Source organism: Nicotiana tabacum, chromosome 17 (assembly GCF_000715075.1).
Source record: "Nicotiana tabacum cultivar K326 chromosome 17, ASM71507v2, whole genome shotgun sequence".
NCBI lineage: Eukaryota > Viridiplantae > Streptophyta > Magnoliopsida > Solanales > Solanaceae > Nicotiana > Nicotiana tabacum.
Window position 1 is genome coordinate 99,282,171 of NC_134096.1, and position 72,089 is coordinate 99,354,259.

The following is a 72,089-nucleotide window of genomic DNA, read 5'->3' on the forward strand; positions in this document are numbered from 1 at the left end:
GTTGCCTGATATTCAACACATTTCTCCTGTTGAGCCAGTCTATGGACCAGCTAGAAATCGTGCTGCATCTTTATACATAATTTCTACTAAAGTAGGTGATAAGCCAGTCGAAAGGGTTAAAATTAACCCCAAGACAAATATTGTTCAGGATAATGATAATATTTCTGATAAGGATATTCCTTCTGCGTCCGAAATGGATTTTGACCCCAATGATACTTAATGATTCCACACCAAATTGATTTTAGTCCAGGGTCACAAGCTAGAGGTTATATTCAAAAAGAATTTTTCTCTGATAAATGGAACCAGTTTAAAACTTGGTTTTTTGATACTTATAGTAAAGAGGATTTAAATAATATTTTCCAAGAGTTTTATGAAACTTGTGGTTTACATAATCAAATTATGTATTTTGTTCCTTGGTTTATAATCACATATTTATCACTTTTTATAAAAATTTTAGAAAGATCTTATAAAGACGGGAATGGCAATATTACTAAAGCCATTTACCCTCCTCAATCATCTTTTGTTTTACCTAATAATACAGGTATTACTTTTACTGCATTTCAAAAATTTATTGATGAAGATGTTGCCGCAATCAGCATCACAGAAATTAATAAACTAATTTCTCAAAATAATTATTTGAGTTTATATGTTAAAGTTTTGGGTGAAAACGTTAGTTTTCTTAATAAAAAACTTGATGATTTAACAGTCTTGTTTAAGGATATGAATACTAAAAAGACTTTGACTGATATTGCCTCTTCTTCAGGAAGCAAATCAGAACCTCAAATTGTTCTTACTCATATTCAAAGACCCCCTGATATTCAGAATTTTAAATTTAAATCTTTTGGTGACATAGAAGAACTTCTTGATAAAAAGTTATCCGGTTTGAATATCAAACCCATTGATTTATCAAATGATTTTGCTGATAAATTAGATTTTACTTTTGACTATAAAAAGGATATTTTATCAGAGTTTAATAAACTCAGAAGTTACCCCAAAAAGAATAGTAAGTTTGCAGATAGCAGATATGCTGATAAACCTAGAATGCAGACTTATTATTACAATCGTCCTACTCCTCAAGATGTTTTAATAGAGGAACGTGATTGGAATCAGACTAATACGTCTTATAGTGGTTCCGAAATCTATGAATGGAATCTTGATGGTTTGACTGATAGGCAATTAACTATTTTTGTACATAGAATGCTTATGTATGCAACTATCTGTAAAAGCGTGAAAAATACAGATAGGAATATTTGCAGAATGATTGTTGCAGGTTTTATTGGCCAACTGCGTGGCTGGTGGGACAATTATTTGACTATAGAAGAAAGAGCAATGGTTATTAATGCTCAAGCCACTGACGAAGGAGTTGATAACTTAGGCATGGCCCTAGTGGTAAATAGGGAAAATGCCGTTTATACCCTTATTCTTACTATATTCGAACTCTTTAATGGTAGATTTACCAACCAGAACGAGACTGTTCGTACTCTCCTTAATAGCCTTAGATGTAAGATTTTAAGTGAGTTTAGATGGTATAAAGACACTTTTATGAGTAGAGTGATGGAACTACCAGAAAATAAGCTTGAACATTGGAAAGCTAAGTTTATAGATGGCCTTCCTTCTTTATTTGCTGAAAGAGTTAGAAAAATTTTAAGAGGTAGTTATGGTAAAATTTCATACAGAGACTATACCTATGGTAAGTTGATAGGAATTTGCACACAAGAAGGGTTAAACCTGTGCAATGAATTAAGATTGTCCAGACAGCTTAAAATGGATAAGCTTAAGGAAAGAAATCAATTAGGAGACTTTTGCACCCAGTTCGGTTTACCCGAGACTTCTACTCATAGGAAGAAGAAATATAAGTATCATAGATACCCCAACCAAGACAGTCCTTATAGGAGGAAGAGATCTAGATATAGATCCAAAGAAGAACGAGAAGCTAAGAAAGCCCATCGTAAGGCTACTAGATTTACCAAAAATAGGTCTAAGAGAGACCTAGCTGACATTAAGTGTTATAAGTGTGGTAAATTTGGCCATATAGCTCCGAATTATAAGCTTCAAAAGCTGAAAACCTTAGGACTAGACGATGAGTTACGTGATAAGGTTTATGGTTTGTTATATACTTCTGGATCAGAATCGGATTATTATTCTGAGTCAGAATCCGAAGCTGAAATAGATTTACTTGATTTATCTGATAGTGATAAAAATATTGATAATACTTGTACAACTTGCAAAGGTGATACATGTGCTTGTGATGATGAATTTTATAAATTACAATCACAATTTAAAATTTTAAATATGAAAACTATTACATCTGATAATGTAATAGAACTTTTAAAAGAAGTTACTGATGAAAAACTTCGTGAAAAAATTATTAATTTGGCTGCTAGTTCAGGTTCTAATTCAAGTTCTAAATTTGCAAAACCTTTTGAAAAAGAATTTGAATATTCTCCGCCTTATTCTTTACTGGAGGTTAATAACCGTCTTTTAAATAAAAATGCAACTCCTGCAAGAAATTCTTCTTTCGATGATTTAAAAATTAAAGTTGAAAACTTGAAACGAGATCTCTTAAACAAAATCAAATGATTTTTGATCATAGGATTACTCAGATTGAGAAAATCAATTCTCCAGCTGAGAAATCTAATGATAAAAATAAAGGTATTTTTGAAAATGATATTGAAGAAAAACCTATTAGTTTTAATCCTAAACATGATATGTTTTTAGGAATGATGCAAATTATTACTGCTCACAAATGGTATATTAAATGTACTATTCTCATTGATAATAATTTTTCTATTACAAACATTGCCATGATTGATAGTGGAGCAGATGTTAGCTGCATTCAAGAAGGTTTAATACCTACGAAATATTTTCAAAAAACTACTCATATGGTTAGATCTGCATCCGGACATGCTTTAGATATAAAGTATAAATTGCCTAATACGGGTATTTGTCAGAATAAAGTTTGTATTCCTCACTTCTTTTTCTTGGTTAAAAATCAGTTATACCCTCCAATTATACTTGGAACACCGTTTATTAACGCTATTTATCCTTTTACCAGCATTGACTCGAAAGGTTTTACTGCTACTTATAAGGATAAAGAGATTAGTTATACTTTTGTTACGGATCCAGTAACTAGAGATATTAATGCTTTAATTTATATGAAGCAAAAACATGTTGATTCTTTACAATTAGAATTTTTTAGTATGAATATATTTGATACTTTAAATTCTACTAAAGTACAGGAAAAAATCAAATTGATTTCCGAGCAGATTGCTATTGATATTTGTGCTAAGCATCCTAGTGCTTTTTGGAATCGAAAAAAGCATATTGTCACTCTTCCATATGAAGACAATTTCTCTGAGAATGATATTCCGACTAAATCTAGACCTTGTCAGATGAACGCAGAATTAGTAGAATTTTGCAAAAAAGAGATTGATAGTTTGCTATCAAAGGGCCTGATAAAACCCTTAAAATCTCCTTGGTCATGTACAACCTTTTATGTTAATAACGTAGCTGAAAAGGAACGTGGTGTTCCTAGATTAGTCATAAATTATAAGCCCTTGAATAAATATTTAAAGTGGGTTAGATATCCTATTCCTAATAAAAGAGATTTATTGTCTAGATTATATGTCGCCAATATATTTTAAAAATTTGATTTAAAATCTGGATATTGGCAGATTCAAATATTTAAAGAGCATACTTATAGGACTGCTTTTAATGTTCAATTTGGGCAATATGAATGGAATGTTATGCCTTTTGGTTTGAAAAATGCCCCTTCAGAATTCCAAAAAATTATGAATGATATTTTCAACCCCTATCTAGACTTCGTCAGTGTCTATATCGATGACATTTTGATATTTTCCAAAACACTTGGAATGCATATTAAGCATTTAGATATTTTCAAAAGAATTGTTATATAAAATGGTTTGATAATCTCAAAACAAAAAATGAGTTTATTCCAAACTAACATTCGATTCTTAGGACATTATATTTGTCAGGGAAAGATTACTCCTATTCAAAGATCGATTGATTTTGCCTCAAAATTTTCCGATGTTATTACTGATAGAACACAGTTACAAAGATTTTTGGGAAGTTTAAATTATATTTTGCCGTTTTATAAAGATCTATCACGTGATTTAGCCCCCTTATATGATAGGCTAAAAAAGAATTATAAAAATCCTTGGACTGATAGTCACACTACTTTGGTCAAAAATATTAAGCAACGTATTAAATCTTTACCTTGCTTAACCCTTGCTAATCCTGCATGGCAAAAGATTATAGAGACTGATGCGTCTAATATTGGTTACGGAGGGATTTTGAAACATATAAATCCCAATGATAAACATGAATATCTGATTAGATTCTACTATGGTAATGGTCTGAAGCCCAGAGAAAATACGCTACCGTGGCACATGAAATGTTAACCATAGTAAAATGTGTTTTAAAATTTCAAGACGACTTATACAATCAAAAGTTTTTGATAAAAACTGACGCACAATCTGTTAAATATATGTTTAACAAAGATTTTAAACATGATGCCTCGAAAATGATATTTGCAAGGCGGCAGGCTCAATTAGCCCCTTTTGATTTTGAAATACAATATAAAAAGGGAATTGATAATTCTCTGCCAGATTTCTTATCCCGTGAATATTTACAGGATGGAACCCCTCTGGGGTAGGGGAAGAGGTAGAGGTTGGGGAAGATCGTCCCCACAGTCCAGAGGAAGGTCATCACCTTCGGGATCGTCATACGGATCCTCATCAAACTCCCCAGTTATACAAATGGGAAGAAGGAGTTTAGTCAATGAGAGGATATCTCTCAGAGAAGAAGCATCAATCGGACCATCCGTCCATCAGGAAGATATTCCAGAAGATAGTCCGTTATACGCACATTTGCAAGCATATTTGACTGCTCAAAAACAGAAAGATACTTCTGTTAAGCAAAGTGATACTTTTGCTTCCATTTCTAAAGATGACAATGATGATATCAAGTCATACGAGAAAGTGTGAAAAAGAGAAATGATATTTCTCTTAGAAAACTCTGACATTCAGAGAAAAGAAGAACCATAGAAGATATTCCAAATATATTTGATAAATGGGTTATACTATCCGGGTGAGTCATACAAAACCCGTTCCTACTATGAAACAATATTGACCAGTACTGGCAGTGCAGATTTTCAGCACTTTTCTGGGTATAGCACAGACGAAAACGTTTATAACTTCTCGAAGATTATAATTAAACAGATTATATCTGTTGAAGACTGGGGTATATCCACAATGAAAGAAAGGCAGATAAGCCTTAACAAAAATAAAATGAATTTTACCTATTGGGATTATATCCAAGCTTTTGATAAAGTGTTATATTACAATAATGATAGACACAAACATACTTGGTTTATAAAAGTATGTGCAAAGATATTTACAGCAACTGTTCCTAATTGGTTTCTAAACTGGTGGTCATACCACGGTCCAACAATAAAAATTTTATCAGATCCATTTCTCATGTTATACAAAGAATGGATAAAGTTTTTTCCTTTTATAAACAATTTATATCACGCAGATCATATCTGCTATCCAGAAAAAATTAACCAAATTTATTTCTTTCTGGAATTTTCTATTCCTTGGATACACAAGTGGAATCCAGAAGTCGGATTCACTGAAGAACAAGTCCATGCTTATACAGGACTTTTTACAACAATTTTTGGGATAAGCTAATGAAGAAGGATCCCAAAACAAAAACCTTATATGGTCAAGAACTCTTGGATTCAATCGAGATGACAATCCAAGAGTATTCCAGCAAACCTCAGAAAGAGGTAATTGATGACAGTTCAGTAAGGCATATTGCCAAAAGGATCTCCTTTCAAGAAGGAGATAAAGCAGCGATAACTAATAAATACTTGGAAGAGGTCAAAAGAAATTTACTTCATTCCATCAATCAATATGAAAAATCAGATACGTCAATGCAGAGTGAAACAAGCAACGATGATATAGCTGAAGATTCTCAGCCCATTGAAGCAGAAAGAATATTATCTGAAGAAGACTTAAATGAAACAGAAGAATTCATCCGCAAAATGAAAGAAGCGGAAAAGAGACCAGCACGGTGAAATAGCTGGACCCCACAAAACAGTGAAGCCGCCGAACCCACAGCAACAGTAAAGCCGCCGGACCCCACTCAAACAGTAAATACACTGTTTCAACAGTAGATACACTGTTTCAACAGTAGAAACACTATAACAGGGACCCACGGGATCCACTTTTTACTGTTCATAGATTCCTTTTCTTTTTCTATTTATAGAATTCATTCGTTCATTCTTCGGAGGCAGACGTTGAAACTCCCTCTCTCTAGAATTCTCTCTCTCTCTCTCTCTCTCTCTCTAAGAGTAAGTAAAGAGTTAGTTTAAAGTTTGTAGATTGTAATAGAAGATCAAGTAAATAAAAGTTTTTCGGTTCTTCATCTTCAGGGCCTTGCTTCTTGGCCACAAGGTACATATTTCTGTCTTTTCTTAGTTAGCTTTTCTTCTAGTCTCTCCTCTCTGGCCGTGACAATGTCCGGCTAAGAGACATCATATCTATGTTGAATATCTAACTTCTCTCCTATATACACCATGAAAGCGACGGCATCTATTAAAATATAAATGAGTTTTATATATAGAGTTTTGACTTGGTGTCAAGATGGTTGGTACAGTCTGATATAACACTGCTCTTATTGGCTTTGCCTTAGTGGCTCCGTCTAGCCAGCCGTGAACCTCAGCCCGATAAAGGAAGCTAAAAGGGCATCTTCTTTCACGGTTAGAACTGCTAGACACATGGGCTCAATAAAAGTATGTATTATATTATGACAGACCCCTTGCTTGAGTAAAGGTTTTTAACCTTCCATACAGTCATTAAACTATATATAAAATTTAAGTATATTTCAATTCTTATATCCTTACTGATTGTGCGGATTACCGCCAGTCTTTAAATATAAGGATACTGAATTAGCTAGATTAAGAATTCACAAATATGTTAAAATAGAAATCTTTAACTGGTGGAAACCTTCCAGGCATATAAAAGCCAGATGTGAGGTGTGAAACAAGTCCAGTTCCCGGTCAAACGGTGATTTCTGTTTTAATTTAATTGAGAAGGCATGGCGGATTACCGCCCCAGCCCGATAAAGGAAGTTAAAAGGGCATCTTCTTTCACGGTTAGAACTGCTAGACACATGGGCTCAATAAAAGTATGTATTATATTATGACAGACCCCTTGCTTGAGTAAAGGTTTTTAACCTTCCATACAGTCATTAAACTATATATAAAATTCAAGTATATTTCAATTCTTATATCCTTACTGATTGTGCGGATTACCGCCAGTCTTTAAATATAAGGATACTGAATTAGCTAGATTAAGAATTCTCAAATATGTTAAAATAGAAATCTTTAACTGGTGGAAACCTTCCAGGCATATAAAAGCCAGATGTGAGGTGTGAAACAAGTCCAGTTCCCGGTCAAACGGTGATTTCTGTTTTAATTTAATTGAGAAGGCATGGCGGATTACCGCCCGCCACTTGATCCTGTTAAATGGTATCAGAGCCTAGGCACTTTCATGGTATATATAAGATAGATATGAAATATTCGACATAGATATGTTTCTGAAATATGGATTTAGGAGAAACTAGTATGAAAAATACTAGATTGGAAGAGGTAGATATACCTCAAAACCTTGATTTGTTAAACAAATGGACTATTCCTAAAGTCCCTATTAGAACAATCTATGATTATGGATGGTTTGATAAACTCTCTTCTAAACAACTTGTTAAAATAACTGATCAATCTTTAGCTTTAAATTCGTCTGAACAGACTATACGTTTGTTAAACAAGCATGATGTAGATATTTATAAACACCAGTATAATTATTTGCATATTGGTATGGTTCAAATTGCTTTTAAGCCTTAAGGGTTACCAGAGACATTTTTGGCTGCTCTCAGAGATGCCGGAAATTTAAATTTTAGACAGTCTTTGATGGGTTCTATTGAATCTACTGTCGCCTATGGCCCAGTATATTTTAATACTCAACCCAATTTGCAATTATCTTTATCTGATGTTAATATACTTGATGCATTAACATTAAATGTGAAAACGCATGGTTATAATTATGCGCCTGGTTCTGAACTGCTATGTTTATCGTATAGAATTTATTTTAAATTACTATCTACGTTAAACTCCAGATGTAAATTATATGATACATCTGATCAGACTATTCTAGTGGAAATGAATTTTGCAAAGTCTAAGGTCACCACGAGGAGACCTATTAAGTGGGAAGAAATTAATTTTCCAACCACATGGACTTTAGATTCGGTTATATCCCCCAGTCAGATAACTGATGTTGTCAGTAATACTGAGTATTCTCATATTACTCAAAATCCGGATGGTAGGATTTGCATTCAGTTTGACGATAATAGTTCCACTTATAGTAGACAGTCATTTTTTAATAATAGACTGTTGCCTACTATTAGTTCTAGTTATAATAGACATTCCTTTATTAGTCGTAGACTGTTGCCTGATATTCAATACATTTCTCCTGTTGAGCCACTCTATGGACCAGCTAGAAATCGTGCTGCATCTTTACACACAATTTTTACTAAAGTAGGTGATAAGCCAGTCGAAAGGGTTAAAATTAACCCCAAGACAAATATTGTTCAAGATAATGATAATATTTCTGATAAGGATATTCCTTCTGCGTCCGAAATGGATTTTGACCCCAATGATACTTAATGATTCCATACCAAATTGATTTTAGTCCAGGATCACAAGCTAGAGGTTATATTCAAAAAGGATTTTTCTCTGATAAATGGAACCAGTTTAAAACTTGGTTTTTTGATACTTATAGTAAAGAGGATTTAAATAATATTTCCCAAGAGTTTTATGAAACTTGTGCTTTACATAATCAAATTATGTATTTTGTTCCTTGGTTTATAACCACATATTTACCACTTTTTATAAAAGTTTTAGAAAGATCTTATAAAGACGGGAATGGCAATATTACTAAAGCCATTTACCCTCCTCAATCATCTTTTGTTTTACCTAATAATACAGGTATTACTTTTACTGCATTTCAAAAATTTATTGATGAAGATGTTGCCGCAGTCAGCATCACAGAAATTAATAAACTAATTTCTCAAAATAATTATTTGAGTTTATATGTTAAAGTTTTTGGTGAAAACGTTAGTTTTCTTAATAAAAAATTTGATGATTTAACAGTCTTGATTAAGGATATGAATACTAAAAAGACTTTGACTGATATTGCCTCTTCTTTAGGAAGCAAATCAGAACCTCAAATTGTTCTTACTCATATTCAAAGACCCCCTGATATTCAGGATTTTAAATTTAAATCTTTTGGTGACTTAGAAGAACTTCTTAATAAAAAGTTATCCGGTTTGAATATCAAACCCATTGATTTATCAAATAATTTTGCCGATAAATTAGATTCTACTTTTGACTATAAAAAGGATATTTTGTCAGAGTTTAATAAACTCAGAAGTTACCCCAAAAAGAATTGTAAGTTTGCAGATAGCAGATATGCTGATAAACCTAGAATGCAGACTTATTATTACAATCGTCATACTCCTCAAGATGTTTTAATAGAGGAACGTGATTGGAATCAGACTAATACGTCTTATAGTAGTTCCGAAATCTATGAATGGAATCTTGATGGTTTGACTGATAGGCAATTAACTATTCTTGTACATAGAATGCTTATGTATGCAACTATCTGTAAAAGCGTGAAAAATACAGATAGGAATATTTGCAGAATGATTGTTGCACGTTTTACTGGCCAACTGCGTGGCTGGTGGGACAATTATTTGACTATAGAAGAAAGAGCAATGGTTGTTAATGCTCAAGCCACTGACGAAGGAGTTGATAACTTAGGCATGGCCCTAGTGGCAAATAGGGAAGATGCCGTTTATACCCTTATTCTTACTATATTAGAACACTTTAATGGTAGATTTACCAACCAGAACGAGACTGTTCGTACTCTCCTTAATAGCCTTAGATGTAAGACTTTAAGTGAGTTACGATGGTATAAAGATACTTTTATGAGTAGAGTGATGGAACTACCAGAAAATAAGCTTGAACATTGGAAAGCTAAGTTTATAGATGGCCTTCCTTCTTTATTTGCTGAAAGAGTTAGAAATATTTTAAGAGGTAGTTATGGTGAAATTCCATACAGAGACTATACCTATGGTAAGTTGATATGAATTTGCACACAAGAAGGGTTAAACCTGTGCAATGAATTAAGATTGTCCAGACAGCTTAAAATGGATAAGCTTAAGGAAAGAAACCAATTAGGAGACTTTTGCACCCAGTTCGGTTTACCCGAGACTTCTACTCATAGGAAGAAGAAACATAAGTATCATAGATACCCCAACCAAGACAGTCCTTATAGGAGGAAGAGATCTAGATATAGATCCAAAGAAGAACGAGAAGCTAAGAAAGCCCATCGTAAGGCTACTAGATTTACCAAAAATAGGTCTAAGAGAGACCTAGCTGACATTAAGTGTTATAAGTGTGGTAAATTTGGCCATATAGCTCCGAATTGTAAGCTTCAAAAGCTGAAAATCTTAGGACTAGACGAGGAATTATGTGATAAGGTTTATGGTTTCTTATACACTTCTGGATCAGAATCGGATTATTATTCTGAGTCAGAATCCGAAGCTGAAATAGATTTACTTGATTTATCTGATAGTGATAAAAATATTAATAATACTTGTACAACTTGCAAAGGTGATACATGTGCTTGTGATGATGAATTTTATAAATTACAATCACAATTTGAAAATTTAAGTATGAAAACTATTACATCTGATAATGTAATAGAACTTTTAAAAGAAGTTACTGATGAAAAACTTCGTGAAAAAATTATTAATTTGGCTGCTAGTTCAAGTTCTAATTCAAGTTCTAAATTTGCAAAACCTTTTGAAAAAGAATTTGAATATTCTCCGTCTTATTCTTTACTGGAGGTTAATAACCGTCTTTTAAATAAAAATGCAACTCCTGCAAGAAATTCTTCTTTCGATGATTTAAAAATTGAAGTTGAAAACTTGAAACGAGATCTCTTAAACAAAATCAAATGATTTGTGATCATAGGATTACTCAGATTGAGAAAATCAATTCTCCAGCTGAGAAATCTAATGATAAAAATAAAGGTATTTTTGAAAATGATATTGAAGAAAAACCTATTAGTTTTAATCCTAAACATGATATGTTTTTAGGAATGATGCAAATTATTACTGCTCACAAATGGTATATTAAATGTACTATTCTCATTGATAATAATTTTTCTATTACAAACATTGCCATGATTGATAGTGGAGCAGATGTTAGCTGCATTCAAGAAGGTTTAATACCTACGAAATATTTTCAAAAAACTACTCATATGGTTAGATCTGCATCCGGACATGCTTTAGATATAAAGTATAAATTGCCTAATACGGGTATTTGTCAGAATAAAGTTTGTATTCCTCACTTCTTTTTCTTGGTTAAAAATCAGTTATACCCTCCAATTATACTTGGAACACCGTTTATTAACGCTATTTATCCTTTTACCAGCATTGACTCGAAAGGTTTTACTGCTACTTATAAGGATAAAGAGATTAGTTATACTTTTGTTACGGATCCAGTAACTAGAGATATTAATGCTTTAATTGATATGAAGCAAAAACATGTTGATTCTTTACAATTAGAATTGTTTAGTATGAATATATTTGATACTTTAAATTCTACTAAAGTACAGGAAAAAATCAAATTGATTTCCGAGCAGATTGCTATTGATATTTGTGCTGAGCATCCTAGTGCTTTTTGGAATCGAAAAAAGCATATTGTCACTCTTACATATGAAGACAATTTCTCTGAGAATGATATTCCGACTAAATCTAGACCTTGTCAGATGAACACAGAATTAGTAGAATTTTGCAAAAAGAGATTGATAGTTTGCTATCAAAGGGTCTGATAAAACCCTCAAAATCTCCTTGGTCATGTACAGCCTTTTATGTTAATAACGCAGCTGAAAAGGAACGTGGTGTTCCTAGATTAGTCATAAATTATAAGCCCTTGAATAAATATTTAAAGTGGGTTAGGTATCCTATTCCTAATAAAAGAGATTTATTGTCTAGAATATATGACGCCAATATATTTTCAAAATTTGATTTAAAATCTGGATATTGGCAGATTCAAATATTTAAAGAGCATACTTATAGGACTGCTTTTAATGTTCCATTTGGGCAATATGAATGGAATGTTATGCCTTTTGGTTTGAAAAATGCCCCTTCAGAATTCTAAAAAATTATGAATGATATTTTCAACCCCTATCTAGACTTCGTCATTGTCTATATCGATGACATTTTGATATTTTTCAAAATACTTAAAATGCATATTAAGCATTTAGATATTTTCAAAAGAATTGTTATACAAAATGGTTTGGTAATCTCAAAACAAAAAATGAGTTTATTCCAAACTAACATTCGATTCTTAGGACATTATATTTGTCAGGGAAAGATTACTCCTATTCAAAGATCGATTGATTTTGCCTCAAAATTTTCCGATGTTATTACTGATAGAACTCAGTTACAAAGATTTTTGGGAAGTTTAAATTATATTTCGCCGTTTTATAAAGATCTATCACGTGATTTAGCCCCCTTATATGATAGGCTAAAAAAGAATTATAAAAATTCTTGGACTGATAGTCACACTACTTTGGTCAAAAATATTAAGCAACGTGTTAAATCTTTACCTTGCTTAACCCTTGCTAATCCTGCATGGCAAAAGATTATAGAGATTGATGCGTCTAATATTGGTTACGGAGGGATTTTGAAACAGATAAATCCCAATGATAAACATGAATATCTGATTAGATTCTACTCTGGTAAATGGTCTGAAGCCCAGAGAAAATACGCTACCGTGGCACATGAAATGTTAACCATAGTAAAATGTGTTTTAAAATTTCAAGACGACTTATACAATCAAAAGTTTTTGATAAAAACTGACGCATAATCTGTTAAATATATGTTTAACAAAGATTTTAAACATGATGCCTCGAAAATGATATTTGCAAGGTGGCAGGCTCAATTAGCCCCTTTTGATTTTGAAATACAATATAAAAAGGGAATTGATAATTCTCTGCCAGATTTCTTATCCCGTGAATATTTACAGGATGGAACCCCCCTGGGGTAGGGGAAGAGGTAGAGGTTGGGGAAGATCGTCCCCACAGTCCAGAGGAAGGTCATCACCTTCGGGATCGTCGTACGGATCCTCATCAAACTCCCCAGTTATACAAATAGGAAGAAGGAGTTTAGTCAATGAGAGGATATCTCTCAGAGAAGAAGCATCAATCGGACCATCCGTCCATCTGGAAGATATTCCAGAAGATAGTCCGTTATACGCACATTTGCAAGCATATTTGACTGCTCAAAAACAGAAAGATACTTCTGTTAAGCAAAGTGATACTTTTGCTTCCATTTCTAAAGATGACAATGATGATATCAAGTCATACGAGAAAGTGTCAAAAAGAGAAATGATATTTCTCTTAGAAAACTCTGACATTCAGAGAAAAGAAGAACCATGGAAGATATTCCAAAGATATTTGATAAATGGGTTATACTATCCAGGTGAGTCATACAAAATCCGTTCCTTCTATGAAACAATATTGACCAGTACTGGCAGTGCAGATTTTCTGCACTTTTCTGGGTATAGCACAGACGAAAACGTTTATAACTTCTCGAAGATTATAATTAAACAGATTATATCTATTGAAGACTGGGGTATATCCACAATGAAAGAAAGGCAGATAAGCCTTAACAAAAATAAAATGAATTTTACCTATTGGGATTATATCCAAGCTTTTGATAAAGTGTTATACTACAATAATGATAGACACAAACATACTTGGTTTATAAAAGTATGTGCAAAGATATTTAAAGCAACTGTTCCTAATTGGTTTCTAAACTGGTGGTCATACCACGGTCCAACAATAAAAATTTTACCAGATCCATTTCTCATGTTATACAAAGAATGGATAAAAATTTCTCCTTTTATAAACAATTTATATCACGCAGATCATATCTGCTATCCAAAAAAAATTAACCAAATTTATTTCTTTCTGGAATTTTCTATTCCTTGGATACACAAGTGGAATCCAGAAGTCGGATTCACTGAAGAACAAGTCCCATGCTTATACAGGACTTTTTACAACAATTTTTGGGATAAGCTAATGAAGAAGGATCCCAAAACAAAAACCTTATATGGTCAAGAACTCTTGGATTCAATCGAGATGACAATCCAAGAATATTCCAGCAAACCTCAGAAAGAGGTAATTGATGACAGTTCAGTAAGGCATATTGCCAGAAGGATCTCCTTTCAAGAAGGAGATAAAGCAGAGATGATTAATAAATACTTGGAAGAGGTCAAAAGAAATTTACTTCATTCCATCAATCAATATGAAAAATCAGATACGTCAATGCAGAGTGAAACAAGCAACGATGATATAGCTGAAGATTCTCAGCCCATTGAAGCAGAAAGAATATTATCTGAAGAAGACTTAAATGAAACAGAAGAATTCATCCGCAAAATGAAAGAAGCGGAAAAGAGACCAGCACGGTGAAACAGCTGGACCCCACAAAACAGTGAAGCCGCCGGACCCACAGCAACAGTAAAGCCGCCGGACCAACAGCAGATACACTGTTTCAACAGTAGAAACACTGTAACAGGGACCCACGGGACCCACTTTTTACTGTTCATAGATTCCTTTTCTTTTTCTATTTATAGAATTCATTCGTTCATTCTTCAGAGGCAGACGTTGAGACTCCCTCTCTCTAGAATTCTCTCTCTCTCTCTCTCTCTCTCTCTCTCTCTCTCTCTAAGTGTAAGTAAAGAGTTAGTTTGAAGTTTGTAGATTGTAATAGAAGAACAAGTAAATAAAAGTTTTCAGTTCTTCATCTTCAGGGCCTTGCTTCTTGGCCACAAGGTACATACTTCTGTCTTTCTTAGTTTAGCTTTTCTTCTAGTCTCTCCTCTCTGGCCGTGACGATGTCCGGCTAAGAGACATCATATCTATGTTGAATATCTAACTTCTCTCCTATATACACCATGAAAGCGACGACATCTATTAAAATATAAATGAGTTTTATATATAGAGTTTTGACTTGGTGTCAAGATGGTTGGTACAGTCTGATATAGCACTGCTCTTATTGGCTTTGCCTTAGTGGCTTCATCTAGCCAACCGTAAACCTCAGCCCGATAAAGGAAGTTAAAAGGGCATCCTCTTTCACGGTTAGAACTGCGAGACACATGGGCTCAATAAAAGTATGTATTATATTATGACAGACCCCTTGCTTGAGTAAAGGTTTTTAACCTTCCATACAGTCATTAAACTATATATAAAATTCAAGTATATTTCAATTCTTATATCCTTACTGATTGTGCGGATTACCGCCAGTCTTTAAATATAAGGATACTGAATTAGCTAGATTTAGAATTCTCAAATATATTAAAATAGAAATCTTTAACTGGTGCAAACCTTCCAGGCATATAAAAGCCAGATGTGAGGTGTGAAACAAGTCCAGTTCTCGGTCAAACGGTGATTTCTGTTTTAATTTAATTGAGAAGGCATGGCGGATTACCGCCCGCCACTTGATCCTGTTAAATGGCGGGTTTTTATTTTGGGATCCTTCTTTATTAACTTATCCCAAAAATTATTGTAAAAAGTCCTGTATAAGCATGGGACTTGTTCTTCAGTGAATCCGACTTCTGGATTCCACTTGTGTATCCAAGGAATAGAAAATTCCACAAAGAAATAAATTTGGTTAATTTTTTCTGGATAGCAGATATGATCTGCGTGATATAAATTATTTATAAAAGGAGAAATTTTTATCCATTCTTTGTATAACATGAGAAATGGATCTGGTATAACAATACCTGACAACGATTCACTTGGACAGGCTTGCGAGCTGCGACTGATGCCAATTGAAGGGAAGGCACGTCCCTATTTATAGATTCTTCAAAGATGCCAGTTGATGGGTTAATTGCGATGTGGGAGTAGAGATTTTCAGAGTCCAACATAGACTTGTTCTCCTAATTCAATTCTAATGAAGAAAGCTACAAGCAGAAGGCTTCTAACCAATTTTGATACTTACGGATTTTGACAAAACTGTATAAGGCCAAAAATAGTAAGGGGCAAAGTCTCAAAAGTCCATATAATTAGGAAGGCAAGAAGTAAATTATATTTTTGATTCTTTCAGTAATGTCTCACATGAATTTCAATTAGAATCTCAAAGTTATAGTTTAGATTCTTTTCAGTTAATCTTTTTACGTGAAGATAAATTGGTTGTTTGCAAAAATGGGTAAAATAAATAGACATTTGTTACCTAAATACTTCAAGCCTAGTTTTCAAAAGTTTAAAGATCTTGACGAGTCTTGAAGTAGGGGGCATTTGTAGGCATATAAATTTTATTGGAATTAAATCCGTAAAATAATTGGGACTATATTTTAAAATTCAAGATATATCAGTTCAAATAAATTTATTGAACTAATATAATTAGATTAATTATAAGCCCAATATATATGGATTAAATAAATAAGCCTTAATCAATTGGGCTAGTTCATTTAATTGAGCTAAAGTGATGAGCCCAGTTCATTAAGCCCAAGATGTCATCTTCCTAGAGGCCCAATTTGGTGTCACGTGTCAAATGACATGGCACGCCAAGTCAAACAGAAGAGCCAATAGGATCATGCCATGTGTCAAAATGACAAGGCATGCCAAGTCACATTAAAAGGCCAATGAAACCGCGCCACGTGTGCAAGTGACATGTTCTGGCCAACCAAATGCGGCCTTGTCATACTTCAATTTGATTGGTCGGAAAGAGTTTGTTCTTATCATAACTCTTCCCTAGGGGTCTTCATAACCAGAAAAGATACCAGAAGTTATGACAAGAAGCAAGAAAGAGTTCGTGGATCAAACGCTGCAAATTCCTCCACAAGTTTCAAGCTTCAAGCAATCAAGTTCAAGTTCAAGCTCAAGAACGAAGAACAAATCAAGTTGAAGTTCAAGCAATCAAGTTCAAGCTCAAGAACGATGAACAAGTCAAGATTCAAGGAGTACGAGTTCAAATCAAAGTTCGTGCTAGTTGAATTCAAGATCATCGTGCGTGACAACAAATATAGGTTCAAGATCAAGCTCAAAGGCCCTTGAATTTATTTACTATTGAAAAGAAGAATCAGAGGATTCATAGAGATTGTATACTCATATTATTTGAAATCAAATACTACGATTGTTGCAATATTTTTCTATCTTGATTTTATTTTCTGACGCAATTTATTATCTACAAACACATTTGCAAGGTTCAAATACACTTTTAGAGTTCCATTATGATGTTTTAAGTGTTTTGCAACCTAAATTACTCGCATTTTAGGCATTTCAACATGTTTTTGCTTGTATGAGGCGATGATTCCTCAGATAATCTTTTTCCCAATTGTGAAGTTTGCGTTTAGTACTGTAAAGATATTTTGCTGAGGGAGTGGCGATAATTTTTAGGGAGTAGTCTAATTCAACTATCTTCTCAGGTGATATGATTAATTCAATTTTTAGGGTGTAATCTGAACTTTTTCATTTCAGCTGGGCCTCAAGAAGAGACTAGAGAGAGTGATGCTGCTGATCCGAATGAACAGACTCATGCTGCTGATCCGAGTGAACAGACTCATGCTGCTGATTTGAATGAACAAACTCATGGTGACCTCGGAAACGAGGAGGACAATGCTTAGAAGTCGGACTAATGACATATAGAAAGCAGTACGGATAAAAAGGGCGCAAGTTAGTTTTACTCTACATTTACTTTGGTATTTTCTTTCCTGGTCTCTATTCAAACGCTGAGGAGGACGATGCTTAGAAATTGGATTATATGACATAGATAGCAGTAAGGGGAAAAAGGGCACATGTTAGTTTTGCTGCATTTACGCAAGTTAGTTTTACTGCATTTACTTTGGTATTTCCTTTCCTGGTATCTGTTCACACGCTGAATTCAAATAATACACACTTTGATATGAGATTCATTCCATGTAATAGAATGTCCAACAAGAAAATGGAATTCTAAAGGGCATCAGTATAAGAAACTACTTTCTGTTGAGTTGTGACTGTCAATGATTTGGGCTCTTTTAGCTCTCATATGCGTCGTGCCAATTCCACAAGTTTCTCTTCTTTCATTGCACCTCTTTTTACTCTCTGCGTGTCAACCGTTATTCTGTTGATACCAATTTCTCACATCATAAATGAAAAAAATGAAAGAAACATGACCCTGTCTTTCTTAAATTTTCTTTTTTTGCCAAAATCTTTAGTTGAAAATATGAACATTGCAAATATCCACCGTAAATCTGAAAAAGTTTGTATACTATACACAGAAATATTAACACTTTTGGGGTAGACATCCATTGCAGGGATTGTTACCTTCTATGTTAATTTTATTATCGAGGCAAATTTCCATAAAAGACTGCCAAGATTATTAAATCCTGTGTTTCATTAAAAGAAGGGTCTAAGGAGGTTCATGTAACACCCCCAGTTAGAGAATGAGAATCATATGAACCTCGCATAGACATGATAAAAAATGGGTCTTGCGTCTAATTCAATTCAAAAGCGAATATTAATCCTATAACCGATGTGAGAAACTCAACATGTCACTTTAAAATCTAACTGACAGTGTAGAAAAAAAAGAAGGTAAAATAGTGTTTTTGTTAAAATATAAAGAGCAAACGGAAAGAGGAAATCAACTAAAAATTAGCAGAATAGCATGTAATTAGAAAATTGCAATTTGCGGCACTTTGTTTCTTCAATTTACTAGTTAATTTATGTGCGCTTGTAGAAAATAATGAATTTATGATATGATCCTATTGTAAATTTAGTCAATATCAAGATAGAATAGATAAAAGTTTCATATACACGCATACAAATATAAGTATTTCCTTTTCAAAACTCTTCATATCATGAATGTCAAAATTAATTTCTTGTAAATCCTAAAAATAGAAAAAAAACTTAATCATGCGCTTCATTAATTCCCGGAACAGAACATTTAAAAAAATTGAAAATATCACTTAAAAATGGACTTTAAAGCCAAAACTAAAAGTCCGAAAAATTTCAGTATCTCAAAGACTCAAACCATGTAAAAATGGTATATATTGCATGCGAAGAACAAAATAATCAAAAGATGCAAACTTTATTGGTATAATCAAAATCTAATATCAAGTAGGAATCAAGAATATTCAAGATAGAGATATGCGAGATACGAACCAAACATGATCAAAGAGAGTTCCTCCGTTTTCTTAAACCACCTAACTATCTCTTGGGCAAGTTGACTTAAAGAAGTGTGGAGAAAAAACTTTCAAATGTTTTGTTAGACCAACAATAGTTGCAGATTGCAATATAAATGATCTTCAATCAAAAAACATAAGAAAATACTTGGAAGTAACTCTTCCATCCTTTGCATGTCATGTTGGGCATTCTTATTCAACACTTGTAAGGTGGTAAAATTCATCACAATATTACTAGAAGAACCACTTAATTAGAACAGTCAATATTAAAAAATGACAGTCTTATTTTTTCTTGGAAATTCTATAATGAGATGGAAAATCCAATTAATATGCATCTGCAGCTTCAACATATCGTGCTTTCCTTTTCTTTGTCAACCCTGTATAAGTTGAAAAAACACGACAACAGAGCAATGCTATGTTGCTTGATTACCCTTCTTCCTTTTGAGATGTGGTCTTCGGCTGGGTCGGAGAAAAAGAAGGACATGGTTAGTCAGATGCATCTCATTACATATATTTCCACACAATCATGTGAAAAATGAAAGAGCCAATTAATCACCTGGATGTGGAAAGCGCATAACAATGAGTCATGTTTATAAAAAGGGGAAAAAGTTGATTGTATCAGAGAGTCTGGAAGGTGACATCTTCCCGTGAAATTAAAAAACTACCAAAAACACATACAAAAGCATCTGTAAGAAGAAGATATTACAACCCTAATTAATACTCCAGCATTATTCTCTTGGTTTGCTGTTGAAGACGTTAGATGAAATAGCATAAATATCTACACTTTCACAATCATAAATTTAACTTAAAATATCAAGCTAGCGAGAGAAGTATTTCATGATGATTCTGTAAATATCTTATCTTGGGACTAATAAACTTACAATATAGACAACAACGAGAAGATTCAACCTACCAATTCGATTAGTAAGAAGCTTACAGTCCTGTAAGCGAACAATCTTGTATTATTTTCACCATAGAGGTCTGGCCTAACATATTCATGCACATACTTCTGTTAGACTCAAGCCTTTAAGTTATGGTCTTCTTTTTTCTCTCTCCATTTTTCTACCAGATAAAAGACAACTCATGCAACATCAAATACAAAGTATTAACCTTAAATGCCACAATAGTCTCCATCTTAATCACCAGAATGATCAGTTCTAGTTTATCTCCCGTCACACGTTCCATCCCTCCCCTAACCCGATAAAATTTAGAGTTTGGTTTCATATTTTAGCAGATTATTTAGAGAATAAATGATAGAGACTTTTGGGCTTTCTATTAAAAGCGAAGATCTAAGGAGGCTTTTGGCTTACTTAGACCAGCTTTTTAGATATATAGATTGCTAAATTAATTGTATATATATTTTCAAATTCTAGGATAGATAATAGGTTCTATTAATTTACTTACCTTGTATAGTGTTCTACAATGTAGTTTTGGACAATCTCCTCTTCTTGAATCATCAAACTATCCATAAAACTCCTGTGTTCTACTCTCATTTTTTTTTACATTTCTTGTTCTTCATCTCAAACTCATTTCTCAGGTTGCAATAGTGGACTTGAATCTTTCCTCTTATTTTTTGCTTGTACTTCAAAACTGTTTCTAGCACTTCATTATCGCGGAATTACAAATGAGACTCTCAAAGTAGTGCTCTTTATTTTGCGATCCAAGTATACAATTTATCACCCATACATTCCGAACATCCGAAAGTCGTAAACCTATATGTGATGACCCAAAATGTCATATTTAAATTTAATAATTAATTTTTATTTTAAGACCTCAAAAAGTACTATTTATCATTTTTCGACTTGCGTGCGCAGTCCATAAAAAATTTTTGCAAAGTTTTTATGTGAAAAATGAATTAAAATGTGAATTAGAGTTTTAAAACTCAACTGAGTTGACTTTGGTCAACATTTTGAGCAAACGGACTCGGATCAGTATTTTGATAGTTTCGTATGTCCGTATCGTGATTTAGGACTTGGACGTATGCCCAGAATTAAATTCCGAGGTTCCTAGCCCGAGATATGGAATTCTGATGAAAAAAATTAAAAGTTTAAGTTCAAATAGTGACCGGATATCGAATTATGTGCAAACGACCCCGGAATAGAATTTTGATGATTTCAACAGCTCCGTATGGTGATTTTGGACTTAGGAGCATGATCAGAATTTTATTTGAAAGTCCGTAGTGAAATTAGGCTTAAATAGCTAAAACAAGAATTTAAGTTTGGAATTTTGACCGGGGAGTTGACTTTTATTGATATCGGGGTCAGAATCCAGTTTTGAAAATTTTTATAGCTTTGTTATGTCATTTATGACTTGTGTACAAAATTTGAGATCAATCGGACTTGATTTGATAGGTTTCGACATCGAATGTAGAAGTTGGAAATTTTAAGTTTCATTAAGCTTGAATTGGAGCATGATTCGTGATTTTAGCGTCGTTTTATGTGATTTGAGGTCTCAAATAAGTTCGTATGATATTTTAGGACTTGTTGATATATTTGGTTGAGGTCCCGAGGGCTCGGGTGAATTTCAGATGGTTAACGGATCAAAAATTAGACTTAAAACGCTGCTGTAATTTTTCTCTTCTACTGAATATTCTGGGCTATGATCGAGCCCAAGATCGAGCCCAGGGTCGACGGCCAGGGACGAGGCTCAGGATCGAGCCCACATATCGAGCCCAGCTCGAGGGTCATGATCGAAGGCTCAGACTAGATGCCATGATCGAGGCGATGATCGAAGGCTCATGCTCGATGCCATGATCGAGGCCATGATCGAAGGCTCGGCCTCGATGCCATGATCGAGGCCATGATCGAGGCGCAACCTCGATGCCATGATCGAGGCCATGATAATCCCAGTTCCGAAGGCTGCCTGGGCAGATCTATAAATGAGGGAATTTCGTCCCATTTGCTATTTTTGACGAACTTGAGCTTGATTAGAGGCGACTTTTGTTTGATTTTCAAGAAAAGACATTGGGGTAAGTGATTCTAACTCGGATTTGGTCTATATACACAAATATATTATTATTTTTACCATTTAATTAGTGTTTTGAGATTGAAATTTGGGAAATTTTTAGAAATCTCATAGAAACGAATTTTTAAGATTTCGGTATCGATTCGAAGTCGGATTTGAGTGAAACTAGTATGGTTGGACTCGTAATTGAATGAGTTATCGGATTTCATAACTTTCGCTGGATTCCGATACGTGGGCCCCACTGACAAATTTTTAATTAATTTCGAAATTTTTATTGAAAATGTAGTATTTTCTTGTAGAATTGATTCCTATAAATTTTAGTGATTGTATCGAATTATTTTTGGTTAGATTCGATCCAATCAAAGTTGGATAATCGAGGAAAAGGCCTACTAGTGGATTAAATTGGAGCAAGACGAGGTAAGTCTCTTGTCTAATCTTGTGAGGGAAAAATTACTCCATAGGTAATTAAAGTAATAATTGTTGCTAATTGTGGGGGCTACGTACGCACGAGGTGTCGAGAGTCAGTGCGTAGCTACTATTAATGCTAAAGACCGGGTAGTTTAGGACTCAAAGCATGAATTACTTGTGTAAATTGTGTTCTTTGTTTAATTAATTATATTTGATATATATATCATATGCTTGATTTATGTTAGATAAAGATATTAAAGGATGGAAATATCATATGCTTGATTTTCTGTTTAAATTAATTAATTGTTAAGAGAAATTGTTCATCCTCTCGAATTGATTTTATAATAAACATACTCTCTTTCCGGAGGTACATAAGAAAATGTCCTCCTTTCTTGCGGAGCGGGCCGAACGCCTCGGCAGGATAGATGCATCTATGGATTGTGCCGCATGTCCCTCGGCAATGTACACGACACTCTGGATTGGGCCGTACGACCTCGGCAGAAATCGTGCTTAATAATAATAATAACTACACGATACTTGGACAGTTTATTGCAGCTTGTAAAGCTATTTGATAAATTGAAAATTTATTGAAATTGAATTGCAGCTTGTAAAGTTATTTGATAAATTGGAAATGTTATTGAAATTGAAGGATTTAATTAATAGATTGGAAATTGTTGCATTTGAAGGATTTTTATTATTTCTGCTAGTTTTATAAAATTATTGTTAACTCTGTGAATCATGCTATTTGAATAATTTTAATTTATTCTATTTATTATTGTTGACCCTTGGTGAGTGTCAAAGTCGGTCATCTCGTCTCTACCACTTCGAGATTAGGCTTGATACTTACTGGGCACACGTTGTTTACATACTCATGCTACACTTGCTGCACTTTTTGTGCAGGATCTGAGACAGATACTAGTGGAGGACCTATCATCGCACATCCTCGTTATCCAGGGGCATAGTGGTGAGTTGCCTTTCTGAGCCATCCTGCAGCTACCAGTGCCTCTTCTTGTATTTTTTAATTCTGTCTATTTTTATTTCAGACAGTATTTGGAGTTTTGTCTAATCTACTAGATGTTTATACACTTGTGACACCAGGTCTTGGCACACACATTGATAGAATTTGGTGTCTTATTATTTTTCTTGGATTTAAAATTTATCGCTATATGTTTAATTTATTAGTTGACTTGCCTAGCTATAATGTTGGGCGCCATCACGACCTATAGGTAAAATTGGATCGTGACCACATGGTATCAGAGCCCTAGGTTCACATTGGTCTCACAAGTTATGAACAGACCTAATAGAGTTTTGCGGATCGGTACGGAGACATCTGTACTTAACTTCGAGAGGCTATAGGGTGTTAGGAAACTACCTTTCTTCATATTCTATCGTGAAATTAATGTAGTACTAAATATCCTTCTTTTATTCTCTCACAGATGGTGAGAACGCGCTCTAATGAGGTTCCAGATCAGGGAAGAGCTACTCCCCCAGTTGCTAGAGGCCGAGGGAGGGCTCCAGCCCGTGGTAGAGGGCGAGGACGTCCCAGGACTGTTCTAGTTATGCCGCCAGTGGGTCCAGCAGAGAACCCCATTGTTGAGGAACAGGATGAGGTGCCTGTGGCAGAGCCAGCTCTTGTGGATTTCACATCTGCACTGGGATTTCAAGATGTCACGGGTCGTATGCTGCGGTTCATGGACAATATGACTCAGGCCGGTTTATTTTTGGCAGTCCCAACCACATCTCAGGCGGGCGGGGGATCACAGACCCCTACCGCACAGGCTCATGGACAGGCAGCTGCTGTATATCAGACCTAGGATGCACTACTCGTGGGTGGAGCCCAACTAATGGCAGTAGCTACACCTGAGCCCAGGCAAGCTGTAGCCGTTGATCCGCAGAAGCTATTGGACAGATGGACTAGACTACATCCTCTTATTTTTGGGGGTGAGCGACATGAGGATCCCAGGATTTCATTGATCGGTGCAAAGATAGACTGTACAACATGAGGATATTGGAGTCTCATGGGGTAGACTTTGCTACTTTTTAGCTAAAGGCAGAGCCTGTAGATGGTGGCAGTCTTATGTTCTTGGCAGACCAGCAGATTCTTCTCCCATAACTTGGGACAGGTTTACCCGTATCTTCCTGGACAGGTATATTCCACCCTCCCAGAGGGAAGAGTTGAGGTTTCAGTTTGAGCAGCTCCAGCAGGGTCAGATGTCAGTAACCGATTATGAGGCGAGGTTTTCTGAGTTATGTCGCCATGCACTTATGATACTCCATACTGAGGCGGAGAAAGTGCGGAGGTTTGTTGCGGGTTTACATACTGGCAATCAGGCCACTATGGCTCGAGAGGTTAAGATGGGTACTTCTTACGAGCTAGTCGTGGAGATAGCCCGCAGGATTTAGGGTGTACGTCAGCGGAGCCGAGAGCAGGTTATGAGAGATAAGCGGTTCAGGTATTCTGGAGAGTTCAGATGTGCTCGTCTGGGGGCAGAGGTCAGTTCATGAGAGGGCAGTCCAGCAGGCCCCCATATCCAGCACCACCGCCTCCTCGGGGTGCTCTAGTGCGACCTTATTTCAGTGTTATACCAGAGAGTTCTTATCGCTCACCAACTATTCAGGGTCCTCCCAGTGGGTATTCAGTTCCCCAGAGCCAGACTCTTAGTCAGCAACCCATCACACCGAAGAGTTGTTATGAGTGCGGGGATCCCAGTCACATACAGAGATTTTGCCCCAAGCTTCGGGTTAAGCTAGTGTAATAGGGTCAGCAACCTTTGAATACTGAACCAGTTGCCCCACCAGTTATCCGACCACCGAGAGGTGGAGAACAGGTGGGTAGAGGCCGTCCTAGAGGTGGAGGCCAGCCAGGTGGAGGCTAGCCAGTTGGCGCTCCAGCTCGGTTCTATACATTTCAGGGCAGACCAGATGCAAAGGCCTCAAATATTGTGATTACAGGTATTATTTCTGTTTGCGGCAAAGATGCCTCAGTATTATTTGATCCAGGATCTACGTATTCATATGTGTCATCTCTATTTGCTCCATTCCTGGGTATTTCTCGTGAGTCCTTGCGTACTCCTATTTATGTGTCCACTCATGTGGGCGATTCTGTTGTAGTGAACCGAATCTACCGGTCCTGTATTATTACATTCTGTGGTTATGAAACTAGAGCAGATCTCTTATTTCTTGAGATGACCGATTTTGAAATTATTCTGGGCATGGACTGGTTATCTCCATATCATGTTATTCTAGATTGTCATGCCAAGACTGTTACGCTATTCCAGCATTGCCTAAGCTAGAGTGGAAGGGTTCGTATGTTAGTTCATTTAATCGAGTTATTTCTTTTATAAAGGCTCAACACATGGTTGAGAAGAGTTGTTTGGCTTATCTAGCCTATGTTTGGGATACTACTGCAGAGAATCCGGCTATTAATTCAGTGCCTGTAGTTCGGGAGTTCTCCGATGTATTTCCTTCAGATCTTCCAGGTATGCCACCTGATCGTGATATTGATTTATGTATTGATTTGGCTCCAGATACTCAGCCTATATCTATCCCACTGTATCGCATGGCTCCGAAAGAATTGAAAGAACAACTTGAAGCCAAAGGGTTCGTCAGACCGAGTGTATCGCCTTGGGGTGCACCTGTATTATTTGTGAAAAAGAAGGATGGAACAATGCGGATGTGTATTGATTATCGCCAATTGAACAAAGTCACTATTAAGAACAAGTACCCATTGCCGCGTATTGATGATCTATTTGACCAGTTGCAGGGTGCTAAGGTGTTCTCTAAGATTGACTTGAGGTCGGGGTACCATCAATTGAAGATTCGGGATTCGGATGTTCCGAAGACTGCTTTTCGGACTAGATATGGTCATTATAAGCTTATGGTGATGTCCTTCGGTTTAACTAACGCCCCAGAAGCGTTTATGGATTTGATGAACATGGTATTCATGCCATATATTGATTCGTTTGTCATTGTCTTCATTGATGATATTTTGATCTACTAGCGAAGTAAGGAGGAGCATGAGCAGCATATGAGAGTAGTGCTTCAGATGCTACGGGAACAAAAACTATATGCTAAGTTCTCTAAATGTGAGTTGTGGCTTGAGTATGTAGCATTTTTGGGGCATATTGTATTGCGTGAGGGCATTAAAGTTGATCCCAAAAAGATTGAGGTAGTTCAAAATTGGCATCGTCCCATTTCGGCGACTGAGATCATGAGTTTTCTTGGTTTAGTAGGTTATTATCGTCGGTTCGTGGAAGGTTTTTCGTCTATTGCAGCACCTTTAACCAAATTAACCCAGAAGGGTGCTCCGTTCCGATGGTCCGATGATTGTGAGGTGAGCTTTCAGAAGCTCAAGACAGCATTGACTACAACGCCAGTGTTAGTGTTGCCTTCCGGTTCAATGATGTATACAGTGTATTGCGACGCTTCATGCGTTGGCTTGGGTTGTGTATTGATACAGGAAGGGCGAGTTATTGCATATGTTTCACGACAGCTGAAGCCCTACGAGAAGAATTATCCGGTACATAATTTGGAATTAGCTGCGATTCTTCACGCTCTTAAGATTTGGAAGCATTATCTTTATGGGGTGTCTTGTAAAGTTTACACTGATCATCGCAGTTTGCAGCATTTGTTCAAGCAGAGGGACCTAAATTTGAGGCAGCTCAGATGGCCGGAATTACTGAAAGATTATGATATTACTATCCTGTATCATCCGGGCAAAGCAAATATAGTTGCAGATGCCTTGATTAGAAAGGCGGAGAGTATGGGTAGTGCGGCTTTCATTTCAGCAGAGGAGAGGCCATTGGCTTCAGATATTCAATCCTTGGCCAACAGACTTGTGCGGCTGGATATTTCAGAGCCAGCCGAGTTCTTGCATGTGTTGTAGCTCAGTCTTCACTATTTGAACAGATCAAGGCTCGCCAGTATGATGATCCACACTTAATGGTTCTTCGAGAAACGGTACTACGGGGTGGTGCCAAGGAAATTACTATTTGAGCGGATGCCGTTCTGCGACTCCAGGATCGTCTATGTGTCCCTAATGTGGATGGACTGAGGAAAAAGATCCTAGAGGAGGCACACAGTTCTCGGTATTCTATTCATCCAGGTGCTACGAAGATGTATCGTGACCTGAGGCAGCATTATTGGTGGCGACGAATGAAAAAGGACATTGTTGAGCATGTAGCTAGGTGTCTAAATTGTCAGCAAGTTAAATATGAGCACCAGAGGCCAGGTGGCCTACTTCAGCAGATGACTATACCGGAGTGGAAATGGGAACACATCACTATGGACTTTGTAGTTGGGTTTCCGTGGACCTTGCGGAAGTTTGATACAGTTTGGGTCATTGTTGACAGGTTGACGAAGTCGGCACATTTCATTCCGGTTGTGACTACGTATACTTCAGAGAGGTTGGCCCAAATTTATATTCAGGAGATAGTTCGGTTACACGGTGTTCCAATTTCTATCATATCAGATAGAGGTCCTCAGTTTACTTCACATTTCTGGAGAGCAGTACAGAGTGAGTTGGGGACCCGTGTAGAGCTCAGCACAGCCTTTCATCCGCAGACTGACGGGCAGTCTGAGCGGACAATTTAAATTTTGGAGGATATGCTCAGGGCATGTGTGATTGACTTTGGAGGTCAGTGGGATCATTTCTTGCCTTTGGCCGAGTTCGTTATAATAATAGTTACCAATCCAGCATCGAGATGGCTCCATTTGAGGCTTTATATGGTCGGCGATACCGTTCGCCCATCGGATGGTTTGAGCCCGGTGAGGCTAAATTATATGGTACTGATTTGGTGAAAGATGCCTTGGAAAAGGTAAAGTTGATTCAGGAGCGACTTCGTACAGTACAGTCCAGACAGAAGAGTTATGGAGATTAGAAAGTGCGAGATTTATCATTTATAATGGGTTAAAAAGTTCTCTTGAAGGTTTCACCGATGAAGGGAATCATGAGATTCGGGAAGAAGGGCAAGTTGAGCCCAAGGTTTATAGGCCCATTTGAGGTATTGAGACGAGTTGGGAAGGTTGCTTATGAGCTTGCATTGCCTCATAACCTATCGGGAATTCAACCAGTTTTCTATGTATCTATGCTCCGGAAGTATCATGCCGACCTATCACATGTGTTAGACTTTAGCACAGTTCAGCTAGTTAATAGCTTGGGTTATGAAGAGGAGCCAGTTGCCATTGTTGATAAACAGGTTCGCCAGTTGAGGTCCAAGAGGATTTCTGTAGTAAAAGACCAGTGGAGGGGCGGGCCAACCAGTCGAGGAAGAGACTTGGGAGGCCGAGGAAAACATGCGGAGCAGATATCTACACTTATTCAGCACTTCAAGTATAATTCTAAATCCGTTCGAAGACGAATATTTGTTTTAGAGGTGGAGAATGTGATGACCCAAAATGTCATCTTTAAATTTAATAATTAATTCTGTGTTCTAAGACCTCGAAAAGCACTACTTATTATTTATCGACTTGCGTGTGCAGTCCGTAAAATTTTTTCGGAAATTTTTTATGTGAAAAATTAGAGCTTTAAAACTCAACTGGGTTGACTTTGGTCAACATTTCGAGCAAACAGACTCGGATCAGTATTTTGACAATGCCGGTAGGTCCGTATCGTGATTTGAAACATAGACGTATGCCCGAAATCAAATTCCGAAGTCCCTAGCCCGAGATATGGAATTCTGATAAAAAAAATTAAAAGTTTAAGTTCAAATAGTGATCGGATGTCAAATTATATGCAAACGACCCCGGAATAAAATTTTGATGATTCCAACAGCTCCGTATGGTGATTTTGGACTTAGGAGCATGATCGGAATTTAATTTGGAAGTCCGTAGTGAAATTAGGCTTGAAATGGGTAAAACAAGAATTTAAGTTTGAAAGTTTGACCGGGGAGTTGACTTTTTGATACTGGAGTCGGAATGCAGTTCTGAAAATTTGTATAGCTCTGTTATGTCATTTATGACTTATGTGCAAATTTGAGGTCAATCGAACTTGATTTGATAGGTTTTGGCATTGAATGTAGATGTTGAAAATTCTAAGTTTCATTAAGCTTGAATTGGAGCATGATTCGTGATTTTAGCGTCGTTTTATGTGATTTGAGATTTCAAATAAGTTCGTATGATATTTTAGGACTTGTCGGTATATTTGGTTGAGGTCCCGATGGCCTCGGTTGAATTTCGGATGGTTAACGGATCAAAAATTAAACTTAAAAAGCAGCTATAATTTTTCTCTTCTGCTGAATATTCTAGGTTGTGATCGAGACCAAGATCGAGCCCAGATATCGAGCCCAGGGTCGACGGTCAGGGTCGAATCCAGAGATGAGGCTCAGGATCAAGCCCATATATCGAGCCCAGCTCGAGGGCCATGATCGAAGGCTCAGGCTCGATGCCATGATCGAAGGCTCAAGCTCGATGCCATGATCGAGGCTATGATCGAAGGCCCAGCCTCGATGCCATAATCGAGGCCATGACCGAGGCCCAGCCTCGATGCCATGATCGAGGCCTGGGCTCGAGGGCCATGATTGAAGCCACGATCGAAGCCCAGTTCCGAAGGCTGCCTCGGCAGATCTATAAAGGAGGGAATTTCGTCCCATTTGATATTTTTGACGAACTTGAGCTTGAGCAGAGGCGACTTTTGTCAGATTTTCAAGGAAAAATATTGGAGTAAGTATTTTTAACTCGGATTTGGTCTATATATAAAAATATATCATTGCTTTCACTATTTAATTAGTGTTTTGAAGTTGAAATATGGGAAATTTTTAGAAATCTCATAGAAACAAATTTTTGAGATTTCGGTATCGATTCGGAGTCGGATTTGAGTGAAACTGGTATGGTTAGACTCGTAATTGAATGTGTTATCGAATTTCGTAATTTTTGCCGGTTTTCGAGACGTGGGCCCCACGGACAAAATTTTAATTAATTTCGGAATTTTTATTGAAAATGTAGTATTTTCTTATAGAATTGATTCCTATAAATTTTAGTGATTGTATCGAATTATTTTTGGTTAGATTCGAGCCAATCAAAGTTGGATAATCGAGGAAAGGGCCTACTAATGGATTAAATTGGAGCAAGACGAGGTAAGTCTCTTGTCTAATTTTGTGAGGGAAAAATTATCCCATAGGTAATTAAAGTAATAATTGTTGCTAATTGTGGGGGCTAAGTACGCACGAGGTGACGAGAGTCCGTGCGTAGCTACTATTAATGCTAAAGTCTGGGTAGTTTAGGACTCAAAGCATGAATTACTTGTGTAAATTATATTCTTTGTTTAATTAATATTATTTGATATATATATATATATATTGTGAATTGTTAGATAAAAAAAATTAAAAGATGGAAATATCATATATGGAAATATCATATGCTTGATTTACTGTTTAAATTAATTAATTGTTAAGAGAAATTATTTATCCTCTCGAATTGATCTTATAATAAACATACTCTCTTTCCGGAGGTACATAAGAAAATGTCCTCCTTTCTTGTGGAGCGGACCGAACGTCTCGGCAGGATAGATGCATCTATGGATCGTGCCGCACGTCCCTCGGCAGTGTACACGACACTCTGTATCGGGTCGTACGACCTCAGCATAAATCATGCTTAATAATAATAATAACTACACGATACTTGGACAGTTTATTGCAGCTTGTAAAACTATTTGATAAATTGAAAATTTATTGAAATTGAATTGCAGCTTGTAAAGCTATTTGATAAATTGAAAATGTTATTGAAATTGAAGGATTTAATTAATAGATTGGAAATTGTTGCATTTGAAGGATTTTTATTATTTCTGCTAATTGAATAAAATTATTGTTAACTCTGTGAATCATGCTGATTTGAATAATTTTAATTTATTTTATTTATTATTGTTGACCCTTAGTAAGTGTCAAAGTCGGTCATCTTGTCTCTACTACTTTGAGATTAGACTTGGTACTTATTGGGTACACGTTGTTTACGTACTCATGCTATACTTGCTGCACTTTTTGTACAGGATCTGAGACAGATACTAGTGGAGGACCTATCATCGCACATCTTCGTTATCCAGGGGCGTAGTTGTGAGCTGCCTTTCTGAGCCGTCCTGCAGCTACCAATGCCTCTTCTTGTATTTTTAATTCTGTCTATTTTCATTTCAGACAGTATTTGGAGTTTTGTATAATCTACTAAATGCTCATACACTTTTGACACCAGGTCTTGGCACACACATTGGTAGAATTTGGTGTCTTATTATTTTTTTTGGATTTAAATTTTATCACTATATGTTTAATTTATTAGTTGGCTTGTCTAGCTATAGTGTTGGGCGCCATCACGACCTATAGGTGAAATTGGTTCGTGACATTATATATCGTGTTGGAAAGGCAAGACTCTCGACATCTTAATGAATTTCAATCTCTGTTACCAAGTTTATCTAATTCAAATGCTTTTTTCAAATGTCAAAGCATTCCTAAAAATATAGCATCATCCTTACCCTTGCGTATAATTGGCTCATTGGATGGTAGGACACGTTGGGGTGCAGACTATCTTTAGTGCCTCTGAAAGGAGATTGTGCTACTGTATTTTCTGCATTTAGTTTTTCCTTTCTTGGATGCTCTTTAGGACCATCAACATTTCTATCTACTGTTTCAATGGATTAATTTTTTTTTTCCTGAAATTTTTCTTGAACCACATATTCGCATATCTGTCCTTTGACAATTTACTCTTATACATGAACAAATAAAAAAAAGAATCTCCATGTATAGTTAGTTTCACAGAAATTGCAGTAAGGGATACAGAGGCAATTATTTAAACATTGAACATAACCAACAATACAATGTTGTATAGGAGTGCTGCCTCAGGACAAAGTAGTTACTACCACAAAAAAGAAACACGCTAAATTCACAATAAGCGAGGGAAGATCAATCAATTACTAAAACAATAAGGAAAAATTTAGGAACAGAAATTAAAGTAAGATTAATTACCATGAAATGAGAAACAGTTCACTAACTCAGATTTCTCACGGTCCACCCGAATACTATGTTACTTTTGCATTATTACAACAAGAGTGAATATAGGTGCTTTTGCGCTCTGGCACATTCATCCATATAACTGCAATAACAACTACAACTTCCATCACATAAATCTTGAGCAAACCTAACTGGAATTTCCAGTTAATGTAAGCTTATATCATGATTAGACCAGAACTATCATAGGCTTACTCAATTACAAGAGATGGAAAAATGTTTTACATAGAAATCACAACTCGGTCTATGTGGTATTCTTTTTGGAAATAAAAAGTAAGAATTTTTAAAATTATCGGTCCACAGCAACCCAGACTCAATACATTATAGAGTAAAAAGAACACTTTCAAATAAAATTCTAGCCAATAATATTTGTCAGCTTCCAATAAGTGTCCATGCTACCTTAGGCTCGGCGATGGATAATAAATTTTCCTCAATCTCAGTAATCACCCTCAATTTCATTCAACATGAATAGAATAATAAAACCTTGAATCACATGTAAGCATGAATCAATTCCAACATATAATAAGTATAAGCAAGAAATCTACAAGAGCGGGCGATGAAACTAATACTACTACAACAGTTATCAATGCGTCGATGGAATTTTAAAAGTCTGGCAAAATGGAATACCAAAAAAAGGTTAGGATAATGGGACTGTTTAAAAACACTAAACTGGCTCTGTATTTCACGAAAAAGGTAATGAATTGACATGATATTAACATAACACATGAATTCAAGACATTACAATTTTCATTATTGTGGAGTCCTAAAACGAATCAGAAGGTTTTGGTTCAAACAATTGGTTGAATATTGAAATGTTCGATTTTCATAAAACCAACACATGAATTCATCATAGTATAATGAAGTCCCAAAAACTTTAAGGATCTTTAGATTTTGGATACCATATCCAACTACATATTCATCTTCGGTTCTCACCGCCATTAATAGAACAAACCAATTTTGCCGCTTTTAGATATTCTAAATTCATCGGTTTAGGCAATATGCTAACACAAAATTGAATGATCAATGATGAAAGAGCGAAATGTACGAGTAAATTAGGAAAAACGCTTGAATAATAAATTAGAAAAAAACTTGAATAATAAGAGAATTAGGGACTTGCCCGATAGAGCAATTAGATAAGCTGAGAGAAACGTTACATGGAGATTGATTGTTTCAGATTGGCATGAATGAAGAAAGAAGAAGAGATGGAGACGTTTGGTTTAGTCGGTAGGGGGGAAACTGGTGCTAACACGATTGATTCAAGAGACATCTGTTAAAAATAAAAAGAAACGGCTTTTCAATTATTTTGTACAGAACAAATAAATGTAACTGTGAGGAAAATAAGTAAAAAATGCACAAAAAAGATAAATATGAATCCTAAACAAATAGAGGTTCCATGTCAGCATGTATTCTCCCGCTTTTATAAATATACTAATTAATTGATCCGCGCTTCGCGCGTTAAAATATTTTATTTTGTAAATTTGGTTGAAATAAAAAAAGTAAAAAAATTTATAGTACAAAATATTAGAAAATATCTTAGATAAACATGCAAATAAAAAAAAATCAAATGTATTCGGAAAAAATACATCTGAAAAAATTAAAATAGAAAAACAAATTCAAATAAGTAGCCTATTGGAAAGGGAAGCTAACACCTATTTTATTGAGAGAGAAATATGTAACGTAAGTCTTCTCACCCTTGCCTCCTATTTATATGTGATTGTTGTTAATGCATATTGGTAATAAATGCACACACAAAATTTGATTCTTTACATGAAATGTGATCAAGATTTTTATTAAATGGCCTAAATACTTGAGTGTGGGAGATTCTTATGTTTAATTGTGCGGTCAAAATCACCATGAGGTATTCTCTAAATTAATCATGTACATGGATCTTTTGAATGTTAGTTACATAAGTAATTAATTGATATATCATGAAAAAGCATCATAGAATTTCCTCAAGCTAGTAAATAAATTGTTTAGATAATAACAAAAAAGATTTAAAAAATTACAATAGATGGCATATACAGTTGCTCGAATTTAAGGGAACAATATCACAAGAAGGCATCACAAACATTTCCTCAGGTCTCTAGAAAAAACAAAACAAAAAAGCTCTATTTCCGTATGGAAACAAAGATGGTATCTTCATCCCTTAGAAAAACTATAAAAAGCTGTTCTTATTTGGCACAATAAGTATTCTGAAAATAGCGTATTCGTCTATATTAATTATTTTTTAACAAATGACACTGGAACCAAGCAATACCTTTGTATTTTATACATCAATTTTCCTCGAATGTTCTATGATTGAAAAGGATTGTTATTGTGAGAAGTGTTTGTCCTATATACAAGTTCTAAATTTAATCTTGAATAGTCTTGATAGAGTTGAAAGCCTCGTGGAGGACTAAAGCTACATCAGATTGGAAAACAAAAAGGTATATGAATAATGTAATAATACCAATTTAAGTATTTCAGGAATTTAATTTATAAAATGCTAAATTTCTAATCCATTAAATCTTAAATAACCAAAAAATAGGTTTTTGCAAAAACTAAGATATTTTTACTTCTTTTTTTCAGAAGATAATGTAAGGGTACAAGTTTATAACATCAACATATAAAGTATTTTGCAAAAACTAAATTTCTAATAACTAAACAGAAGAAGCTTTAAGCAAATCATAACTTTAGATGACAACGCCAAAAAATCAAATGCAAAAATATTCAAGCACAAATTTTTTTCTCCACAATAATCAAATTTACAACAAAAACTAAAGAAAATCCAAACAAAAGTTTGTTAATTTTTCTGAACACCCAAAAGATAATAAAGCAAGAAAAATGCACAAAATCTTCTTACCTAAATCGATGAAGGAGTTCAAGAAAGTTGCTTGGTATTCTGGTATATCCTGAAAGAAATACAATTGTATTAATGAAAGAAAATAGTAGGACATAAAAAGATAGACGGGGACTTCAAGGTCTGTGAACGCCGACAGATCTACCTTGAGTCTCCGGACATCGGACCAATAGCAAATCTCAATCAACCTGAGCCGGTATCAAAATCTGCACAGAAAGTGCAGAGTGCAACATCAGTACAACCGACCCTATGTACTGGTAAATGTCGAGCCTAACCTCGACGAAGTAGTGACGAGGCTAAGGCAAGGCACCTACAATCAACTTGTATAATTTAACAGTGTATACGCAAATAATAGGAATGAAGAACTAAATAGGAAATGTCGGGAGGGGAGACATACTGAGGGGAATACAAGATAAAGAACTATAATAGAATGATCACCAGAGCAGTCAATATACCATAAATCAACAAGAATAGTGAATACAGTAAAGAAAAATGCACGGCATCACCCTTCGTGCTTTTACTCTCAATCTCACCATAAAATTTATAGAAACGGCACGGCATCACCCTTCATGCTTTTACTCTCATATCATGGCACGACATCACCCTTCGTGCATTAACACTCACAATATGGCACGACATCACCCTTCGTGCATTAATATTCACAATATGGCACGACATCACCCTTCGTGCATTAATATTCACAATATGGCACGGCATCACCTTTCGTGCATTAACACTCACAATATGGCACGGCATTACCCTTCGTGCATTAACACTCACAATATGACACGGCATCACCCTTCGTGCATTAACACTCTCCCTTACTATAATGCAATGCATAAATAACAACAGGGTGATAGAATAACAAGTACAAACCTTACTTCAACATTTGGTTCCATAATATCAATCTCAACTTGAAATAAAAACTCAATTATCACCAGAAAATTCCGTAAACATGATAAGAACGATAATTTGAACAGCACCAGTATAACACGTAGCAATTTGACATAGGAATAAGACAATATAAGAAAAACAGAGAAACATGGAAACAAGTAAATTGGCGGCGCATAAGTACTCGTCACCTCACATATACGCCGCTCACATGAATTTCACTTAGCAAATAATCTAAGGTTCCTAATTCCCTCAAATCAGGGTTAGACATAACACTTACCTCGCTCTGAATGCCTCTTAATTCTCAATCACAACTTTTCCTTTGGAATTCACCTCCAAAACACTCGTATCTATTAAAAAATAACTCAATAATATCAAATATTGCTAAAGGAATCAAATATATTGCATAAATTAAAATTTCCAAATTTTCCTCCGAATAAAAATCGTAAAATCGACCCCGGGCCCGCTTGGTCAAAACCTGAGGTTCGGACCAAAATATTTTTACCCATTCACCCCCGAGCCCGAATATGTAATTAGTTTTGAAATCCGACCTCAAATTGAGGTCTAAATCCCCAAATTCCCGAAATTCTTATTTACCCTAACCCCTAATTCTACCATGAAAACTCTAGATTTTAGGTTGAAAATTCATGAAATGTAATGGGTAATTGAAAGTAGATAGTTTACAATCACTTACCAATAATTTGGGGAAGGAATGACTCTTGAAAAATCACCCCTCACCGTTTGATTTTTGAGAAAAATGAGTTTTTTGGCAAAAATCCCGCTTTGGGTTCTGTTAAGTGTTGGGCGACACTGTTCATCGCGTTCGTGAGAGTACTATCGCATTCGCGAAGTGTATAACCTGCCAAGCCTTCGCGTTCGCGAGGCAGTGCTCGCGTTCACGTAGGCTACCCTTCCCTGGTCTTCACGTTCGCGAGACATTGCTCGTGTTCGCGATGAAGAAAAGGCTGACTTCCCCTCCCCAGTGCCTAACGCTAAGCATTCGTGATGGGCTTGTCGCGTTCGCGAAGGGTAACGCCCTCATCGCTTCGCGTTCGCGACCAAGCCTTCGCGTTCACGAAGAAGAAATCCTCAGCTGCCCAGTTTACTCTTCGCGTTTGCGAGAGTACCTTCGTGAACGCGAAGAAGGACATGCCAGAACACAGATTCTGCAGAAAAACCAGATTTTCAAAATCCAAAACATCCCGTGGCCTATCCGAAACTCACCCGAGCCCTCGGGGTTCCAAACCAAACATGCACACAAGTCTAAAAACATCATACAAACTTGCTCGCGCGATCCAATCGCCAAAATAACACCTAGAACTCTAAATTTAGTACCAAATCAAATGAAATTCTCAAGAACACTTTAAAACTTTTAATTTCTCAACTAGACGTCCGAATCACGTCAAATCAACTCCATTTCTCACAAAATTTCACAGGCATGTCTTAAATATCATAATGAACCCTTACCGGGCTCCGAAACCAAAATACGGACCCGATACTAACAATGCCAAATATCAATCAATTTTTAAAAACAAATAATTTTCAAACTTTTAATTTTCATAAAAAATTCATAACTCAAGCTAGGGACCTCCAAATTTGATTCTGGGCATACGCTCAGGTCCCATAATTCGATATGGACCTACCGGGACTGTCAAATCACGGATGCGGGCCCGTTTACAAAAAATAATAATCGAAATCAACTAAAATTAACTTTTAAGGCAAAAATTTTATTTTCAACATAAAAGCTTTCCGAAAACCTGTCCGGATTACGCACGCAAATCGAGGAGGGTAAAAATGAGATTTTAAAGGCTTAAGAGCGCAGATTCGAGTTCTAAAACATAACATGACCTTTTGGGTCATCACAGATTCTTGGTGATTTGATTGATGGTTCAACCTGCTCAGATCGGTAGAGCACCAGGTATCTGTGGACCCTTGGCATAATAGAATGCTAAGTTGAAGGGTGAGTATGAAATTTTAAGGAAACATGTGGAGGACCTGAGAGAGCAGATGATCATTGATCAAAAGATTGTGAATGAACGAATGGGCAAGCTCATCAAGGCCTTATCCCCTTACTTTTCTTCCTGCACAGGAATCCATATCTTTCACTCCTTCCAATTTCCCTCGAATTCCTATATTTTTTTATCCCTATGTTTGATAACATTGGTACTTTAGTTGTTTAAGTTGTCATATTTTTTATTGTTGAAACTACTGTGTTTTTATTATAATTACTCAACTATGGGCAATCACTCTATGTTGTGCAATGAAATTCACTTGTTGTTCTTGTTATTGTTTATGCGGTGTTGCCCAAGTGGCATGATTTAATGTTGCTGAACTTCTTTTTGGTTGTGCTTCTTTTGTTATTCTTTTCAATGATGCCAAAAGGGGGAAGTTACATAGGTGTCAACAGGGGGGAAGAATAGAATCGAAATGATATGTTGTGTTGTGCATGAAAGATAGGTGTTGTACATGAAATATAGTTCTACTTAGCAGGGGAAACGTTGTTGATAACATGTTGATTATACGTCTGATCCGCATTCGAACATGTGAGGAATATGGTTCTCAAGGGGAACATCAAATTTGGGTTTGTCATCATAAAAAGGGGGAAATTGCTCTAAGTTACAATGTTTCATGTTTTGATGATTTGTCAAACGTTCTCAAGGAACCAGGTACGGACCAGATGTGATCAGTACATGTAAGAAACCCGATTCTCAGGGGGAATATAAATTCTGAGTTTGTCATCATCAAAAAAGGGAAAATTGATAAGTTATAGTGCTTTGTGTTTTGATGATTTGCCAAACAGTCTCGAGGAACTGATTGTGATCAGTTTCTTTGTTCTGGTTCTCAAGGGGAATATGGCTGATTCGTAAGGGGTACAATGTGGAGATCTGTTTCTTAGGGGGAATATCAATTCTAAGTTTGTTATCATCAAAAATTGGGAAATTGATAAGTTATGCGTCTTTTGTTTTGATGATTTGAAAAACTTCATGAGAGAACTAGATAAGGAACCTAATATAATTAGTTCCCTTGCATTCAGAGTAACTAGTCAGATGTCTGGTTCAATTCTCAATGAAATCAGATAAGGGAACATCAGAGGGAAGATGTATGGATCAATTCCCCTGGTCGTCGTACAGTCAACTCTACAGTTATAAAAGTTGTTGCACCGTACCGTCTTGTACCATTTGAAAGCAGTACAACATCACAGTTGTAGCTTGCTAAGGCCAAACTAAAGGAAACTTTATTGCATCATCCTTGATGACATCACACACATATTATCAACATGAGGCAAGGGATTTTATCTCTCTAACACTTGCAAATCAAAAGACAGTATTCTCTCAACTGCTAGCCACCACCTCTCTCAGGAACAAAGTTGTTGCAACCTCAAAGACCAGATCCAAAGATTGAAGATATCTTAAGTCCTTAGGTTTGTTGAGTCTTTGTTATTTTGTTTTTCATTTGTAATCCTACACTACTTTCAAGAAGTGTCTTTGTAGAATAAATTTAAACCACTGTTGGTTTAGTTTTTTGACTAGAGTTAGTCATGTATTATTGCTTTGTACTCCCTCTGATTCAAATTAGATGAGGTACTTTCCTTTTTAGTCTTTTCCAAAATAAATGACACATTTCTAAATTTGGAAATAATTCACTTTTTAACTCTTCATTTTACCTATTTTATCCTTAATGAGAAGCTTTTATAACCACATAAATGTCATGACCCCACAAAGGTTTTACCCCTTAAGCTTTTAAGACCACATGTTTCAAAAGTCTTTTTTTCTTCTTAAACTCCGTGCCGAGTCAAACTACCTCATCTAAATTAAAACGGAGGGAGTAATAGAGTTATTGCAAAGGGCTTACAATAAAGTTATTATAAGGGGTGAGTGATTAAGAGTTTAATTCCTATATTGCAGTAGGGTAGGTCGTGGTTTTTAATCCCTTGAGCAAGAAGTTTTTCACGTAAATATCGTGTGTTCTTTATTTACTACCGATTTACTGTGAAAACAGATAGAGAAGTTGGTTCCCTATACTATTTTGTTTTACAGTCTGTTGCTTACTGTGGAAATTGATAGAGAACCTGGATCTCTATATGATTTAGTGGACTTTAGTTTCTATCAGGGGCAAAAATTAGAAATCATTCCTAGGACTTCGAACTCCAGTATTACTGGAATTGTATTTCGTATTTTAGTTGGGGGCAAAAATGCCAATTTAGTCGGACTGATAGCTACTTTGCTAATGTATTTGAAAAACTATCTAAACTCTAATATCCGACCAAAAAAGTGACTATGTTACCTTTATTACTGCATTTTTGGATGAAATGTCCCGGTTACTATTCAAGCACAGTAACTGCATTTTTGTTTTTACGATTTGGCTTGAGTCGTGTCCCGGTTCAAGCATCAAAACACACTCTTTTAAAAGATGAGGGGCACGTTGATTAATACGGTGATGACACAAAGAAGAGGCACGAGCTTAGGTAGCTAAGTGAGACCCACATGACGGGGTTTTTCCAATAAGGAGGGCATTTGATTGTTATGATATAGGCATGGGGTGAATTGGTTAAAAGTTGTTGGATGAAATGTCTATGACAAATGGATTTCCTTTAGAATATTGTGATTTCTAGTTATTTTGGATAAGGTACCGTGATTTCTTTGCTTTTCCTTCTGCAAATGTAGGGTTAATTCATCTTCACGAAGTTGTGGAATGATAGATGATAGCAAGGTTCCCCTGCCGTTTTATTTTTATTTTTTTTATTCATCTATCTATGTTCCTTTATTCTTGGGACGAAAGCCCTTGGGGATGTTACAGATATCCCGTTAATTTCTAAAATTTTAATGGTATTGCCCTAAATTTCAATGATTTTGAAGGCCTAATAGATATGACCTTGAGCAACCACTTTTAGATATCTCTGCTTTAGAATTTTTATATCTTAGCTCTAGAATTTTTAACTACATGCTTGGATCGATGTAATGTAGACTCTGCCTAATCTATATATATCTATATATAACTATAAAGTTGGGCTTAGGAGAGCCTATGTGGCATATCTCTTATGCTTGCATTTATCTTTTTTGTTTTTAACCTATTTCTCTTATTTTTTATTAAATATCTATTTTCTAGTCAATGTAACCGTTGCAATACTTCCCCTAATGAGATATACGGTTACAACGATTGGAATGAAATTGCAATGTGTTGTTGTTGATTCTTTCAATTTTTACCTTTCAGTTATAGTCCTATTCAAGATCCTTACACAAATTTCCAGTTATCAAAAGTTCTCATCTTTTCAATCTTCTTTTATCCTGACCCATCTTCCATGTTTGCTCCTCATCTTCTCTCAAATTCTTTACCAACCAATTCTTTCTTCCAAAATTTCTAATCAGTAATGGTCACCAGCCTGAATTTTACATCCTTAAGTTATCAAATCGTCACTTTCATCTAACTTTTTGTTACCAATATCAGTTCCATAATCCTGCCTTCTTATGCTAGATTGGTATAAATAATCACCGAGAGTACAAGTTCAAAGTTTAAAAAAGTTTTTCAGCAATTCTTTTTCTTTGAAGTATATTCTCTGTAAAGTTAATATTTCTATTAGTGATTTGAATGCTTCAATTTGCTAATTTTGAATATTAATTTAAGATGTATGGTGATTGACTTATTTTTTGAAATATGAAACATTGTAATGGAGAAATACTTGATGAGAATTTGATTATTTGTTTGTACTTTTTCTAAAGTTCTCTTGGATTTTGGAGCAAGAATACACGATGTTTCATTGGTATTTTAGTTTATTCAAAGCGATTTCATCCGTCGTTGTTAAGTTTATGTATATCCATCCATGAATATGTAACTCCATCAATATTATAGTTAGTCCGTGATGTTTTGGCCAGTTATTATTGAGTTTCTTTATATTCATCTTTTAGTAAATTCTAGAATGCTCGTGAATTGTGACTCCAGATCCGGGTGGTAGTAATTAATACAGTTTTTTTGATATTCGGCACTTATTATATTTTCATCTTAGTTAATTATTGTTAATTACTGAATGGAAATAAGAAATTGGTAAATGATTCTCTCACGTTGGCTTGCCTAGAAAGTGAGATGTTAGGCGCCATCACGGTCCCGTCGGTGGAAAATTTTGGGTCGTGACAGAATCTCCCCAAGCTTCTCCTCATTAAGAACAAATTCAGTCTCATGCACATATATCATCAGAGTATCACATAAAACATAGAAGTTTTTACTTCTTCTTCATAAACGTTGGGACTTGGAGGAACTAAGAGGTGATTCTATTTTTGGAACTCAACAATGTCAAGAAGTTCCTCTAGTTTTCAGCAGTATCAGAGTTAACACTCTGCCTAACAGCACTTTTTGAGACTTCAGAGTCTTCTACCTCTCCAAACCCGATAACTCAACCTTTTGCTTCTGTAAAGAATCATGTTCCTCACTCACACTACCCTTTCTTTCCCTGAGTGTCCATGCCTCTCTCTTCTTCTTCCCAATCTGTTCACCCTTATCATCTGTTGCATCTTTCTCAGCGATCTTTCTTTTCTCCATTTTTTTTGAATTCTTTCTCACAAGTGAAGATTTTTCCACTTCATTCTCTCTTACACAATCACCACATCAGTAGGTCACACCACTTCATCATCAATCAACCTACTTTTTATCAATCCTTTTTACTCGATCGGAGGTTCATTTAAGCACAAAACTCAAGAGAAAAATATCATTATCAGAATTAACATACTAAGAAGTATTTGAGGGACCTGGTCCCTTATTCAGTTCCTCTCTTTCCATCACATTCACCAATTCCTCCATCCTTCAAGGCTTCTACAAACCCAGCAATAATTTTAGCCTCACTCTCTAGAATATTATATCTACCTCATTCCTTTTCAGTTAAAGTCCCATTAAAATATACCAAAGACTTCTTGCGTTTCGATTCAGATGGAGTTAGGATTGTGGAATGTGAGAGAGTTGGGTTCACTTCTGGCATATTTGGAGAGAAGGATTCTTTTTGAGATAAGATTGATTTGATTTTGAAGAAAAAAATCGGTTTTGGTTGGGTGTGGGAGAAGGAAATGATTTTTGGGGGCAACGGGTCAGTTTAAAAAGGTTAAACATTTTGGAATTCAAAAATTAAGAGAGAGGCGGGAATCAATTAATGACATGACACTTCAGCAGTTTTAAAAGATATTTAAGTATTGAAGAGACTACTAGCCTGAGTCACAGGAACCAGGTTCCTTGACGGTTTTTGAAAATTTGAGCAAAAACTCCTGGAAGTACAATGTCACTTATACTTGTTTTTTTCCTGAAACTGTTATGTGTGTATACCTGTAACGGTATAGAATTGAGTTAGATGCCACCAGAAAAATACTTTTTAGCATTGTACCTTTCCTTCTTTACATAGCCATTCATCGAGGGACCAAGTCCTTAGTTGGGCTTGATCAACCCCAACTCTAGACGACCTCTTTCAAAGTGTTCTCTGCTCAGTTCTTTGGTGAAGATAGCCTCTACCTGATCCTCCATCTTGCAAACCTTCATACAAATAAGCCCATTTTCAACATTGTCCCTCAAAAAATAATATCGCACATCAATGTGCTTTGTCTCCTTGTGTTGTACCAGGTTCTTTTCAATGTTTAGAGCACTTCTATTATCACACAACAATGGCGTACAATCTGTAAACACACACAAATCTTCTATTTTTTGCTTGATCTATAGCAGTTGAGCACAACAAGAGGCAACATCCACATATTCAGCTTCAATTATAGAAAGAGCCACAAAGTTTTGTTTCTTTGTACCCTATGAGATCAAGCATGACCCCAAAACATGTGCCATTCCATATGTTCTGTTTTGATCCATCAGATATCTAACATGATCTGCATCAGCATATCCAACCAAGTCAAAATTATCTCCTGAAGGATAGAAGAGGACCAGGTCCTACGTACCCTTAGTATACCTTAAAATTCTTTTGGCAACCTTCAAGTGAGATTCTTTTGGGCTTGATTGGAACCTAGAACACAACCCAACACTAAAAACAATATCAGGTTTGCTAACAGTCAAGTACAAAAGAGATCCAATGATACCCTTATACATAGTTTCATTTACAGGAGAACCAGGTTCGTCCATGTCTAAACGCGTAGTAGTGGAAATAGGTGTATCAATAGTCTTAGCATTCTCCATCTCAAGTCTTTTCAGCAGCTCCTTGAAGTACTTAAACTTCTGAATTTGAAGGACCAGGTTCCTTCATACTTGAAACAATAGAATTATGACTTCCACTTCTTTGTTCTACATCTGGAGTACCTGATGCAACATCAGAAACCCTATGTTTCCTCTTCTACTCTTATTATCTCACAGATGGCGAGAACACATACCGCTTCCTCAACTGAGCAACATCCAGAGCCTCCAGTGACAGCTTCTACGCGGGGCAGAGGTCGAGGCCGAGGTCGTGCTAGAGGCCGAGGCAGGGTCAGGGCTCAGCCTAGGGACCGAGCAGCACCCCCAGCAGTGGAGCCTCAGATAGATATTGACGAGGAGTTTCCATCCCAGACTGTTCCTATCGGACCAGCTCAGGTTCCGGAGGGGTTCATTGCTACCCCAGTACTTCATGACACTTTGGTCCGTTTGGTGGGCCTTATGGAGAGTGTGGTCCAGACTAGCGCATTTCCCATGGCACCAGCAGTCCCTCAAGCTGGAGGAGGAGCCCAAACTCCTACCACTCCCGCTCCGGAGTAGATATCTCCCCAGTATCAGGATCTAGCAGCTCAGCCAATCGGATTAGTTCAACCGGTTATTGCGGCACAGGTCGGAGATGGGCCAGCTATGTCTTCTGAGGCTTTATAGATATTGGGCAGGTTTACCAAGCTCTTTCCTATTCACTTCAGTGGTGCCCCTTCAGAGGACCCCCTGGAGTATCTTGACAGTTGTCACTAGGTTCTACGGAACATGGGTATAGTGGAGACCAATGGGGTCAATTTTGCTGCATTTCAAATGACTGGTTCCGCCAAGAAAGGGTTGAGAGATTACTTGTTGACCAGACCAGCTGGGTCACCCGCTCTTACTTGGGACTAGTTCTCTCAACTCTTCATAGAGAAGTTTCTGCCTATCACATTGAGAGAGGAGCGTCGCCGTCAGTTTGAGCGTCTTCAGCAGGGCAGTATGACTGTTACTCAGTATGAGACCCGTTTTGTGGATTTGGCCCGTCATGCTATTCTTCTGCTTCCCACCGAGAGAGAGAGAGAGAGAGAGAGAGAGAGAGAGAGAGAGAGAGAGAGAGAGAGAGAGAGAGAGAGAGAGAGAGAGAGAGAGAGAGAGAGAGAGAGGTTTATTGATGGACTTGCTCAGCCTATCAGATTGCAGATGGCTAAGGAGACTGGGAGTGAGATTTCTTTTCAGGCGGCTGCTAATGTCGCTAGACGAGTCGAAATGGTTCTTACTCAGGGAGGTCAGGGTATGACAAGAGGCCTCGTCATTCTGGTGAGTTCAGCGGTGTATCATCTAGAGGCAAGAGTACTTTTGGTAGAGGCCATCCTCCCAGGCCGTTTCATTCAACACTCCAGGCATCCCACGGTGCCTCAGGTGGTCGTGGCCCTCAGATGCATTATTCCGACCAGCTAGCCTACAGTGCACCACCAACTCCTATTAGTGAACCTCCACTCCAGAGTTATCAGGGTGGTTATTCAGGTCGACAGGGTCAGTTTCAGGGTCAGCAGTCACTTTAGCCGAATTTATGTTATACTTGTGGTGATCTGAGGCACATTGCTAGATTTTACCCTCGGGCAACGAGCAGCTCACAGCATCAGAGTTCTCGAGCCATGGTTCCAGCACTAGTTTCTGCACCACCTGCTCATCCAGCTAGAGGCAGGGGTCAGGCAGCCAGAGGTAGGGGCCAGACAGTTAGAGGTGGAGGTCAGTCCATTAGAGGTAGAGATCAGCCAGCTAGAGGCCGTCCCAGGGATGTAGTTCAGGGTGGTGAGGCCCAGCCCCGGTGTTATGCTTTCCCAGCCAGGCCTGAGGCTGAGTTATCTGACGTTATTATCACAGGTACTGTTTCAGTTTGCAGTAGAGATGCTTTAGTTCTATTTGATCTGGGATCTACTTACTCCTATGTGTCTTCCTATTTGGTTGTGCCCCGTGATTCTTTGAGTGCCCCTGTGTATGTGTCCTTACTTCGGGTATCGCCCATGAAGGGTGTTATGAGATTTGGGAAGAAGGGCAAGTTGAGCCCAAGGTATATCGGGCCATTTAAGATCCTCGAGAGAGTGGGGGAGGTATCTTATCGACTTGCGTTGCCTCCAGGGTTATCCTCAGTTCATCCAGTATTCCATGTGTCTATGCTCCGGAAATATCATGGTGACCCATCCCACGTGTTAGATTTCAGCTCTGTGCAATTGGACCAGGATTTGACTTACGAGGAGGAGCCGGTGGCCATTCTAGACCGGCATGTTCGTCAGTTGAGGTAAAAGAGTTACCCTTCAGTTCGAGTGCATTGGAGAGGTCAGTCTATAGAGGCAGCTACTTGGGAGTTCGAGTCCGATATGCAGAGTAGATATCCCCACCTTTACCAGCCCAGGTATTTTTCTATGTCCGTTCGAGGTCAAAGGTTATTTTAGAGGTGGAGAATGTGATGACCCAAAAGGTCATCTTATATTTTAAAACTCGAATCTGCGCTCTTAAGCCATTAAAATCTCATTTTTACCCTTCTCGATTTGCGTGCGCAGTCCAGATAGGTTTTCAGAAATCTTTTATGTTGAAAATAAGAATTTTTGACTTAAAAGTTGATTTTAGTTGACTTCAATCAATATTTTTTATAAACGGGCTCGGATCCGTACATTGACGGTCCCGGTAGGTCCGTATCGAATTATGGGACCTGGGCGTATGCCGGGAATCGAATTTGGAGGTCCCTAGCTTGAGTTATGAAATTTTGATAAAAATTAAAAGTTTTGAAAATTATTTGTTTTTAAGAATTGATTGATATTTAGCATTGTTAGTATCGGGTCCGTATTTTAGTTCTGGAACCCGGTACAGGTTCATTATGACATTTAAGACATGCCTGTGAAATTTGGTGAGAAATAGAGTCAATTTGACGTGATTCGGACATCCAGTTGAGAAATTAGAAGTTTTAAAGTGTTCTTGAGAAATTCATTTGATTTGGTACTAAATTTAGAGTTCTAGGTGTTATTTTGGCGATTGGAGCGCGCGAGCAAGTTCGTATGATATTTTTAGACTTATGTGCATGTTTGATTTGGAGTCCCGAGGGCTCGGGTGAGTTTCGGATAGGCCACGAGATGTTTTGGACTTTGGAAATCTGGTTTTTCTGCAGAATCTGTGTTCTGGCATGTCCTTCATCGCGTTCGCGAAGGTACTCTCGCGAACGCGAAGAGTAAACTGGGCAGCTGAGGATTTCTTCTTCGCGAACCCGATTTGTGGATGGGTTTTCATCCATAGCAGCCCCGTTGACCAAATTGACCCAGAAGGGTTAAACGAATGTGAAGCGAGCTTTCAGAAGCTCAAGACAGCTTTGACTACGGCACCGATATTTGTGTTACCTATATGTTCAGGATCTTATACAGTATCTTGTGACGTATCTCGTATAAATCTGGGTGCGGTATTGATGCAGGCTGGCAAGGTTATTGCATATTCTTCACTGCAGTTGAAGTTCACGAGAAGAATTACTATGTTCATGATCTAGAGCTGGCAGCCATAGTTCACACGCTGAAGATTTGGAGGTACTATCTTTACGGCGTGCCATGTGAGGTATTCACTAATCATCGGAGCTTGCAGTATCTGTTCAAGCAGAAGGAACTCAATTTGAGGCAGAGGAGGTGGCTGGAGCTTTTGAAAGACTATGATATCACCATATTGTATCATCCCGAGAAGGCCAATGTGGTGGCCGATGTTTGAGTAGAAAGTCAGTCAGTATGTGTAGCCTTGCATATATTCCAGTTGGTGAGAGACCGCTTGCATTGGATGTTCAGGCCTTGGCCAACCAGTTCGTGAGGTTTGATGTTTTTGAGCCCAGACGTGGTCTAGATTGTACAGTTGCTCGGTCTTCTTTATTTGAGCGCATCAGAGATCGGCAGGATGACGATCCTCATTTTCTTGTCCTTAGAGACACAGTGCGGCACTATGGTGTCAAGCAGGTTACTGTTGGAGATGAAGGAATTTTGAGGATGCGGGGTCGTATTTGTGTGCCTAATGTGGATGGACTTCGTGAGTTGATCCTTGAGGAGTCCCATAGTTCTCGGTATTCTATTCATCTGGGCACCGCCAAGATGTATCAGGACTTGAGGCGGCATTATTGGTGGAGGCGAATGAAGAATGACATAGTTGCCTATGTAGCTCGGTGCCTAAATTACCAGCAGTTAAAGTGTGAGCATCAGAGATCTGGTGGTTTACTTCAGAGGTTAGATATACCTGAGTGGAAGTGGGAGCGTATCACTATGGATTTTGTTGTTGGACTCCCACGGATTTAGAGGAAGTTCGATGCAGTTTGGGTCATTGTGGACAGGCTGACTAAGTCAACGCATTTCATTCCTGTGGCAGTTACTTATTCCTCAGAGTGGTTGACAGAGATTTATATTCGTGAGATCGTCTGTCTTCACGTTGTCCCCGTGTCTATCATTTCTAATCGAGGTACGCAGTTTACCTCACACTTTTGGAGGGCAGTCAGCGTGAGTTGGGTACACGGGTTGAGTTGAGCACAACATTTCATCCTCAGGCGGACAGACAGTCCGAGCGTACTATTCAGATCTTTGAGGATATGCTTCGCGCCTGTGTTATTGACTTTGGAGGTTCTTGGGATCAGTTTTTGCCGTTAGCAGAGTTTGCCTACAATAACAACTACCGGTCGAGCATTCAGATGGCTCCTTATGAGGCATTATATGGTAGACGGTGTAGGTCCCCAGTTGGGTGGTTCGAGCCGGGGGAGGCTCAGTTATTGGGTACAGATTTATTTCACGAGGCCTTGGACAAGGTCAAGATTATACAGTATCGACTTCGTACAGCTTAGTCCAGGCAAAAGAGTTATGCTGACCGTAAAGTTTGTGATATTGCATTCATGGTTGGAGAAAGAATATTGCTTCGGGTATCGCCCATGAAGGGTGTTATGAGATTTGGGAAGAAGGGCAAGTTGAGCCCTAGGTATATTGGGCCATTTGAGATCCTTGAGAGAGTGGGGGAGGTAGCTTATCGACTTGCATTGCCTCCAGGGTTATCCTCAGTTCATCCGGTATTCCATGTGTCTATGCTCCGGAAATATCATGGTGACCCGTCCCACGTGTTAGATTTCAGCTCTGTCCAGTTGGACAAGGATTTGACTTACGAGGAGAAGCCGGTGGCCATTCTAGATCGGCAGGTTCGTGCGTTGAGATCAAAGAGTTACCCTTCAGTTCGAGTGCAGTAGAGAGGTCAGCCTATTGAGGCAGCTACTTGGGAGTCCGAGTCCGATATGTGGAGTAGATATCCCCACCTTTTCACCAGCCCAGGTATTTTTCTATGTCCGTTCGAGGACGAACGGTTGTTTTAGAGGTGGAGAATGTGATGACCCAAAAGGTCATCTTATGTTTTAGAACTCGAATCTGCACTCTTAAGCCTTTAAAATATCATTTTTACCTTCCTCGATTTGCGTGACAGTCCGGACAGGTTTCCGGAAAGCTTTTATGTTGAAAATAAGAATTTTTGACTTAAAAATTGATTTTAGTTGACTTCGATCAATATTTTTTATAAACGGGCTCGGATCCATGCTTTGACGGGCCCGGTAGGTCCGTATCGAATTATGGGACCTGGGCGTATGCCCGTAATTGAATTTGGAGGTCCCTAACTTGAGTTATGAATTTTTGATAAAAATTAAAAGTTTGAAAATTATTTATTTTTAAGAATGGATTGATATTTGGAATTGTTAGTATCGGGTCCGTATTTTGGTTCTGGAGCCCGGTACATGTTCATTATGACATTTAAGACATCTCTGTGAAATTTGGTGAGAAACGGAGTTGATTTGACGTGATTCGGACGTCCAGTTGAGAAATTAGAAGTTTTAAAGTGTTCTAGAGAATTTCATTTGATTTGGTGCTAAATTTAGAGTTCTAGGTGTTAATTTTGCAATTGGATCGCGCGAGCAAGTTCGTATGATATTTTTAGACTTGTGTGCATGTTTGGTTTGGAGTCCCGAGGGCTCGGGTGAGTTTCGGATAGGCCACAGGATGTTTTGGACTTTGGAAATCTGGTTTTTCTGCAGAATCTGTGTTCTGGTATGTCCTTCATCACGTTCGCGAAGGTACTCTCGCGAACTCGAAGAGTAAACTGGGCAGCTGAGGATTTCTTCTTCGTGAACGCGAAAGCTTGGTCGCGAACGCGAAGCGATGGGGGCGTTACCCTTCGCGAACGCGACAAGCCCATCGCGAACGCGTAACGTTAGGCACTGGGGAGGGGGAGTCAGCCTTTTCATTATCGCGAATGCGAGCAATGTCTCGCGAACACGAAGACCAGGGAAGGGTAGCCTACGTGAACGCGAGCACTGCCTCGCGAATGTGAAGGCTTGGCAGGCCATACCCTTCGTGAACGCGATTTGTGGATGGGTTTTCATCCATAGTAGCCCCGTTGACCAGATTGACCCAGAAGGGTGCCTTGTTCAGGTGGTCAGATGAATGTGAATCCAGCTTTTAGAAGCTCAAGACAGCTTTGACGACGGCACCGGTATTTGTGTTACCCACATGTTCAGGATCTTATACAGTATATTGTGACGCATCTCGTATAAGTATGGGTGCAGTATTGATGCAGGGTGGCAAGGTTATTGCATATGCTTCACGGCCGCTGAAGGTTCACGAGAATAATTACCATGTTCATGATCTAGAGCTAGCAGCCATAGTTCACATGCTTAAGATTTGGAAGCACTGAGGTATTCACTAATCATCGGAGCTTGCAGTATCTGTTCAAGTAGAAGGAACTCAATTTGAGGCAGAGGAAGTGGCTGGAGCTTTTAAAAGACTATGCTATCACCATATTGTATCATCCTGAGAAGCCCAATGTGGTGGCCAATGTTTGAGTAGAAAGTCAGTCAGTATGGGTAGCCTTGCATATATTCCAGTTAGTGAGAGACCGCTTGCATTGGATGTTCAGGCCTTGGCCAACCAGTTCGTGAGGTTTGATGTTTCTGAGCCCAGACGTGGTCTAGCTTGTACAGTTGGTCGGTCTTCTTTATTTGAGCGCATTAGAGATCGGCAGGATGACGATCCTCATTTACTTGTCCTTAGAGACACAGTGCGGCACTGTGGTGCCAAGCAGGTTACTGTTAGAGATGATGGAGTTTTGAGGATGCAAGGTCGTATTTGTGTGCCTAATGTGGATGGACTTCGTGAGTTGATCCTTGAGGAGTCCCACAATTCCCGGTATTCTATTCATCTAGGCACCGCCAAGATGTTTCAGGACTTGAGGCAGCATTATTGTTGGAGGCGAATGAAGAAGGACATAGTTGCCTATGTAGCTTGGTGCATAAATTGCCAGCAGGTAAAGTGTGAGCATCAGAGACCTAGTGGTTTACTTCAGAGGTTAGATATTCCTGAGTGGAAGTGGGAGCGTATCACTATGGACTTTGTTGTTGGAATCCCACGGACTCAGAGGAAGTTCGATGCAGTTTGGGTTATTGTGGATCGGCTGACTAAGTCAACGCATTTCATTCCTGTGGCAGTTACTTATTCCTCGGAGAGGTTGGCAGAGATTTATATTTGTGAGATCGTCCGTCTTTACGGTGTGCCCGTGTCTATCATTTCTGATTGAGGTTAGCAGTTTACCTCACACTTTTGGAGGGTAGTTTAGCGTGATTTGGGTACGCGGGTTGAGTTGAGCACATCATTTCATCCTCAGATGGACGGACAGTCCGAGCGTACTATTTAGATCTTTGAGGATATGCTTCGCGCCTATGTTATTGACTTTGGAGATTCTTGGGATCAGTTTTTGCCGTTAGCGTAGTTTGCCTACAATAACAGCTACCAGTCGAGCATTCAGATGTCTCCCTATGAGGCATTATATGGTAGACGTTGTAGGTCGACAGTTGGGTGGTTCGAGTAGGGGAAGGCTCGGTTAATGGGTACAGATTTAGTTCAGGAGGCCTTGGAAAAGGTCAAGATTATACAGGATCGACTTCGTACAGCTCAGTCCAAGTAAAAGAGTTATGTTACCCAATAAAGTTTTTGATATTGCATTCATGGTTGGAGAAAGAATATTGCTCCGGGTATCGCCCATGAAGGGTGTTATGAGATTTGGGAAGGAGGGCAAGTTGAGCCCTAGGTATGTCGGGCCATTTGAGATCCTTGAGAGAGTGGGGGAGGTAGCTTATCGACTTGCGTTGCCTCCAGGGTTATCCTCAGTTCATCCGGTATTCCATGTATCTATGCTCCAGAAATATCATGGTGACCCGTCCCAGGTGTTAGATTTCAGCTCTGTCCAATCGGACAAGGATTTGACTTACGAGGAGGAGCCGGTGGCCATTCTAGACCGGCAGGTTCGTCAGTTGAGGTCAAAGAGTTACCCTTCAGTTCGAGTGCAGTGGAGAGGTCAGCCTATTGAGGCAGCTACTTGGGAGTCCGAGTTCGATATGTGGAGTAGATATCCCCACCTTTTCACCAGCCCAGGTATTTTTCTATGTCTGTTCGAGGACGAACGGTTGTTTTAGAGGTGGAGAATGTGATGACCCAAAAGGTCATCTTATGTTTTAGAACTCGAATCTGCACTCTTAAGCCTTTAAAATATTATTTTTACCCTTCTCGATTTGCGTGACAGTCCGGACAGGTTTCCGGAAAGCTTTTATGTTGAAAATAAGAATTTTTGACTTAAAAGTTAATTTTAGTTGACTTCGATCAATATTTTTTATAAACGGGCTCGGATCCGTACTTTGTCGGGCCCGGTAGGTCCGTATCGAATTATGGGACCTGGGCGTATGCCCGTAATTGAATTTGGAGGTCCCTAGCTTGAGTTATGAATTTTTGATGAAAATTAAAAGTTTGAAAATTATTTGTTTTTAAGAATTGATTGATATTTGGCATTGTTAGTATCGGGTTCGTATTTTGATTCTGGATCCCGGTACAGGTTCACTATGATATTTAAGACATGTCTGTGAAATTTTGTGTGAAATGGAGTTGATTTGACGTGATTCGGACGTCCAGTTGAGAAATTAGAAGTTTTAAAGTGTTCTTGAGAATTTCATTTGATTTGGTGCTAAATTTAGAGTTCTAGGTGTTATTTTGGCGATTGGATCGCGCGAGCAAGTTCATATGATGTTTTTAGACATGTGTGCATGTTTGGTTTGGAGTCCCGAGGGCTCGGGTGAGTTTCTGATAGGCCACGGGATATTTTGGATTTTGGAAATCTGATTTTTCTGCATAATCTGTGTTCTGGCATGTCCTTCTTCGCGTTCGCGAAGGTACTCTCGTGAACGCGAAGAGTAAACTGGGTAGCTGAGAATTTCTTCTTCGCGAACGTGAAGGCTTGGTCACGAACGTGAAGCGATGGGGGCGTTACCCTTCGCGAACGCGACAAGCCCATCGCGAACGCGTAGCGTTAGGCACTGGGGAGGGGGAGTCAGCCTTTTCTTCATCGCGAACGCGAGCAATGTCTCCCGAACGCGAAGACCAGGGAAGGGTAGCCTACGTGTACGCGAGCACTGCCTCGCGAACGCGAAGGTTTGGCAGGCCATACACTTTGCGAATGCGATAGTGCTCTCACGAACACGATAAACACTGTCGCCCAGCACTTTACAGAACCCAAAACGAGATTCTTGCCCAAATTGTTGGTAAGTGATTCTAAACCATCTACTTTCAATTACCCATTACATTTCATGAATTTTCAACCTAAAATCTAGAGTTTTCATGGTAGAATTAAGGGTTAGGGTAGAAAATAGGGATTTCGAGAATTTGGGGATTTAGACCTCAATTTGAGATCGTATTTCAAAACTAATTACATATTCGGGCTCGGGGGTGAATGGGTAAAAATATTTTGGTCCGAACCTTGGGTTTTGACCAAGCGGGCCCAGGGTCGATATTTCAATCTTTTTGGAGGAAAATTTGGGAAATTTTATTTATTCAATATAATTGATTCCTTTAGCAATATTTGATATTATTGAGTCATTTTTGAATAGATATGAGTAGTTTGGAGGTGAATTCCAAAGAAAAAGCTGTGATTGAGAATTAAGTAGCATTTAGAGCGAGGTAAATGTTGTGTCTAACCCTGACTTGAGGGAATTAGGAACCTTAGATTATTTGCTAAGTGAAATTCATGTGAGCGGCGTATATGTGAGGTGACGAGTACTTTTGCGCCGCCAATTTACTTGTTTTCCATGTTTCTCTATTTTTCTTATATTTTCTTATTCCTATGCCAAATTGCTACGTGTTATACTGGTGTTGTTCAAATTATCGTTCTTATCATGTTTACGGAATTTTCTGGTGATAATTGAGTTTTTATTTCAAGTTGAGATTGATATTATGGAACCAAATATTGAAGTAAGATTTGTACTTGTTATTCTATCTCCCTGTTGTTATTTATGCATTGCATTATGGTGAGGGAGAGTGTTAATGCACGAAGGGTGATGCCGTGCCATATTGTGAGTGTTAATGCACGAAGGATGATGTCGTGCTATATTGTGAGTATTAATGCACGAAGGGTGATGCCGTGCCATATTGTGAGTGTTAATGCACGAAGGGTGATGTCGTGCCATATTGTGAGTGTTAATGCACGAAGGGTGATGCCGTGCCATGATATGAGAGTAAAAGAATGAAGGGTGATGCCGTGCCGTTTCTATAAATTTTATGGTGAGATTGAGAGTAAAAGCACGAAGGGTGATGTCGTGCATTTTTCTTTACTGTATTCACTATTCCTGTTGATTCATGGTATATTGACTGCTCTGGTGATCATTCTGTTATAGTTCTTTATCGTGTATTCCCCTCAGTATGTCTCCCCTCCCGACATTTCCTGTTTAGTAATTACTGAATGGAAATAAGAAATTGGTAAATGATTCTCTAACATTGGCTTGCCTAGCAAGTGAGATGTTAGGCGCCATCACGGTCCTGTCGGTGGGAAATTTCGAGTCGTGACAGAATCTATCCAAGCTTCTCCTCATTAAGAACAAATTTAGTCCCATGCACATATATCATCAGAGTATCACATACAACATAGAGGAACTAAGAGGTGATTCTATTTTTGGAACTCAACAATGTCAAGAAGTTCCTCCAGTTTTCAGCAGTATCAGAGTTAACACTCTGCCTAACAGCACTTTTTGAGACTTCAGAGTCTTCTACCTCTCCAAACCCGATAACTCAACCTTTTGCTTCTGTAAAGAACCATGTTCCTCACTCACACTACCCTTTCTTTCCCTGAGCGGCCATGCCTCTCTCTTCTTCTTCCCAATCTGTTCACCCTTATCATCTGTTGCATCTTTCTTAGCGATCTTTCTTTTCTCCATTTTTTTTTTGAATTCTTTCTCACAAGTGAAGATTTTTCCACTTCATTCTCTCTTCCACAATCACCACATCAGCCGGTCATACCACTTCATCATCAATCAACCTACTTTTTATCAATCCTTTTTACTCGATCGGAGGTTCATTTATGCACAGAACTCAAGAGAAAAAGATCATTATCAGAATTAACATACTAAGAAAGATTTGAGGGACCTGGTCCCTCATTCAGTTCCTCTTTTTCCATCACATTCACCAATTCCTTCATCCTTCAAGGCTTCTACAAACCCAGCAATAATTTTAGCCTTACTCTCTAGAATATTGGATCTACCTCGTTCCTTTTCAGTTAAAGTCCCATTAAAATATACCAAAGACTTCTTGCATTTCGATTCAGATGGAGTTAGGATTGTGGAAGGTGAGAGAGTTGGGTTCACTTCTGGCATATTTGGAGAGAAGGATTCTTTTTGAGATAAATTTGATTTGATTTTGAAGAAAAGAATCGGTTTTGGTTGGGTGTGGGAGAAGGAAATGGTTTTTGGGGGCAATGGGTCAGTTCAAAAAGGTTAAACATTTTGGACTTCAAAAATTAAGAGAGAGGCGTGAATCAATTAATGACATGACACTTCAGTAGTTTAAAAAGGCATTTAAGTATTGAAGAGACTACTAACCTGAGTCACAGGAACCAGGTTCCTTGACGGGTTTTGAAAATTCGAGCAAAAACTCCTAGAAGTACAATGTCACTTATACTTGTTTTTTTCTTGAAACTGTTATGTGTGTATACCTGTAACAGCATAGAATTGAGTTAGATGCCACCAGAAAAATATTTTTTAGCATTGTACCTTTCCTTCTTTACATAGCCATTCATCGAGGGACCAGGTCCTTAGTTGGGCTTGATCAACCCAAACTCTAGACGACCTCTTTCAAAGTGTTCTCTGCTCAGTTCTTTGGTGAAGATAGCTGCTACCTGATCCTCCGTCTTGCAAACCTTCATACAAATAAGCCAATTTTCAACATTGTCCCTCAAAAAGTAATATCGCACATCAATGTGCTTTGTCTCCTTGTGTTGTACCCGGTCCTTTTTAATGTTTAGAGCACTTGTATTATCACACAACAATGGCATACAATCTGTAAACACACCCAAATCTTCTATTTTTTGCTTGATCTATAGCAGTTGAGCACAACAAGAGGCAACATCCACATATTCAACTTCAATAATAGAAAGAGCCACAAAGTTTTGTTTCTTTGTACCCTATGAGATCAAGCATGACCCCAAAAAATGTGCCATTCCATATGTTCTGTTTCGATCCATCAGATATCTAACATGATCTGCATCAGCATATCCAACCAAGTCAAAATTATCTCCTGAAGGATAGAAGAGGATCAGGTCCTACGTACCCTTAGTATACCTCAAAATGCTTTTGGAAACCTTCAAGTGAGATTCTTTTGGGCTTGATTGAACCTAGAACACAACCCAACACTAAAAACAATATCAGGTTTGCTAATAGTCAAGTACAGAAGAGATCCAATGATACCCTTATACATAGTTTCATTTATAGGAGAACCAGGTTCGTCCATGTCTAAACGAGTAGTAGTGGCAATATGTGTATCAATAGTCTTAGCATTCTCCATCTCAATTCTTTTCAGCAGCTCCTTGAAGTACGTAAACTTCTGAATTTGAAGGACCAGGTTCCTTCATATTTGAAACAACAGAATTATGACTTCCATTTCTTTGTTCTACATCAGGAGTACATGATGCAACATCAGAAACCCTATGTTCAGCTTCAGTCGAGGTGATAGAGGGACTAGGTTCCTCTGTGCCTTTTGGAGATTCTGCTACATCTTCTTCATCGCTCTGCTTGACTTGACATACCAAATTAGTCTTTCCATTTGCAATATCTATAGCTTCACCAAGAGCATTTGTAAATTCTCCATCTTCATATTTTTTGTTATGTGACCCTTTGCCACCATTATTGAGAACAAAATATTTTGCATCCAAATGCTCTCAGGTAAGTCATCACGGTTTTTCTCCCATTGAGCAGTTAACAGAGAGACTTCTCGAGAAGGGACCTGATCATGCACACAGTACCAAACCATCTTAAAAATTTCCCCCACAAATAGGAAGCTATCCGGCAATGTAAGAGAAGGCGATTCACATCTTCTCCCGACTCTTTGCACATGAAGCACCAGCTAACACAAGTAATCTCCCTCTTTCTCAAATTCTCCGCCATCAATATCACCCCTCTTGTAGCTATCCAAGTGAAGAAACACACCTTTCTCGACACTCTAGGGATCCACACCGAATTATGTGGGAAGACCGGCTCCTCCCCAATAAGAAGCTTATCATAGTAGGACCTAACAAAAAACATACCACTTTCCCCGGCACCCTATCTACATGCATCAAGGCTATCTTGTGAGACTCTTTGGTTATGAAGCAGTTCTAGCAAGTTTTGAAACTCTTCCACCTCCCAGTCTTGCAAGTTTCTTCTAAACCTGACATCCCATTGCACTTCTTCTCCTTGAAGACTCTACAATCAATGGATGGGCATCTTATTTTGGCTTGAAATATTGTACATGTCCGGGAAAGCGATCCTCAGAGTGTTGTCCCCACACCACCTATTCTCCCAAAAACTAATCTGCCTCCCATCTCCTACCCTAAATGTGATGTTCTCCTTAAAATCATCCCACTCCTTTAATATGTTCCTCCATAGTACGCATCTATAAGGAAGTGAGATATTTTTTGTCCTCCACCCTCCCCCCTTCCAAAGTCCCGTACTTCTCCGCAATAACCCCTTTCCCAAGGGAATCCATCTCTAACCCAAACCTCCATAGCCATTTTTCTAGTAGAGCCTTATTAAAGACTCTTAGTTCTTTAATCCCAAGCCCACCCCAATATTTCGGTGTAGTAACAATCTTTCAATTGACCAAGTGAAATTGTTTCTCCCTATTTGCTCCATCCCATAGAAAGTCCCTTTGAAGTTTTTCTAATTTGCATGCAAAGTTGGCTGGGGCATGCAACAAGGACAGGAAATAAGTGGGAATGCTTTAAAGAGTGCTCTTAATTAACACTTCCTTTCTCCCTTTGGACAAATACCTCTTTTTCCAACCTGCTACCCTCTTTTTAACCCTCTCAATAACCGAATTCCAAACTGCTTGGTCCTTATTAGATGCTCCTAATGGGAGACCTGAATAAATAGTAGGAAGGGCCCCAATCATGCAATTCATCACCTGTGCAAGCTTTTGTATGTTTTCCACCTCGCCGACTGGGATAATCTCACATTTTATGAAATTGATCTTTAGGCCTAACACTACCTGGAACTAGGGGTGTACATAGGTAGGTTTGACTCGGATTTTTCAATTACCAAACCAAACCAATTGTATCGGTTTTTTAAATCTATATACCAAACCAAATCAATAAAAGTCGAATTTTTCAATATCGGGTTTATTCGGGTTTTTTTTCGATAAACTTGTGCTCCAAATATTTACATAATTTACACAACCATGTAACTATAGTAATTGAGCTTTCCAAATGATATTTCTCCTGCCAACGTAAAAATACCAAAAAGATAATCTGCATATCATATTGCACTCTACATAAGAATTATCATCAACTTTTTAAGAGTATACATTACACCCAAGAGTCCAAAAAAACAAAAAAAAGAATATATTAAACTCTAAGAAGTTGGGTATCTTAGTAGACATTACAACCAGAGGAGCATGTTTCCTAAATACTTGTAAAGGCATAATGACCTCACTTCCGGTCTTTGAGAGATATGCTGCAATTCTATCCTTTCCCTTAGGATAGTTTTTGCAATACCTAAAATATTTGTAAATAATTAAATATTTTAGGCCCAACGGAAGGTGATAGACAACTTTTTATCTTTCATGACCAAAATCTCATCACTATAAAGGTCTCTACTTTATAAATTATTTTCCATTTAACACCAAAATGCTAATAAAAGCATAAAGCAATTGACCTGTCCAACTTCAATTGAACCTTAGATAAACAATTAGAAAGAGCATGTTGAAAAACTCCTCACTTTTTTCCACTCAAAGAAAGGGAGAAAATATAATACTTGAACACCATAAGATAAATGAATATTAAAAGGTTTTATTGAATGTGTATGTGAAGAACCGAAGATATATTAAGGCAGAGTATATATCAAGGAAACACTGAAAGGCCATACTTAAAGGTTTTCCAGAAAGAAAGGAAAGCCAAATTAACTGAACTTTAGTTAGAAATATATCCTATTATGGATAGATCAATTGCTTTAAGTATTGTAAAAAGTCTAATTTCTTCAATTGCCAAATCAACTGAACCTTAGAGAAACAATGTAATACAAAAGCTTCTTAATTGATTAAAAACCATGCACCAACTTTCTTTTAATTAATTACCTTGAAGTAGTAAAGATTCCAAAAATAGTCATGAAGCAAATTGTAGTTAACTATCCATCTAATCAATCTTCAAAGGTGAGTCTGCATATTCTGGAAGAAAAAAAATAATTAACATATTTAATATTAAATAATATAAAAAATAACTATATTCATTAAGAATTGATAAATTATTATTCTTCAACTTGTTCAATTTTTTGGACTTCCTCTAACATGTCTTCAAACTTATATTCCTTGGAAGGTGACCGTATCCATTGTTGAGTGCAAATAAGAGCTTCTACTATTTTTGGTGATAAAGAAACCTTATAAAAAAGAATCTAGAATCCGACCATATGTACTAAAAACCGACTCTGATGCAACAGTAGAAATAGGAATAGAAAGATCCCTTGCAATTTTTGAAACAATTGAATATTTACTAGATGAAACTTTCCATCATGCTAAGATATAAAGTTAGCATTTGGCCATAGATTCCCAAATTTATTCTGAAAAATCTGATTTGGGTGAAGTTTGGTTTGAATATGAAAATGTGTTTGGACATCAGTTTTCAAAATATATTTTCCAAATTTATTTTGGAAAAATATGAAACATGACTTATACCCACAAGTTCTAAAAACTATCACAAATACCCAACAGTACTATTATCAATAACATTCATTATATTATCGCAAACCATAGTTTTGAACATAAATAAATTTGATACAAAATTATCATTTTTATAATGAACTACATGATACACTATCAGGTGACCGAGAAAACAAAGCAACATTGTTACGAAATAATAAATTAAATGGTGGGCTCTTTTATAAAATACAAAAGTTTGAGGCAATTTTTAAAAAATATAATAGTGATATTTTGGCCAAAAACTAGCTCTTTGCCAAAATGTAGGCAAAATCTATGACAAAACATGTGTTTGCCAAATAAAACTCTAATTTATTTTGGCAAAATCTATGGCCAAATGGGTCCTAAAATCCTTGATCTTCACCACATCATCCCTCAAATATATCTCAAGATCAGACTTTTTTTTAATATTTCCCTTATCTTCCAAAAGTTTCTCCCACTTAGATTGCAACAAATCACCAACTTCACTCATACTAGTATCGCCTCCAATATTGTCATTATAATCCTAAAAAAAGAATCATTTTAGTTATTATACAAGCGAGTTAAAACACTTACCACATCTTCAGACTTCAATCTTCCCAACAAATAACCAAATGCATCAGTAAGAATGAAGTTCACATACTTCATCTTGTATCTAAGATCCAATACAATAGCAACAAGCAATAACATATTCATATCTCGAACTTACCCAATATTTCCCAAGCTTACTTTTCATTCTTTCCGCCATATCATTCAAACTACGATCATCGCTTTTGGTATACTTTATAATAGCATTTCGAAGATTGAAAAATTCATGGAAGAAAGAATTGGAAGTAGCATATAAACTGCCTGAAAATTTTAAAGTTGTCTGATAGAAAATGTTAAGAAACTTGATAAAAGCTTTCACATTCTTCTAGTTGTCTGCAAATGGATTTCCTCTTAAAGCATTTTTTTTTTGATGAAGTAAGATAATTTCATTAAATGACATCAAGAAGAAGCATAGCAAAAATATACAACAAAAGTGTGGTTGCTCATATACAAAAACTTACCGAATAACTAAGGAGCATACACAATCCAAAAAAGATTCAAAGCAAGTTATAGGGGCCTGGTTGAACCAAATAAATAGATTGATTAGACAAGTTACTTTAAGAGAGTGATTAGGAGTTAAAATCCCATCAAAACATATGTGATTTATCTCTTTCCAGATGCACCAAAAAATAGTAGCAGGCACCATTTGCCAAGTTTTTTTTTATGGAATTCCCAACTCTCTATGAGCACCAGCTCTCATAAGCATCCTTGATACTATAAGGCATGACACAGGCAAGTCCAAAAACTGATAAAAACATGTTCCATATGTCAGCTGCTACTGTGCACTGAAGAAACAAATGTCTCACACTCTCAGATTCCTCCTGGCATATAAAACATCTGTTCACTGTAGGAATACTTCTTCTACTGAGGTTGTCTTGAGTAAGGCATGCTTCATACAGGCTTGTCCAGATAAAACCAATTACTTTTATGTGGAGCTTGGTTCTCCATATAAGCTTTCATGGCCATTTGTCAATCAGCTCTTTATTGGAGCATATATTGTCATATCCTCTTTTGACAGTATAGGTTCTATCTTTGAAATCTCCCCATTCCAGCTTGTCCTTCACCTGAGGGTTGACCTTAAAATCTGATAATTTTGAAAGCAATCTCAGCAGGTCATTTAGTTCCCAGTCTTGGATATCTCTTCTGAACTGCAGTGCCCATGAGTTATCTTGCCAATAGTGCCCAATAGTGGAATCCTTGTTGCTGGCCAATAGAAATAGACTTGGGTGTTCGTCTTTCAGAATATCTGACCCTAACCATCTATCTTTCCAGAAAGAAATATGAGTTTCGTTCCCAAGCTTGAGTGATGACTTGAGTTGAAAGTCACCCCATAACTTTGAAATGTGTTTCCATGGCCCAGAACCATGTGGCAGTCTACTCTGTCTAGTACACCAGTTATTAGCCACCCCATATTTTGCTTGTATTACATCTTTCTACAGCCCATGGTTCTCTATGTTGTACCGCCAATTCCATTTCATTAACAAACTCTTGTTGTGTAAAGTGAGATCTTTTATTCCTAGCCCTCCATGAACTTCGGGGAGAATAACTCTTGGCCATTTAACCAAATGGAATTTGTGAGTTTTATTATTTTTTTCCCATAGAAAATCTCTTCTTAATTGATCAAGTCTCCTCTGGACCTTAGCTGGGTTTGGAAACAGGGACAAGAAGTAGGTAGGAATGCTATCCAACACACTATTGATGAGGGTAATTCAGCCACCCAAAGAAAGATACTGCATTTTTCAAGAAGCCAACTTTTTTTCAAAATTTTCAATTACCCCATTCCAGATACCTAGAGCTTTGTATCTAGCTCCCATAGGAAGACCCAGATATATTGTAGGGAAAGAGCCCACCTTACAACACATTACTTCCGCAAGCTCTTCCAAGTTTGGAACTAAATTGACTGGGTAGATGTTGTTCTTCAAAGATCATGAATGTAAGATTGAGGTATAAGACCTATGATTTTGCATCTCCACAAAAAATCAAAGTATCATCCGCATAGAGCATATGGGAGATTGTAACATAGTTACCATTTGCACTTCCCACCTTGAAACCCTCTAGCCGGTAAAGCTGATTTATTTTATCTAATATTTTGCTAAACCTTTCCATAGCAAGGATGAATAAGAAAGGAGATAGAGGATCTCCCTGTCTAACACCATTTTGGGGAGAAAAGAATCCAACCGGTCCACCATTGATCAGGATTAAGTACTTCACTGTAGTGATACAGAATCTGATTCATCTAATCCAACATTCACCAAATCCCATCCTTCTTAGTGTATTTATCAAATATGTCCAATTAAGTTGATCAAATTCCTTTTCTATGTCAAGTTTGAAAAGTAGACCAGGTTGCCCAGACTTCATCTTCCAATCTAATATCTCATTAGCTATAAGAGTTGCATCTGTGCTCTGCCTATTTTTTATGAAAGTATTTTGATGACTAGACACCAATATTTCTATCACCCCTTTTAACCTTTCTGCTAAGAGTTTGGAGGCAATTTTGTAAACACTACCAATCAAATTGATTGGCCTGTAATCTCTCAGCTCAATGGCTCCTTTCTTCTTCGGGATTAGTGCTATAAAAGTGGTATCGCATGATCTAACTAGGTTGCCATTCAGGTGAAAGTGCTGAAGGGCTCCCATGATATCGCCGTTGATCACCTCCCATACTTTCTGATACAATGCCATAGTGTATCCGTCCGGACCTGGAGCTTTATCAGGTGCACAATTCTTAATTACAGCCAAAACCTCTGCCTCTTCAAATGGCCTTTCCAGCCATACTTTCTCTTCCCCATTTAATGTTGCTACATCATCCAGTCTTGTAGTAGGTCTCCAGCTTTCATTCTCAGTGTAGAGTTGTTGATAAAATTCTAAAATCTCACCCCTAATTAGATCTTGATCTTCAGTGATGTCATCCCTAACTTTGAGTCTATCAATACAATTAGTTCTTCTGTTGGAATTGGCCACCTTATGAAAGAATTTGGTGTTTCTATCCCCTTCTTTGAGCCACAAGCATCGAGATTTTTGTCTCCAAGATACTTCTTCTGCTTTAGCTAGTTGCTGAATTTCCACTTGGAGTTTCATAATATTAGCTTTTTCTTCCTGGGATTGAGCTCTTCCTTTCATTTGTTGTTGCAAAAGAGAAAGCTCCTCTAATGCTCTTCCCCTTTTCACTGCAATGTTGCCAAATTTTTCTCTATTCCAGATAGTAAGGTCTTTCTTAAGGAGCTTCAATTTTTGCACCAAAATAAAGTCAGGAGTGCCATTGACATCATAACTCTGCCACCATATCTTGATCTTTTCTAGAAAACCTTATGTATTCAGCCACATATTTTCCAATTTAAAGTAGGATGGGTTAGAGTCCCAATCTCCACTCTCCAGCATGATAGGGTTGTGATCTGAAATAACTTTAAGAAGAGCAATTTGCTTATTCTTTCGAAAGGTATCATTCCACTCAGATGATATAAGGAACCTGTCTATTCTTGAGTCTTGGATATTAACCTCCCCTCTAGACCAGGTGAAGTAAGCTCTCTGTAATGGTAAATCTACTAAGCATAGATCCTGGATGACATCAGTGAATCCCCTCATGGCTCGTGATCTTCTCACACAATTGTGCCTTTCACTTTCAAAACTACAAACGTTGAAATTACCTCCAATCACCCATTGTTCATCCCATAATGCTCTAACAACTCTCAATCCATGCCATAGTTCTTCCCTTTCCCAGTTTATGTGTGGACCATACACCGCTGTGAAACAAAATCTGAAACTCTCCTGTGTGTTCTCAAGCATACTTGAAATAGAGTGGATTCCATGTTGGATTTCAATGCAGTTCCAATGTCTTTTATCCCACATCATAACTATCCCTCCCCTAGTGCCACTGGCTTTGAGTTCTGCCCATTCAACCCATCTGTTGCCCTAAAATTGCCTTGCTAAAATTTCATTCCAATCTTCAATCTTTGTTTCTTGCAAACAAAGAATATCCGGCTTCTAATTTCTAATTAATGATTTGATGATATCCCACTTCATGTTGTCATTCAACCCATTCACATTCCAACTTATGATTTTTGTTTTCATCCAGAAAAAGTTTGGTATTTCCTCCCCTTGTTCTTATTTCCCCCATCATAATTCACCAAGGATACCAACCTTTTGACTTTTGTTTCCCCTTTCTTTTTTGACTTTCTTTCTCCTTCTTTAGACTTCTGGTTTTTCAATTGAAGTTGTCTCTTTTCCTCCATCCTTCGAACCATCTCTAAGATTTCATATTCAAACCCTTTGAAATTAACTCTGAATGCCTTGCATGATTTTCCCATGACTAATTTAGTCCATTTTGATGTCTCAATTATTGTGGGATTCTGAAGTTGATCACCAGAATCATATCAGGAAAGAGAGAGATAATCACCAGTTGATTGTACTGAGAATTTTGAATCTGAGTCGGTAAGAGGAGAAGGAGTAGGACCAAAGATGGATCTTGGCATGCATAGAGAGAAAGTATTGTGCTCACCTTCATCGTCCGCTTCAGAATCATGGGTGGAGGTTGTTGTTTTGTCAGGCCTCGTATTAGCCTTCAGGGAAGGTATATCAGTGATGGGTTTATTAATATAAGGGCCCTTTGCCTTCCAGATTTTCTTACCTTGTTTAATTTGGGCTTGCTTATTATTCCTTTGCTCCCTCTTAAAACATTTGGGCTTTTTAGAGAAATAGGCCCAATCCGTGTTTTTTGTTTTAGAGGGTCCAGAACTATCATTTTTAATTTACAAGTGGTCCGTAGTTGATTGAACTAAAGGACCGGTTCTCTGACCTAATTCAAAATTTAGGTTTTGAGTGACACCCACGTGGCCTCTCACGTGTCTATCATCAGCTACAACTGGCTTTTTGGACATCGAGGTATCCATCTCTCTATCCACCATCTTTGTAACTCCGGCGACCCCATTTCTGCTAATTTGACAATAATCATCTGGCACAATTGAGACCCAATATTTCCAATCTCCAGCTTCTACCTCCACCCTAGAAGGATGTTCTGAGAGAGAGACTTTAATGCATATTCTAGCCCAAAACAGATTCGATTTGTTTTTTGTTTCAATATCCAGTCCAACTAAACCACCACAAAGATCTCCGATGGTTTTGAAAGTTCCTTATGACCATGCATGAAGAGGAACACCCAAGGCTCTAATCCATACATGTTCTGAGTTCACCTTGTTCATCTGCGTACCGGACACCGGTGACCACCATCCCAGTGAAAGTCTTCTCCCATTCCAGAACCATTCGCCTTCTTTAACCCTTGTGGCTTCTTGTTTTGAAGGAAGATGGAAGAGGAATTGGTTGTGAGAGAGATATGTAACTCTGAGACCGGCTGTCACTTGCCATATTTTTGTGAACCAGCTTTGAATCACTTCTGATTTTGGCAATGCACTGAATAGGTCATTAAAGGTCCCAATCAAGTAGTTAGAAAGGAAGCCTGAGCTGTTATTGTTTGCATCTGGATTAACTCTAACCATTTTATCCACCACCTTTGTAGCATTAAGACCGATTTTCGGCCATTCTTGTATCATTACGGCATCTGTATATGATAACTCCGGTGTGGTGTGTCGCAAAATGATTTGTGGTTTGCCTAGGAACTGAAGAATTCTCCCAGCAATATCCCTCCATCCTGTATTATATCCAAATTCTGGGATAATGATTGAAGCCTTCTTGTTGTCTCCTATCCACGATTCTATCCGCACGAATCGACCATAGCCATTGAAATTCTGGTACACCCTGTATGTATATGCCTGTATTTTTCTCCCCCATTTCCTGCAAAGGTCTCCGGATCCCAGAGAGGCATGTTGAAGCTGCTCGCAAACCCATCTCCGGTTCCCAGAAAGGCATGTTAAAGCTGTCCACAAACCCATATGAGGAAGATTTCATCAATCTTTAGTCTGCTTGTAAAGCGACGTCCCCTTTCAATCAAGAGAAACCATATGTTAACATTCTCACTAATGTCTAAGAGGTACCCATTGGAAAAGATTTCAAAATTTTCACGCTTCCCAAAAGACAAAAAACTAGTTAGAAAATATTGCCAACTCGTCTTAAAGCACTTATTTCCCGATAATAGTTTTGGTACTTATGGTCAACTATATACATTTTTGTAAAGGCTTTTTCAAATTTTACAGTTGTATCTAACATTGTATATGTGGAGTTCCATCTTGTTTCAACATCAAGAATCACAAGACCATGAGTATCTATCTTAGTTTTCTCAACAAATGACTTGAAAGAAGCGAACCATGAAGGAGAAGACCTAACATATTTCACCGCATTTCTTACACGAGTAATAGGATCAATTTGTTCATCTAACACATTTTTTACAATCAAGTTCAAAATATGAGCATTGCATCTAACATGCAAAAATGCATTTCCAAGTATTGCCTATTTCCAATCAGCAATACGCAACTTCAAATTCTTAATGGCAGTATCATTAACACTTGCATTATCCAAGGTCACCGTAAACAAGTTCTCAATGACCCAACCAAATAAACATACTTCAATTCCCTTAGCAATAGTCTCACCTTTGTGATCCGGTGTTGGAAAAAAGTTCAAAATTTTCTTTTGTAGATTTCATTGATCATCTATCCAATGTGCAGTAACAACCATATAAGTTAAGTTTTGGAGTGTTGTCCATGTATCACTAGTGAGACATACACGTTGGTTCTTAATAAGATTTTTAAGTTTTTCTTTCTCTTTCTCCTGATAAATCCTCAAACAATGTCTAGCAACAGTTACACGAGAAGGTAATTCAAAATTAGGTAAGACTTTAGCCATTAATTTCTTAAATCCTTCTCCCTCAACAACTCTAAAAGGTTGCTCATCAAGAAATACAAATTCGGCAATTTCCCTCCTAATGTCATCCATATTATACACTACCCTTTCAGTAGCACCCGAACCACCTTCTAGCCACCCTTTTTTGATAAGTTTTAATGTTGATTATCTCTTATCAATGACTCTAAAGGGAGATTTGTGACATGTAGCATTTAAATATGACCATAACATAGTAGTCCCATTCTTGCTACCTGCAACAAATATTTTAGGACAATAATTACATTTTGCCTTACATTTACCTCCTTTAGCAATAAATTTGAAGAAGTGATTTCAAATCTCGGACGTCTCTCTACCACTATTCCCAGATTTAGAATTTTCTGATGGAGTCCTTATTTTTTGCTTTTTAGGAGGAATGCGTCGATGAAGAGTATCTTTACTTTGTTGTTGAGCTGCCACTGGCGAAGGATTATTGACAACCACCTCTGCATATGTTCCAGAAGTTGTAGTTTCCATTCGGAGAAAGAGTTCCTGCAAATAGAATATATTTAGTTACTATTTAAATCTCTTAAAATAAAAGAAGGATGGGATTCAAGCTATGATAAAATTAAGGCCAAATATATAAGCGGTTGGCTTCAATTATCATTTTGACACTTCAACTAAGGCCATTACCCATTGAATACTTCAACTCCAACAAAAGTGTACCTATTAAATACAACTTTGATAATCCCAAATCATCTTTGGTGCGTGAATATCAGTTGCTATCTACTTGACAAACAAGATCAATGATAAAATGACATGTCAACAAAGACAAGAAAAAACTAAAATATGAAGGGAAAAAAAGAAAATAAAAGAAAAGAAAAATTTTCTGCTTGCATCGTCCCCAACCCTGCGTAGTCCCTACCGCCGTCGTCCCCAACTCCTCACTGGCCAAATGTTTCCTGTCCCATCTTCTCCAAATAACGAGTAGAAGCAACCACAATTTATCTGAACAAACCAATAACAAATTAAAATAAACTTAGTTGGTGTTCTACAATTTTGCTTAGGTTTTTGTTAATCAGATCTCAGCCTATACATCTCCAATAGAACTCAAATGTAATTATAGACTCTGAATGACAATTAGAACAAAATTTAATAATTAATTTAATCAAACAGACACGAACTTAAGGAAACCCAAGTCATCTTCCTCGTCAAGCGACTATGAAATATTTGACCCAAGAATCCAATTTGAACCAGCTCAAAAATGCACTCAAACTTTAGATTCAGATTCTAACAAATGTTTCCAACTAGAATCTATAATAACCAATTGATTTCTACTCAAAATTTTCAGATCTATTTTTTTTTTTTAATTCAAACTCGATGCTCCAATGGAAGTCAAAATTTTCTCCTCTAATTAGATTCTCAGGTAGCAAAAACGATGAATAAAATCAATTCAGTGAAGGAATCCAACTCTAAAATGAAATTAGAACTCCAAACCAAAGGAGATGGAGTTGGTGTCGGAGGCTGTGGCTATCGGGGGGAGCTGTCCTAAAGGTGATGACAGCAAAATATTATTTTCTAATTAAACTCAAAAATTAAAATTAAGGAGAGAAGATAAAAATCTAAAATTTAAAAAATTATTTCCTTTGCTTTTCCTTTTCACGCTCTTAAAAGAGGATGTGATTTCACATACTATGTCATGTCAACATTCGTGTTCAATAGGTACATTTTTGTTAGAGTTTAAGTATTCAATAGGTCATGACCTTAGTTGAAGTGCTAAAATGGAAACTAAAGCCAACTTTAAGGAGCAGTATATATATTTGGCCTAAAATTAAACTTCTTTATACTCAATATCTTTTTAAGTAACAGTATAGTGAACTCAAGTTAATCATCTAAGAGAAACAAAATGAACAAATGAATTCGACAATAGGGAGGAATACAACAGATTTGCAAAAAAAACTCGCTAATCGAAAAAAGAAAACTCTTAGTTAATCGGGAAAAAGCAAAGTGTATGTATGCAGCTAAAAGAAAACATGTAAAATGAGAAAGGGAAAAGCTTTACCGATAAGAGCAAAAGAGAGTTGATAGGGTTTGAGCTAATTGGGGATTTTGGAATGGAACGTAGGGTTTCTTGCCTTTGAAGAAGAGACAAAATGGTTTCAATTATTTTATTGTTTTAGAACTAGTTTAGGACTAGTTTTTGGTTTGGGCTCAATTATTCTTTTATCGGCCAGACAAAAAAAAATATTTACATAGGCTATAAAACAAACTTAAAATATTATGCTACATATAGAAATTATTTAAAAAAATTAAGAAATATTTATAACTTACATTCTAATAAATATTTTTAGCTATCTAATATATAAAATATGTATACATATAATGTCAGGTTGGTTTGGTTTCGGTTTGACTTTTTTTAGTTAATACCAAATCAAACATATTATGGTCGGGTATTATTTTTTAATACCAAACCAAGATAAACTAAACCACTAGTCGGGTTATTTTTTTCGGGTTGACTCGAATTATCGGGTTGGTGCGGGTTATCATTTGGTTTGTACACCCCTACCTGGAACCGTGTCAACACTTGTCTCAGAAAAGACAACTGAGAACTGTCTGCATCAGTAAAGACTAAGGTGTCATCCACAAACAAAAGATGAGATAGCCTTATGGAGCCTTGACCACTAATCGAAAAGGAAAAACCCCTTAGACAACCCCCTGCCACAACTCTATCCATCATCCTGCTCAGTGTTTTCATAACTAAAGTGAACAACAAAGGTGATAGTGGATCACCTTGTCTCATACCTCTCGAACTACCAAAACATGGACTACCATTCACCAAGACAGAGAACCTCGCAGTAAAGATACAGAACCAGATCCATTTCCTCCATCTAGCACCAAAACCGATTCTCATCATGACGAAATCAAGAAACTCCCAATTGACATGATCAAAAGCCCTCTTAAGATCTAATTTGCACAATATCCCAGGTTCCCTTAGCTTTCTTCTCGAGTCAATTACTTCATTAGCCACTAGAGCAGCATCAAGAATTTTCCTTCCTTCCACAAGAGCGTTTTGTGAAGTAGAGACTGTCATGTCTAGCACCCTCTTAAGTCTCTTACCTTAGATAAAATCTTGTAGATGCTTCCCACTAGACTGATAAGTCTAAATTCTTTGATATTCGAAGCTCCCCCATTTTCTGAACAAGAACAATGAAAGAGGCATTGATGCTCTTTACAAACTCCCCCGTAGCCTGGAAAGCCTGGATAGTCCCCATCACATCGCCCTTAAAAATATTCCATCAATGCTGGAAGAAAGCCAAAGTGAAACCATCGGGACCTGGAACTTTATCCCGTGCGCAACACTCAACCGCCTCCCTTACTTCCTCTTCCCCCATAGTTCTCTCGAGCCATTCCTTATTTTCTTTCCATATATGGTTAAACTCTAGCCCTTCAAACCTAGGCCTCCAGGCCACCTCCTCCCTAAAAAACTACTCATAGAAGTCCACAATAGCCCCTCCTACCTCCTCTTCCCCCTCACGCACAACGCCATTAACCTCAATAGATTCAATGAGGTTCCTCCTCCTATTGGCTACCGCTACCCTGTGGAAAGATTTAGTGTTCGAGTCCTCCTTATCCAACCATAAAACCCTGAATTTTTACCTCCAACTAATCTTTTGAGCTAATGCCAAAGTAACTAGCTCTCTTTTTACATCCTCCTTCCCCCCTCTCTCTCTCTCTCATTGTCCACCAGCTCCCTCCCCCTCTAACCTCTCTAACTCCCCCACCTCATGAATGAGCTCTTTTATCTTCACCTCTACCCTCCCAAAAACCTGTTTATTCCATACCCTAATGTCCCTCTTAAGTAACCTTAATTTTGCGGCAAGACGAAAAGATGGATTCCCCTCCACCACATAACTATTCCACCATCCTGCCACTCTATC